Source organism: Coffea arabica, chromosome 5e (assembly GCF_036785885.1).
Source record: "Coffea arabica cultivar ET-39 chromosome 5e, Coffea Arabica ET-39 HiFi, whole genome shotgun sequence".
Lineage (NCBI taxonomy): Eukaryota > Viridiplantae > Streptophyta > Magnoliopsida > Gentianales > Rubiaceae > Coffea > Coffea arabica.
The window spans coordinates 23,807,233-23,879,321 of NC_092318.1; the positions used below are offsets into that span (position 1 = coordinate 23,807,233).

At 38.1% G+C, this 72,089-nt stretch overlaps 1 protein-coding gene across 4 annotated transcripts; it reads right to left on the reverse strand.

Annotated features, from left to right (window-relative positions):
- Window positions 1–31,717: 31,717 nt before the first annotated feature.
- LOC113688216 (uncharacterized) lies at window positions 31,718–43,312 on the reverse strand. 4 transcript variants are annotated; one of them, XM_027205970.2, is made up of 9 exons: window positions 42,726–43,312; window positions 39,395–39,598; window positions 38,704–39,192; window positions 38,163–38,207; window positions 37,603–37,713; window positions 36,279–36,464; window positions 33,360–33,590; window positions 32,118–32,219; window positions 31,718–32,031 (listed from the first exon to the last, which is right to left on the reverse strand). In XM_027205970.2, the coding sequence occupies exons 1-8, from the start codon at window positions 43,146–43,148 to the stop codon at window positions 32,154–32,156; spliced, it is 1,755 nt and encodes a 584-aa protein (XP_027061771.1). In that variant the 5' UTR covers window positions 43,149–43,312; the 3' UTR covers window positions 31,718–32,031; window positions 32,118–32,153. The 4 variants fall into 4 exon arrangements, with proteins under 4 accessions (XP_027061771.1, XP_027061767.1, XP_027061768.1 ...); XM_027205966.2 differs by having other exon boundaries at window positions 32,118–32,238; window positions 42,726–43,309; XM_027205967.2 differs by having other exon boundaries at window positions 32,118–32,238; window positions 38,704–39,189; window positions 42,726–43,308.
- Between the last annotated feature and the right edge of the window lie 28,777 nt (window positions 43,313–72,089).

The window sequence follows — 72,089 nt, forward strand, 5'->3', positions numbered from 1 at the left end:
CCTCCAACTTTCTACTCAAGTTCTCAATTCTAATCAAATCCCAAAGCTTACCCCAAATGTAAATTAAACGCCTAATAAAATACTAATCTCGCAAAGATTCAATTATCGAAATTTTACCCGAGAGGTCGGCACGCTGCCTGGGTGGATCTGCTTGGTGCTCGACCCGGGAGGTCGGTGTTCCTTTTCGGTTACTAGAGTTCGCCGCTAACAAGGGATTGACGGTCAAATCAGATAGTTTCATTCAAACTTCATCTCATATATGCATTCAGACCCTATCTATTACAAAGCCTACCGAGCTATACAAGGAAAGGAAAACCTAGCTATGCCTTCTTCTTGCTGGCGACCTGCTTGAGGCGGGAGTTGAGGGTACACCTTAAGCATGTTGAGAGGCGTATGGCAGGGTACACCTTAAGCATGTTGAGAGGCGTATGGTGAAGGCTATTCAAAAAGATATGGAAATCATGAACTGCGGGGCATTGAGGCCTATTCATTGCCGGAGCGCAGTCACATCCTTATAAGAAGATGGAAAGGGTTTCTGGAGTGACCGCTACCCTAAGCCACCGGCTCCTTCCCGGAAGCCCTGCCAGGAGTCTCCTCTTCCCCCAGGGGAAGCTCCGCCAGCTCGGCCCCCACATCGCTCCTGCCCACCAGGTCCTTCAGGGCATGCCCTTTGCAGTACCCATCGAAGAGCCAGTCCAACTTCCCCTCGGCTGCAGGGTTGTAGTCCCTGAAGTCAGCGAAGTTGAAGCCGGGCAGGTTGAGGCCCTTCACCTGGTCCAGGGCCCGCGTTACGCCGACCTGGAGGATGGGTTGGTTGAGGAGGGCCACGTCCTCGGCGAACTGTTCAGAGGAGATGAACTCCCGAACAGCCTTCTTGCGCTCCCGGCTGACGGTGCCGGAGAGCTCAATGGCGTGGTCCTCCCTCAGTTTCGCCACGCCCTTCTTCTCCTGGTCCAGCTCGGACAGAGTGGCGGCGAGCTGGACTTGGGCATCCTCTAGCCCCTTCTCGGTTTTGCCCAACTTGGCCTTAAGGGAGTCCGCCCCCTTAAGAGCCTGGGTAAGCTTCTGCTCGGTCTCCCGATTCTTCTTCTGCAACTTCTCCAAATCGGGAGACAGCTCGGAGAAGCGGGTCGCCAGTGCAGCACCGGCGACATTGGCCTAAGGAAAGGAAAGTAAATATTAGCACTTCATCAAGGGAAAGAACAGGGACCAAGGGGCCTAAGCGGAAGAGGGGTTACTTGGACCTGGGTGGTGTAGTACATGTCCTGGAGCTCGGACGGGCTAGCTAGCTCCATCCACCTTTTTTCGCGTGGAAGGACTGAATCCGTAACCAACTCGCGAGCCACCTCGACGAACTGGGCTCGGTCGTTGATGGAGTGCTCCCAGGACGGGTAGAAGTGACGGCGGTCGTGCATGGTGGGGGCCTGTCCCGGCTTCACGCGGGCCACGTGGCGGAAGTGCCACAAGCTAGGAGGAGCACTCTCCTGGGCGTGCTCCTCCGCAGAGCCAACGCCCAGGTAGACAGGGCCCCCCGACGTCAGCAGGATGGGGCGCTGTACTGGTGCGGGCGTAGGCTTCTTTCCGGGTTGGGAAGGCTCGTCTTCTAGGCCCCTCTTCTGCCCTGTCGCCTTCTTTTCGCTGGCGGCCTGCTTGGAGGGGGACTGAAATTGGGAGGCCTCCTTCTGAGGGGCCGAGCTGCCCCCGGGTGTCGGGGAGGCCTCGGAGGCTTTCTTCGCCGCCTCAGGATGCACGGTGGGAGCGACCTGCTCGGTTGGCGCGCCCAGCAGCCTGGAGAGCTTCCTCACTGCAGCAAACATAGCCAGGTCAGCCAAAACAGGTCAGTAAGAAAAATATAATATATATATAAATACAACGAGCTACAGGGACAGAGTCGGCGTTACAGGCTTCGAGATCGGTAGGGGAGGCCACCACCTCTCCAGGGGACCCGGACAACGTCCCCATCAGCCCGGCCGCAGAGATCTGATCGGTGGAGAACTTGGCGGCATAGAGCTTCACCTTGGAGTTCATCAGTTGGCCGAGGGTCTCCGGGTCCAGGTCCTCCGGATAGGGGTCGGAGTCGACCTCCCCGACTTTCCACACGTTCGGGGTAAAGCTCGTGGATTTTACAAAGACGAAGTCCCCCTTCCAATTTTTTATGGAAGAGGGGACCCCATAGAGTAGATCTTGGGTACCCTTTTCCCCCCGAACTTGGCTAGCCCCTCGGCGGGAGATGTAGTACCACCCAGGGAGGGAGAGCTTGAGGTTGTAAGAGGCCCGGAAGAGGGAAAGTGAGTAGGGGATGGAACAAATCTGGCATTAGATCAGGAATCCAATGATGATCCTGATCGAGTTGGGGTGGACCTGGGTGATCCGGAGCCCCCAGTAGCTCAGGATCTCCGCCAGGGCTGGAGGAATGGGGAGCCGAAGCCCAGCGAGCAGCTGCTCCCTGTAAATGGCTACAAAGCCAGGGGGAGGTCGACAGGCTCGATCGTTGGGTCCGGCGGCCCGCGGCTCGAAGGCTGAAGGGATGAAAAAAGACCCGGCCAGCTCGACCACTATCTCGGGTGAGAGGGTGACCTCCTGCCGGTCGGGGTGACCGTAGTTGAACTCAGAATCATCCCCCTGCTCGGAAGCAGGGGTCCCCTCGGAGGAATCCCTGTCCTCCCCAGCTCCCCCCTGGGCTCTGCCAGGGGAGTCATGTGGAGACTCGGGGGAGGGGATAGAAGTGGCTTGCTGCTCGATGAGGGCATCGAGCTCAGCCACCTCCTTCAGGAGTCGGGCAGAAGGAGAGCTCATGATGTCAATGGGCTCGAACAGGTCAGGAATGAGGAAGTTGGGATTAGAGGCAGAGGAAGAAGAGAGAGGAGGAGGAGAAGATGAAGATGAAGATGAGAACGAAGACGAGGAGGAAATAAAGATTCTGGGGGCTCTACGACGGGCCGGAGTTTGGGATGCGGTGGAAGTAACGCCGGAACGATCCGACATAAAATGCAGAAGGTGGCAGAGGAAGAAAGAAAATGCAAAGGAGGGGGAAAAAAGAACTTACTGATGATCGGAGTGGAAAAGGACGAAGGAACCGCCGGAATCTGGGTACTGATGGCCGGAAGTCTTGCCGCGAGAACTTTTGGGAGTAGGAAAAAATATGTGAAGAAGGGAGAATGGCAAGAATACGTGAAGAAAGGAAAATGGCAAATAGAGTCTGAGAAAATCTGGGAATCCCTATTTATAGGGAGCAAAATGGGGGGAAAACGGCTGCTTGAATTTGAACCGTCCCATGTGAACGCATTTAAGAGCGGTACGGAAACCGAAGAGACGCGACAACTAAAGGGATTCGGGCGCAGCTTTCCAATGACAGCAATGTACCGGAGGTGACCGCGGCAGAGCAGTGCGACGCTGGGCTCCCACGTGGCAGGGGTATAGATTAGGTCTGCCCGGAAGCCCCACCTAATCTAGGGGGCTAGTGCAGAGGCCCCGTCCTGGGCCTATACACGTGGCAACCCAGGGAGGCCTGATTGGGCTTAGACCCCGGGCCCATGGGAATCGTCCCGCGGCCCTCCGCTGCTAGGGCTCCGAGGAGCTCCAGGGAACGATCCCGTAGAGGGCGGGGAGGATCCCCCTCAGAGCGGGATTGAGACTATTCTGGGCAGGGCCCGAAACGTACGGAGGTCGGACTCCCAAGTAGGTATAAATGGTAACACACATCAACTGCACAAGGTACGCTCACTATACGCCAATTACTCCAGACCGTGTTACTTCCCGTGAATCCCACTCACCAGAAAACTAACTTGATCGTCGGAGTGCCCTCGGGGACGACCTCGGGGCCTCCCTGTCAGATCAACCTCTTGTTCGTTTTGCAGGCTTGGGACACGCTCTCCTCATCGGCACGCCGAGCTCATCAGGTCAGTTCGGTCCGGGGAAGCTCAGCGCTTCTTCAGGTACCTTAATGCCTGCAGATGCAAAAAATCATTTCGCCTCGAGCACAAGAGAATGCTGTAGACCATGACCAAGATATTCATTAACAAGGACGAACAAGCCTGGTGAAAATGGATCCCCCTGTCTCACTCCCTTGATGATTTGAAAAAACCTGACAACTCCCCATTTACCAAGATCGAAAACCAATTACTTGACACCACACAGAAAAAAAGATCAACTACTTGCCATTGAAAACCAAAGCTACAAAGCATAAACAAAAGGAACAACCACTCCACCCGATCGTATGCCTTCTCCATATCTAGCTTTAGCATGATATTAGGATGTCGTAATCTTCTATCCAAATCCTGGGTCAGTTCCTGAGCGATCATGATATTCTCTGTTATACCTCTCCCTAGGACAAAACCTACTTCCTAGGGTGAGATCAAGTGAGGCAACAAACTCCCCAACCTATTGTGAGAATTTTAGAGTTAACATTGCATAAGCTTATCGGTCTAAAATCCTTCCATTATTTGCCCCATCGATCTTTGGCTCTAGCATAATCGAAGTGCTTGTACAGCCCCTTGGAAGATGTATCCCTTGGAAAAAGGCGTGCACTACCTCTAACAAATCATTCTTAATGATGTCCTAACGTGACTGGTAAAAACTAGCTCCAAAACCATCTGGTCTGGGTGCACTATCAGCACTCAACACGAAAACCACGGTTTTAAGCTCCTCCATGTCAGGCAGGGCCGATAAAGCCACATTATCAGCCTCAGATACCTGTGGCAACGGGAAGGGTAACTTTAGTAATTGCCGACCCTCCCATTCAAACGAGAAAAGAGTTGAAAAAAATTCAACCGTCGATCTCTTAATATCTTTGATGGCCTCTAACCAATTGCCCTCAGCATCTTTAATTCTAGCTATATAATTCAAATTTCTCCGCTACCAATACCATGAATAGAAATAAGCCATGTTCACATCCCTGGTTTGCAACCACTTAATCACTGCTTTTTGTCGTCAAAACTCACTCTCATTTGCTAGATGCCTCGCGTAGACAGCCTTCGCCTCTTCTAGGCAACTTCTAGATGATGCATCACGCGCAGTGTCATATTGTTCCTCTTTTGCCTCATTAGCTCCTTAACCTCCTTCACTTTCGTAAAAATATTACCGAACACTTTATCCATTCTAGCGTTGTAAACATTCCTTAACCTTCTTCAACTTCTTGCAAAATCTAACCAAACCCTCGCCTATCACCTGCACCGCCCAACCTTCTTGAACCACTTCCAAGAAGCTAGGATGTTTACGCCAGACATTCAAGAACTTAAATGAGGATTTACGCTGCCCTTCATTTCGGCACTTGATTAACAACAGAGCATGATCCAACCGCCCTCTGGCCAAATGTGAAACATGGGAATACTCATATACCTCTGCCCATGCATTATATATCAATACTCTATCCAACCGCTGCCAAACCCTTCCATTCATCCATGTGAATAGTGATCCATCAAATGGACGCCTAAGAGGCCACATTTGAAAATTGCTGTATTAAATTCCTCCATATCTCTCCCATTTGTCGAAGAACCGCCAATCCGTTCCTCAGAGCTGGAAACTACACTAAAATCACCTGCCACCAGCCACGGAGCCTAAATGTCGTTGGCCAGTACCTCCATTGTGGATCACAGCTCCTGTCGACCTACCCTAGTACATCGTGCATAAACTACTGAAAATTGAATATACATCCTAGACCTAAAAATTATGTTCATATGAATTAGCTGCTCCGCCATCACCCGATAGTGAGGTCATCATACCAAAAAGCCCATATTTTTCCTTGTAGAAACACCAATGCCTTATCAAACCGTAACAAGCGTCGAACCACTTCTAATTGGGCCACATCCGACATTGGCTCAAGTAAAACTAAAAGCTGGACAGCATTAACCATACATAATTTATTTAAATAACGAAGTGTATCTCTATGAGATACACCTCTAATGTTTAGAAGTGGCAATTTGGATTGAGATCCATTTATCCATCCATATAATCCATAATTAAATGGATAATGGATTATCCATTTATAGTATTGGTTTTAAATGGTTGATCAAAGTAAAATCATTAGATTAAATGGATTTATATGGATTATTCACAAAAACCATATATATCCATTTACTTAAAAACCAAATAAAAGAGAGGGAAAGGAAATGACTAAAAAAGGAGCCATCCTAAAATTGCAATTGGGGTGTGAAAAAGCCGTCCCCGTGAATGGTAACCAACCCTGAAACTGAATGTTGGGGTTTACTGCTGAACTAATGAATCATTCCTTTGTTTCTTCTTCTAAACTCCACAGTACTTGGGATTTCGATTGGCTTTGAAGAGGTCAGGACAAAGGGAACATGCCCTGCTTGGTACACCCATGCACCTGATTACTAGATGTTGAGCTCAAAAGTCATCCGTGGCTTTAGTAGTAGACATTGCAAGTGTTGTGTGAGTACGAATAAAAGCTAGTGTTGGTATTTTTGTAGATACCCTACATACGGTCTATGCAGGACTTCTATTGTTTGTGCTAGTTTGCAATATATGGCTACTCTGTAATATGTAATATATATATACATATATATATAATAATAATAATAATAATTTCAGATAGTTTTTTAGAGAAATGAAGGTTCATTTTGCTTGAATTTACATCCGTGGTATTTTGTGACTTGAATTTACAAGAAATGGTAATACAAAAAAAAAGTAACAAAAATATTTAAATGGATTATAAATGGATAATTGGTTTTTATTTAATCCATTTAGATCCATCCATTTAGATCCATTTATTAAATGGATCTAAATGGATTGTATAAATTTCATCCACCATCCATTAAGTCAAAACCAATTATGAACCATTTATCCATATTGCCACCTCTACTAATGTTCCAAACTATTGCATTAATGGGATTTATCATAAGATCTCAAAGAGTATTGAGTTTGAGTTTGGGCAATAACCTGTTTTTGTGACTATTTAGATGGACGCCCAGCTCTCTTTTTAGTAACTGACTGAACTTGGGGTTCATCTAAGGAATGCTCTGCTGGAGTGTCTCCAACAAACGCAGCACGATTCACCTCGACGTCCCGCAATTGACATCTCTGCATTCGGTGATCAATTATTTGTTGAAACTCCTTTAAACCCTGCACCGACACCACGACCTCAGCCAAGTTCCCAATCGAACCCCATCATCCAGAACCTTTCTTAGCAGCAGTCCGCATCGAGACCACCCCAAGCTTATGCTCCTCCATGTCCGCTATACACTCCAAAGCCTTGAAAGAGTTAGCCGCAGCATATTGATCATCAGCGCCAATTCCTGCCTCAGCTCCTGTCTCTTCACCCATGCGTACTACCTTCTCGCTCATTGCTGAGGTCGACCTACTGCGAACCAACTTTCGACGTTCACCGTTGGGACCATTCTGAGTCGCCACCGCCTCCACAGTCACTAGACCATCCCTTGTTCCTTCACCTTGCAAGGTCTGTTTACTTGCTGCACCTATGTCCATCACCCGCTCTACTGATGCATTCAATGGCTGACCCGAATCCTCGTACTGCTTTGTTCTATCTGCTCCAATACCATGCTGCGCATTCTCACCCGACACCACAGCACCATCAGTCACCTAGTGATAAACCAACAAATCCACAATAGATTCATTAACCCGTGCACTCTCCTCAAGCAAAACATCCTTCTTTTTGTCCCGTTTGTAGGTAGAAAAATCTGTCTTGCCATTGCTTGCTTCTTGTTTACTAGCGCACCATCAGTCACTAATTTCAATTCTAGATTTTTCTGAAACCACTCATTGTCCAAGTGAGCTCACAATATGAACAGAATTTAGGCCACTACTTATATTCGATAGATTGCCAAAATCCCCTCCTGATCATCCCCAAGCCAGATACGTTTGGAAGGCTGATGTGCAATGTCCATCTCAATCAAAACCTGCGTAACAGAAGGCCTTTTGAGCTCCAGCATTGCAGAATCCACCCTCAAAGATCTTCCCAACAGCGATGCTAGTTTACCAATATACTTCTTATTACATAGAGGTAGCGGCAATGCTGGAAAAGACACCCAAATCGGAACAATTGTCGATTCCTGATGCGTCTTGAAATCAAGTGTCCACTTCAAGATCACCATCGGAGCGCGCTGAATCCACCAGGTGCGCCACACGAACAACCTAGTGTAGTCCTCCTCCGTAGTTGGCCGAATGAGAATACGGTTGTAATCCATTAAACCTACTGAACAATGACCCTTGAGACCGAGCGTCACAAAGAAATTCCGAATCACCTCCATAGGAGGCTTGCTATGCGTAAATCTTCCTACCAAAGCATTACGGTATGGCTCGGCTAAAACTACCATGTCCTTCCTGGAAAGCCTCAGCGCTGGTTCCCCTTTATGTTTCGATAGTACTCCTAGGTCAGGTATATTTGCCTCCTCCACCTGAGTAGCCCCAACTAATACCTCTACAAAAGATTTACACTTCCACGGCAGCCAAGGGATAGCTGCCATGATGGGCAGAAAACTGCTATAGATTAAAATGCATGAAATTTCAAAACCTTGGAAGGATAAGTCATAGTGCTCCTTTTCTTGAATAAATTCAACACTTGTGTACAAACATTTGCCCCATTATTTCAATTAAAACAGATCAAATTTTGTTAAACTTTGTGCCAAATTGAGGAAAATGACCCATTAGTAGCTAATTGAATCAAAGTATTTCACAAAAATTTGTTTCATAAAGGAGAATGCAACTAATACTAGAATAACTTTAGTAAACTTCAAGATTGAAGGGATAAAGTGCAAGGAATCATAGAGACAAGAACAGTAAAAATTTTAAAAATTTTGGTTCCTTTAGTAGATCGACTTTCGATTAAATCCATGAGACATAAAGTTAGTCAAGAATAATATCTCAACCCATAGAGATCTTCTTGAATCGGTGGAAATCTGATGCAGAGGATAGTAAGGTGACTCATGTAGTCATACAAATGTTCAGTCTCTAACGATGATCCACACAAACCTCTTATGTCGAATTAGTTTAAATTAGATTAATACTAACTATTGCCAAAACACCTCCCATAAATTGGTCAAAAAAACCCTAGTTTTTCACCAAGAAAAACTTGCCCCAATGAGAGAAATAAGAGATGTGATTTTTTCCTTATTTTTTGGACAAATTTTGGGTATTTTTTTCTCTTAAGATTTTTTCAAAAATCTCATGATGCAATTTCTATATCGATTAGTCTTGCTAGCAAAATTAGTGAGTATTTATAGACAAATCTAGATCCTTATGAAAACCTAAAACCAATTTCCAGAAAGATTCAACTTTCTTATTCTAATACAATACTTGTATTTAGAAAACTTAAACTTATTTACACTATAAGTCTCTCAAGTTTAATTTGTTTCAAAATTAAACTATAAGTTGTAAAAACTTGTCCATCAAATCCCTACTTGAAATTTATTTAAGTCAGTTAAAGAAGTTCTTAATGTGTGTAACCTATTAGTTTCTCATATACGTTGAGACAATAAGCATGAGTTATAATTCTAAATTAATAAGAACTAGATAAATGAAAACTCCTTTTAATTTATCATTGATTCCACCAATCAATCAACTCATTCTTATATATCAAGATTGACATCTAGCAATGTATGATGACCACCCAAGTAATGAGAAAAGTTAAGTGGATGACTTCACCTTTTAGCGAACATTTACTGTGAGGACCCGAAAATTTCTTTAGAATTTCCTCTCATTTTTTGAAAAATTAATTTCTATTTCCTTCTATATTTCTTTACTTGACTATTTAACTATTTACTAGCCCTAAATTTTATGATGATTTCATTAGTTGAGTCAAGATTTTTATAATTTCCCTCTTATATTTTAGTGCATGATAAGTGTCGTAGTACATTAAGATAGTGTGACTAGCTCGTAAGATATGAGTAACAAATTTGAAAAATAAGAAGTTTTGTGCACCAAGAATTATGTGACATGAGGTGTTAAGAATTAAGTGGAGAAACCCTAGATATCATGGGAATTAGAGACAAACAAGAGACAAAGAAATAGGTTTGAACTGACTTGCCCCGTTTGTTACCGGTCGAAAACACCACTCGACCAAGACTTTCTTCCCCTAATTTTCTTATTTTTCTTTTATGTTTCATTCCCTAATTTTCCCTAGGGTTGGCCGAAATTATTGACCAAAAAAGAGAGGAACAGAAAAGGAAAAGAAAGAAAAATTGGGTGGATGCCAAGTGTTGGCAATCAACACCACCTTTGACCAAGACCTTTCTTCCTTCTTTATCTTTTATTTCACAAAAAAATTCCTTCATTTCTCCTCCTTATGGCCGAACTTAAGAGAGTAAGAAAAGAGAGAAAAACTTCCATTTTCTAGCCTTGATTTCTTTCTCAATCTATGAGAAATCCAAACACCAACTCTAATCCATACCGATTAATCTTGAGTTGAGCTTGGAGGAAAGCTTTTGGTGGAGTTACTTGAGAAAGAAAGCTGCAGCTTGTTGTTCACCTTGAGGATTGAAGGTATTCTTGGTTGAGAATTACTTTATCTCTTTAATCTTGCATTTGGATGGAGCTACTGTGACGACCCCACCTCCCTCTAGGGCATACCCTAGGGTTTAGCGGACCGCCTGCCCAACTCTCGTCAGGACTCACTCACTTATTTAAAGAAAATAACTTACAACCATAGAAAGGAAATAAAACAAAAATTTCCAAGCTTAAAATATACATTAATACTTAAATCCAGCTCCAAGGCTCATACATGCCCAAATATGTCAAAATATTCCAAAATCCAAATACATCCAACCCTAGTCAAGCACTAACGCGAGTACAATCGCAAAAATTCAAAAACTAGACTTTACTAGCTTGTACCAGTCCCCACGCCCTTGCTCGTATCCCCTGTAAAGAAAGCAAATCTCATAAAATGAGCTAAAGCTCAGTGAGGCTCCAAAACTTCATGCAGACCCAAATAGCAAGTTGACCATGATTTAAAATCACATGTATCAAAATAGTGAGCACATGAAGTCAAGAAAATGAGTAATAAAGTTTTGTAAAGCCAAGCACTGGTTATTTAACATGTCAAGTGAAAGGATACCGCCGCTATTTCAAAATAGCTCTGCCATAGCTTGATCAAATAGTAGTTGACTCTCCGTCAACTTTCAAGTAGAGTAACCAGTCCAGTAGAGCCCCGCTTGACGCCAATCCGTCTGCCTTTCAACCCCTTTACTGGGCCCGAACACCACAAGAAACAAGCGTGGTAATACTAGAGTATACCGATTAGTCGAGGAGGTATCACTCCACAAGACAAAACAAGAGACCCTGGGTTCATTATCTAATCAACCAGGCCCTTACCGACTCGACTCGAATAACTCGCCACAGGGTTTTTGGAATTCTAGAGAGTGCTCACGCATAGACAAGTATATCAGACAAGAATATCAAGTCAAGTGCCATCAAGGCATAGCAACAAGTCACGTTTAGGACAAGTGCGATAAAGTTCACCCCTGTCCGTCCAAACAAGTCAAATATTATCCAAACACATTAATAAAACATGTAAAAGCAAGTATTAAGTACAAACATGCACTTGGAAGCACTCACCAAATGTCTAGTGCTTTTCAAGGTCACGCTCAGGTGCAACTCCTTGGATGGAATCCAAATCTGCGATAAAATATTATTCAAGAGTTTAAAATCAACTAGGGTTCAAAACATAGGAGTTTCGCTTCAAGAAGATCAAGTAAATGAAACTCATTTAAATAGTATTCAAGTTACTTATCAAACTCTAGAAAATTCATGCTCGCTCGTTTAGTTTTGATAAGGAAGTGGTTTATACTTTTGAAATCGCACTTGGTATAAAAGATCGAGAAAATCGTATTTTAAAGGGTCACTACTTTCACTTTTTCAAGGGTACGAGTTCCGGCAACATTTCAGCTTATATACCTCTACTAAAGAAAACTCGAATACTATAGACGATTCAAGTCTGATTCGACCTCAAATCTTCGCTCAAGTCGCGAGTACATATGCCTAACCCTCGAGTGAAAATTTGGGCAGCATGCCCTTTGTATTTCGCTATTTTCCAACCACTTATGGCTTCATTTTTGTTTCTCAATTCAGCCCAAATTCAACACATAAGCAAGCTTAACAAAATACCTCTTCAACTAGGCTCAATATCATCCAAGTACAAGTCAATTCTAGCAATGCAACCATCAACATCAAAGCTGGAAACCAGTTTTAATGAAGAATGTCTAAGTGGCAGGTTTGTCATCCTTCGGCGTTTTGGCCACAACTGAAACTACACTTATTAGATTGGGGAAAATTTTATGGTATTTTGAAGCTAAGACAGAGACCTACATTTCCTATGAAGACATCAACACCCAGTTCCCGCATTTTCAAGGTCAAAAATTGAAATCTCAGAGAAAACAGAAAGCTGTCGGTTAAACGGGGCATTTGGGCAGTCAAGGGTATTTTAGTCATTTCACAAGATACAGTGCTCCGGTTGAGCTGAAATTTTCTGGATAGAAAGCTAACTCAAACCCCTACAACTTTCATGTTTTGATCAAGAACTGATTTGCATTTATCATGGACGAATATGCAGTTAAATTTGGTTCCAAAAACAGGGCAGAATCACTACCAAATGCTGGAATTTGCATATCAACCCTAAAACTACTCATCAAAGCTGGAAATTTCATCTTTTAAGGCCAAATATCACAACCAAGCCACTAATCATCTCATAAATTCCATTCCCAAGCTCAATACCAACATATTAGAGATAAACATCATAAATCAAAGCTGAAAAATCACAAACCCTAGCTGAAATTCGCTAATCTTCACCAAAACTAGAGTATCATCCAACATAATTCAAGATTCAAGGCATCTATCCCATATTTTGCTAAAACAAGAAAGAAAAAGGAAGTTTTAGACTTATACCTTCGAAAACACTTGAAGAAAGTGATGAACCAAGCTATTTCTCTCCAAACAACTCCACAACAAGCTTCCTTAGCTCCTTGGTGCTAGTTTAATCGGTTTAGTTTTGTTGTTCTTGTTGATCTTCACTCAAACAAGGCAAGAATCAAGATGGAACTTCAAGCTTTCCTCTATTGTTTTTCCTCTCTCAAGTTCGGCCAAGACATGAATAAAATGAAGAAAAATGGTAGCTAGAGGAAAGATAAGAAGGAAGAAAGTTTCTTGGTCAAACTTCTCTTGGATTGCAACACTTGTCAACACCAATTTTCCTCTTGTTTTGTTTCTTTTCCTTTTGTTTTTAAGTCAAGAATTTCGGCTGGTCTAAGGGTCAAATTAGGGAGAATTGAACGAAATAAAATCAAGGAGATTAAGGTAAGAAAATATTGTTCAAGCAGTGTACTCAACCGGTAACAAATGGTGCACGTCGGTTCAAGCTTATTTTCCTTAACTCTCTCGTACTTGCGTTTTAACTTATGATTCACTAATAAAGGTAAAACTCTCAATTCTCTTACGTATTACAACTAATGAGGAAGTAAAGTAGTAGTAAAGGAATTATAAAATAGTTTATTCAAAATAAAAGGGAATTATAAGAAAATATGAGCAAAGTTTCGAGTCGTCACAGCTATAGCTTGATTATAGTAGGTTTTGTGTTGTAGGCTGCCATTTCCAGCTTGTGTTGCTAATTTCCAGCTTTGTATTATATTTTCAGCCATGATATGATGGTATCTAGACTTGATATGGGCTTGTATGAAGATGTATAGCTTTAATATGACTTTTTAGTTTCCAAATAAGAATTTCCAGCCTTAGTTGCAAAATTCCAGCCTTGGTAGAAAATTTTCCAGCTTAGGTATATGTTGATTATAGCTAGTTTTGTGGCTAAAATAAGTACTCTATGTATCCTATACCTTGTGAACTTGATTTGGGGTTGTTTTGTGGTGAGAATGAAGCACTGAAAATGGTTAGAAATTAGGGAAAATAAGGGGAAGTGCTGCTGAAAATTTTTCCCGTAGGAGACTTTGAGCAGTCATGGGAAATCTGTTATATCTTGGTGTAGAAAAATCAAAATTGGGTTCCGTTTGTTGCATTTGAATCTAGACTCATAGATATTTTAACCGTGTAAAAATCAGGGGTTGGTTCAACTCCTATACATACCAGCAAATTTACAAATTTTCTTGAAAAACCATGACTGTTCTGTTTTGCACATGAGACAGCAGTGATTTTGAACTGAAAATTTGACTAATCTATGAGTTTAATTTCATGAAGATGTCTTCTAAAGTCTATTAGCACTTTGAGTCTATTTTCCAATGGCATAAGTTTTGTGATTTTTTGACCTACGGAACTCAAATTATACTTTTTCAAAGAATGTCGCCAAAGCTGGAAAATTTTGTCAAATGAATTGAGTGGAACTTGGAAAATTTTGAGAAAACTTTTCTAGGTCTTAAACTTTAATTGGTGTGATTTTGGATGGTTTTGGTTTTGTGGCCTTAAACAAGTGTACTTCATAACCCTAGAATGCATTTGGACATTCTTCGATTGGCTTTCAAGTTTATCTTTGAGTTTTGTGTTTTGAGGGGCCGATTTTAGATAGGCATATGACTCATGATTAAGGCTAAAGTGAGCACCTTATTAACCTAAGTTTTGCATAATCAGACCATGACATCTTGTCTTGGTTACTTTTAGGGTTTAACAGTGGGAACAAGCATGACCCGGAGTCGAACTTTTAGCTTTGGTCTACTTTAAAAGGTGACTGTTCCTTGCATGTGTATGCTTTAAATGACTATGTGGAATGTTGTAAATGTTGTCTAAATGTTAAATGCTTTCCAATGATTGCTAAATGAATTTTCGATGGGCGAGTGTGTACTTTATCGCACTCAACCCACCCAAAAATGAATTTTCAATGATTGAATGCTACTTGTGCATGAATGTAAGCCTTTTGGCTGAACTGGGCTCTTGCCCTTTGTCGCCAGTCGACTCGAGCCAAAAGCCGACTCAGTCGGGCGGCTGGTGACCCTGGGACAATGTTTGGTATACTCGAGTATTACCAAAAAGTCCGATGGAGAACTGGCCAGTGAATTCAATGCAATGAAATCAATGAATGAATGACATGAACACTGAAGGAGTTTTCACTTACAAATGTTTTCTAATGTTAGAGGGATAAGGAAAATGGTTGGCGAGCGAATGAGTGAATGACTTGAATGAATGGCTTCAAATGAGCATGTATCCTTTCAATGAATGAATGATTGATTCTTAAATGACTGCTTATTACTGTGCCAAGTGTGCAAAATGCTAAGTGTAAATGTTCCCGTGCTTGTTTGCTTGTTTGGGAACCTCACTGAGCTTTTAACTCATCCCATTAGTTTGTTTTCCTTACAGGGGTGGAGGCTGGAGCAAGTAGCCGTGAACTAGTGTATATAATCTCTCGTACTTGTACTTTTGTAGATGAGATGTATTTGGAATCTTTAGAAATGTAATCATATATTTTACTCTTGGATTGTAAATTAAGTTTGACTTGTTAGTTGGAAATGGAACTTTTATGTTAATTTGGAGGCTTGAACGATTATTTCAAGAACATTAGTGAGTGAGTCCTGGTGAGAGTTGAGCAGGCGGTCCGCCAAACCCTTGGATACGCCCTAGGGGGAGGTGAGGTCGTCACATTTACTGTGTAATTAATATCCTTTAATCACACTTATCTCACATTAATTTTGGAATGAATTGTGCCTATTCTATTACGTGATTAATGTTCATTTCTTGTACCAAAATATAATTCCAATAAAGAAGTGCTTGGAAACACTTTCTAATACTCTTCCACTTAGCGCTAAGAATTTCGAATTTTTCTTCTACAAGTTGTCAGACAAGAGATAACTCCTCTTCCATAAGAGGTGATAGATTTTTATAAGTTATTCACTACATTTCCATACTTCAAACATATACCCATTTGCTAATAATACGAGAATTCCATGTTATAGGAGCAATCATATAACAAACAAAGTATAACCGTTTATGCTCAAGATCTTGTGATAATCTTAAGTCTAAGGATCAGTTACACAAATGTCACTTAGAAATTAATCCTTTGGCACTTAATGGAATCTCTATGCGGATCAATGTAGTGAATTTGATTATCTTATTAACCACCCGTATACTAATTTAGGTGTCTCACACACTATAATAGATCAGGTCTACTATTTCTCATATAGAAGAGGTATAGTACACAATGCCCCTTTTTGTTAATACTTTGACTAGAGATATTTAAGAATAAACCTTATGTGTAATCAAATAAACCTTATCATCATAACTCTTATGATTTCATTGATCGGGTTTACTCTAAGATTTTATCATACTTATATATAAATATATAAATAATCATTATGATAAGACGTCATTTATAATAATATAAATAGTTCAAGTGCGTATTAAATTCCAAAGTTGATTATCTTTAGGGTATACACACTTTCATAAAGAAGAGCTAAATGTAGAATAAGGATAGTGAAAATTGAAATGGCCTCATTCTGAAACGGTAATTGAAGACATAACCATCAGAATTGATCCTACTAATATTAAGACTAACAAATGAGGTCCCAAACAGGTGAAACTTTCTTTTTTCTCCAGAACACAACATCTGATTGTCCTTCAATTTGACAAGTAAGATTCGCGAAGGGCACCTAGAAATTTCTCCTTGTCAGAGGTCAAGCAAAAAAATCATTAGATTAGTTAGCATTCAGAATCGTTAATTTAATAATAAACACCATTCATTGATTTCAAGCTTATGTAATACGAAGCTGGCAAACAAAAGATAGACTTTAAACAGAAGATGACTTGGAAAAGAAGCTTTGAAATTGTTGTCAAAGTATTATTTCAATTGATGCCAGATGGAGAAGACACATCTGTTCTCTAAGCTTAGCTTGAAGCAGCATCATGGAATCTGAAGCCATTTTGATCCGATATTTTTAGCTTGAAGTTTTCTGTTTGGTCTTTCTCACGAAACAGAGTGAAAAGGAATTCTGTTTGGCTTTTATTGTTCCAAGAAAAAAAGTCAATAGGAAAGAATAAAATATTCTGCTTACAACACAATAGACTGTCATATGAGGCCGGAGTGCGAAGTAGATGGCGCTCCAGGCGTCCTTAAGATAATCCACAATAGTTATTTTAACCGTAATCTGGTAAGATCGTTGCTTTATTTTAGATAAATTATGAGTTTCCTTTAAAATGAGATCAGAATATTAGATAACAAACAATACATCGCAATTAACACCACCAGTGGAGCCAGGATCTTTGGGTACAATAATATTAATCTAGACTTATAAGGTGTTGGCTTGTAGATTTCTAGAACAACTAAATATTGGATATAGTAAACTAATGCTACAGTTTGAGGTCATCCAATGGTATAAAATTATGCATGAGAATGCAAGATATATACTCTAATTAACATATTCAGTAAGCAAATAATTTTTACACAATTGAATTATCAAATGAATATTTAGATGACCTGTAATTCATATGAAATGGCTATGCAAGAAATGTTAAATATTAAATAAATAATATTTGCTAACAAAAAAAGGTAAATTATATTTAATAGAAAGGAAAAAATAGCACCATGTAATATATTTTAGTTCAAAGTTCAACATTGTACAAATAGTGATAACAATTGAAAAAAAAATTTCAACACTTTAAGGATGCCCCCGCGCGCGAGGGGGGACTGGTGTTGCAGGGAGCAGGGAGCAGGGAGCAGATGTGGGTTTGAAGGTAATACTATCATATTTTAGAGTTTCTAAAAAATTGAGGAGATGCAGTTGCATCCCTTTAGCTCAACGTGGCTATGCATACTGATCACCACCGTGTCTCGTATGAAAGAACATGTTGAAAAGCAAAAATGTCATAAGCACTAAGTTTAATGCACACATAAAATGCACATGTAATGAATTGTTGAAATTAACGGGAAACAAATTTTGGATCCGCATGGATTTGATACTTTTGGAGTATTTTTTTTTTAAATTATTGCAACATCATATTTTGAAAAACTAGTCTAGTATGAAATGTTTTTGGATGCATTTAAAATTTTTAATTATTTTGAAATATTTTTTTTTATTTAAAGATAATCCTTCTTCATGCCCTCTCAACCTCTCGCCACGCCATCTTTCAACCACTACCCCCTCCTTCGTTTTTGCGAGAAGGGTGAGGGAAGTGGGGGAAGGGGGAAAGAATGGAAGGGGAAGGGGAAGAGGAGCTTGGGGTTTGGGGTTTGGGGGTTGTTGTTTTTGTGTTGGGGGGGGGGGAAAGAGAGAGAGGTGGTGGTGGGGGCAAGGAAGAGGAGGTAGGAGAGAGAGTATGACGAGGGAAGTGTAGTAACCCAGGGAGTAGGGGTGGGCACGGGTCGAGTACCCGTTCCATCCATCATTTGGCTGATCCGACCCGCACCTTGTGGATCAACCATTTTCTGACCCTTACTCGCCTCACATATCAACGGGTACTCGATAGAGTCGAGTCAACGGATACCCATCCGCCCCACTTATTATTTAATTTTTTTAAAAAACTTGATTTATACTAATTTAATTTTATATTTTATACATTTATCTAAGATTTAATAAAGATTTTTTTTCTCAAAAGAAGTCTCCTATCAGGAAACAAGCATGAGAAGAGAATACAGGACAAAAGAAAAAAATTAAAAGAATTCAAAATCAATAAAAGTGTAAAATAAGTAGCACATTTTTTAAATATATGTTCCACATTAATTAAATTCTTTTTTATAAAACATAAAATCATGACCTCTACAAATGAATCTTGTAAATAAACTACAGTCTCTCATATTTGTAACGCAATTTGTTTAATGAAATTACTTATTTAACTCTAAATTATTATTTTATAGTATGTACATAAATAAATATATATATATATGTGTGTGTGTGTGTGTGTGTATGCGGGGCGGATCGGGTCGGGTACCTACAAGTTTTTAATTAATATTACCCTAACCTGCTTCACATAGTAGCAGGTATCCGACTCTCTTTTGATCCAATCAAATAATACAAATCGAGTATCTTAATTTTCGGATCAGATCAGATATAAGAGTTTTCAAGTTAGCAGATAATTTTACCCACCCCTACCAAGGAAGATGGGAGGGGCCAAAGGAAGAAAGGGGTTATGATTTTTTGTTTTTAGGCTTTTTTTATGATTTTTGTTAGATATATTTGAGATACATTTATAGTGTATTGGGACATTTTTTAAGTATGTTACAATAACATTGAATTTGAAAAATTAATAACCCGACACACCTTCGGCATTGAGTTAAAACCGTGTCTTGCAATGGCATTTATACTCGTCAATGATTGCATGTTGAAACACCCTTCCATCAAAAGAAAGTAGTTTTGCATTCAACCAACACAAATAAGTTTAAAAGCTACATCACAAGAAGTAAATGCCACGTGAAAATCACATATCCTCATAACCAGTCTTCTTTAAGGATGTTGCTGCAGTATGTTTATTGGTAAAAAAAAAAAAGTGTGGAAATGTGACAGCCCCACCTTCCCCTAGAGTGTACCCCAAAGGTTAGAGAATTGCCTACCCAACTCTCGTTAGGACTACAGAGTCAAAACACTCGTAAACCCTATATAATGCGCGATAGAACAACGAGAGAATGAACCACCGGAAACTGACTGCACTGCGGCCACGTCACAATCCGGCCACTTTCTGGCCGGATATCCGGCCGGATTCAAGGCAGTGGCCGTCCAACATTTTTTTTCCAATTGCCCTACCAATCCGGCCAAGATTTGACCGGATATACGGCCGGATTCCTTGAAGAATTTTCCCGCCAAAACTTTTTTTTTTTCTGTACAAGCTTCACTCATGCTCGATTTCCCAACGGGGTCCGGAAAAATTCACCAAAGCCAAAGGGAAGTACAAACTCAAACAAATACACTTAAGATACATGATAAAACACACTTATATATACATTGAAGTCTTCAACAAATTACTTGAAGTACAAGCCATAATATCCACACTTATACAAAATACAGTTAGGGTTTCGGTTACAAAGGAGCGTGAACAAAATGTCTATAACTAGCTCAACTCTTATCTTCAAAATCATAGTTCCCAAAATATTGACCCCTATAAGGAAAACAAAGGTAAGGGGGATGAGCTTTTGCCCAATGAGATACCAAAAGTACAAGCAGTCAAGAATCATGGAGCTTTACTTTTAATCAGTCAAATATACACACCAAATAAGGAAATGAATAAACATCTCAAATGGGAAGGATACAGATGGCTCTCAAGAGCCGAATTCCCACTGCTTTACTAGAGCTTGATCAGGTAGTAGTTGACACTCCGTCAACTTTCAAGTAAAGTATCCAGTCCAGCAGAGCACCACTTTACACCAAACTCCGTCCACCAAACATACCCCTTACCGGGCCGAACGCCGCAACAGGAACAGGAGTGGTAATACTCGAGTATACTAGGAATTGAGAGTCTCCAATAATCAAAGATTCCAAAGAAACAGGCCCCCATGGTTTGTCAATTTTCCTCCACCAAGCCCCTTACTGGCTCGATTCAATTAACTACCCATGAGGTTGAGCTCAGATTTAACAGGAAGATCGTTGGATACAAGCCTCCAAATGACATCATATCAGGCACAGGTAACAGATTCAAGTTTATACAGTAAACAGTCAAATAAGCAAGAGAGACGAGTGTGATAAAGTACACCTCGTCTCATCCAGAATAAACAGATATTACAGTCATTCAAGTCACGAATTGAGGTACAAGTAATCAAGTAAGCAACAAGTCATGCGAGTGGTACACTCATCAGTTCAAGCAGGGATAACTTCAAAAGTTTCCTTCCAAAGTATGCCTTTGATCACCAATACGTTCTAAGAATAACCAAGGTAAAACAATTATGGTTCCCACATCCACATACCCAGAAAATGAAATGCACAATAGAGACTTGACTACGAGTCGCAAGTGTGAGAACCCGTAATTTTTTCATTTTCTAGGTTTTATTATTTTCATGGCTTGTTTTCTGCATTTTCGTGAGTAGGAAAAATTTCTAGATCTTTTTAAGGAGCAGATATAGTTTTTAGATGATTTTTCTAGTATCGAATAGATTTTAAAAAATTAAGAGCATATACCGGACGTGGGACCCACTAGTGCGAAAAGTTCGAAAAAATTTGGCCAATTAGGTTAAGTTTTGGATACTGGAATTAATTTACCAGGTGTTAAGAGATAATTAGAGGAGGCTAAGTGGATTGGTATAAGAGAGACAAGTTAGGTAAGTATTTAATAAAAGGTGACAAGTGTCACCATTTGAGTGGGTTTACCTTTAAGACCACTATTCATGGTCTTACCAATTGACTAATTAAATCAAAAAATAACCAAAATTTCTCCATTTTGCTCTTCATTGTGGCCGGCTCTCTCTCTCCAAAAGAAAGAAAGAAACTCTTCAAGGTTTGCTTCCATTTAGCTCAAATCCATCCAACCAACCATTGAAACTTGCAATTTCTCCATAAAACCTCTTCAATTAGTGTTAGTGAGTTGATTTGTGGAGTTATTTGGAAAGCTAAGAGGACCTATTGCTCTCTCTCTCTTGTTTCTAAGGTGAGTTGTGAAGAACCACTTTCCTTCCTCTAATGATGCTTAAATCATGATTAGTGGTGGTATGAGATGCAATTTTATGGATTAAATCTTGATTTTTGGTTGAATTGATGAAGTTTTCTAATTATTGGGGATTTTTCTGTTTTAATATGAACTTGATTGTGTGGCTATCTATGATGATTAGAAATGGTATGTAAGGACTCTAGGAGGTGGAAAAACTGGGTAATTACAATCAATTTCTGTTTTGGAAGAAAATTGGAAAAATTAGGGTTTGATTAAGGTACATTCTGCCCGGTTTTATAGCTCCTAGTTATAGGCCTAATTGGCCTTGGCTTAAAACATAAAAGTTGTAGGAAATGATATTTTAGAGGTGCCTGCAAAATTTCAGGTCAATCGGAGTAGTGTAGAATGAGAAAAGTCGAAATTACTATTGATGTTCTGGTTTTACCCGAAATTGAGAAGTGCGCCTGTAATGGGTTATTTTGGTTGAGAATGCTTCCGAATTGGTTGTTTAGGTCTTCTGATGAAATGTATCCCTGTTCCTTATCTTTCAAATGGCTTTGGAATTTCTGGATTTGGACTTCGGTAGCCTGTTTTATGATGTTTACACCAGAGTGCGTTTTGTGAATCTGTTTTTCCGGTTCTGGTGTAGTATCTTGCATTTTTGACCTTGTTACACTCGAAACTGGACAGAGTTTCCTTCTGGAACATTGTAGCCCTATCTCTTAGCTTCGAAACGGTGGGTCTTACACCTTCATCCGATACTCGTTGTGCCTTTGGTGCCATTACCGCAAAATGATGTCAAAAACTGTTTTTTTCAAGGTTAAATCTAAATCTTTTCCGGATTTTTCTGGTTTCCTCTAATGCTTATGTATGCTTATGGAACTCTCTTTCGGTAGTATTTGGCCTTGGTTTATGACTTGTACTTGAATGACTTTAAGCCTAGTGAACGGCTTTTGGAGATGAAATTATTTGTGTGAGATGTTGGGACTGATTTGAGGAAATATGAAGCCATTAATGGCTGGAAAATAGGTAAAACAAGGGATTTGCTGCCGAAATTTTACTTGAAGGCTAGTTGGATTCCGACTTGTCTTTGGTCCAAGTGCTTTTTGCCGCAAAATTTTATAACCCTTTTTAGTTTAGTTTTGCGTTTGGTTTATGAAACCCTAGATATTTCCGACCATCAGTCCAAATGCCCCGTTTCGCTTTAAAGTCATTTTTTATGCGTTTTACTCATTCTTTATTGGGTTCCTTCGATTTCACCTAATTGGTTGTGCTATATTCTTTCTCGTTAAATCTTAGGTTTTCATTGGTGACTGAGGGTAATACCCGGTGGCGTATTTTGGACGTTATTTTTGCATAACTAGGTGAGTGTTCCTTGTTTGCTATATTTTTCTTGACTTCATGACTTGTGTTTTTGTTTGATAACGTGTTAAGTGCTTTTAATGATTATCAAAACGAGTTTTCTAGGCGAGTGTGTACTTTATCGCACTCAGCCTAAATGATTGTGAAATTTTCAATGATTGAAATGTTACTTGTGCATGAATGTAAGCCTTTTGGCTGAACTGGCCACTGCCCCTTGTTACCGATCGACTCGAGCCAGAAGCGAACTCGGTCGGGCGATATGGTGACCTGGGTGAACGTTTTGGTATACTCTAGTATTACCTTTGTAGGTTGGTGGAGGTTGGTGGAGCCTGGACAATGTCCAGGAGGGGGTGAATGAAATGAATGACCAAACGAGCGCGGGTTTTATTTACAAAAGAAAAAAAATGCATTTTCAAAAGATTGAAGGAAGGAGGAAATGTCAGGAGAACGAGCGAACGCGGGAACATTTGGCTCCTTGTGAGCCCGTATCCTTTTAATGTATGTGTTATTAGTGCTTTCCATTGTACATGTTACTTGAATTCTTGATTTCTATATTAAGGTATGGGTTGGATTGTTGCTTATGTGTTTGGAACCTCACTGAGCTTTTAGCTCATCTCTTTAGTTTTGTTTTCCTTAACAAGGGAAGGCGAGCAAGGATGAGAGCTCTGTATAGACTAGCTGGTCTAGCTTTTGATTTTTTTTCTTGTAATAGTTCTCGCCCTAGTGCTTGGCACGAGCTGGTTGTATGGTGGATTTGGAACCTTTGTATATTCGACGGTTGTACTTCTTTTTGAGATCGTAATGTATATTTTCGTTTAAGTTTTTGGATCATTGCTATATTTTTCGTATGGGCTGGATCTGGTTTTTGCTCGAGGATGGAAGTGATCGACTGAGTCCCGGCGAGAGCTGGGCAGGCGGTCCGCCGAACATGTTGGTTCGCCTTAGGGGGAGGTGGGGCTGTCACAGTAAGCCTATCCAAAAGGACTACGAATGCAAGGATACAAAATTGTGGCTTCGGGGTGAAAAAGGTAACGGTTGGTTCTAAAACATAAACAACCCCAAAACCCTTCATTTCGAGGCAAAATCAACCCAAACTTAAAGGAATCAAGTAGCCCTAAAAATTGGACAGCACTTCCCCTTAAATTTTCTTACTTTTTCCATCCTACAAACAACATTAGAGTTCATCCAAAACAGCCCCAATTGCATATACAATTCATAAGCTATTAAACACACTTAATTAGGGTCACAATACCCTTCAAATACAACCAATTGGTAGCTCCAAAACTAACCCTAGTCATGCTCAAATTAGAAACCCTAAAGCTGAAATTTAGGCACATAAGCTGGAAATTCCTTTAATCAAGTTAAACTACCACATAAAACCTCAATATTACACATGGTAAAGTTATCAAACCGTGGCCAATCATAAAGCATCATATATGGGCAGAAAATTCAACAATAAAACTGAAAATTTGCATAACACCACTTCAAGCCATCATATTTCTCATAAAACTACCTATTTTGCAAACCTAAACCACAAGTATGCTAGTATTAGAAGTAAAGAGGGATTTCTAGGAAAAATTACCTTGTAACCTCAAGAAAAATGGTAGCTTAGTACTTCTTCCTCCAAAATAACTCCACCAAGACCTTAAATCCTCCTTAGTAAGCAACTTTTATGGAGTAGTTTGCACTTTGGTTGGTTGAAACTCAAGATTGAGCTTGGAAATTGAAGTGCAAGATGAAGTTTCTCTCCCTTTCTCTCCCTCAAAGTTTCGGCCAAGCAAGACAAGAAAATGAAGAGATTTTTGGTCAAAATTTGATTTTTAGTAAAGGTGAAGAAAGGTTGGTCAAAGTCCAACTTGCAATGGTTTCGTGACAAATGGCGTCCTAGGGTTTTAGTCTCATCCTCTTGTCTTCCAATGGTTAAACTATTTAACTAACCTCTAATTATCCCTTAACACCTCATAAAATAATATCCCTTGATGCAAAACTTCACCTAATTGACAAAATTTTATTGCATTTACCGCACTAGCGGGTCCCACGTCCATAATACATTTCAAAAGTAACATGAACTAACTTATACCAGAAAAATTGATTTAAAAACTATATTCACTTATAAAAATCTTTGGCAATTAATATAGTATAGTATAGTGAAGAAAATGCATGCGAAGAAATAAAATAAACTAATAGAAAATAAGGAAATTTTACGGGTCCTCAAAGGAAAGGTAGGGGAAAAGAAGGACTAAGCGATTGTGGCCATAGATGATAGCAAATGTGTCTTGGATGGGCACGTGTAACGGTATTTTGTGACCTGGAACTTGAAGAGCCGTTGGGTGTTGAAGTTGAGTGGAAGGACTATACGAAAAGTTAGGGGGATTTGAAAGCGTCAATGGGAAAGGTGGAGTGCCTAAAATAATCAACTGCCAAAGGCAGAGGGTCGCGAGCGAAACCAAGGGAATTGAAAAGGCGCCAAGCTTGACGGAGAAGCTAAACACTGTACGCATATAAAACGAAGGTTCGCGAAATCGGACAAGAATTACTGCGAAAAGGGTATTCGTTTTGGAGTTGGTGGCCGAAATAGATGCTTCAAAAATATATATGTGACGGCCCCACCTCCCCCTAAGGCGAACCAGAGGGTTCGGCGGGCCGCCTGCCCGGCTCTCGCCGGGACTCAGTCGTTCACTACGGTCCTCAAATGAATTGCAATATAAATCTCAAATATACATCACATGGTCCACAAATATACATCCAAGTCTCCAATAATTACATGTCACAATTGCAGCGGAAACAATTCCCAACTATACATAAAATGATTCCAAATCCAAATTGTACAACATAAAGGCCATCCATTCACGTGAACAAGCACAACAAGTCCTGCCTTCGCCTTGAGCCCTGTGGAGGGGAATAAAATATTTTTGGGGTGAGCTAGAAGCTCAGCGAGTAACCAGAAAATCAGTAATCCAATCGGTTTAACAATATTTCTTTTCAATGATGTCATATGTCATAAATCACATGATAAGTCCAGAAACGATTACAGCATTTACAAAACATTAAATATGGAGTATCAATAATTCAAGAAACATGTACAATGGAAAGCGATAGTAACATTCATGAAAAGAATACGTTCATTTTTTTATAAATAATCCCTCGTTCATCTTTTTATTCGTTCATCTTTTTTTTTTCCGGACGTTGGCCGGTCTCCACCCATCCGGACGTAGCCGGACTACAAGGTAATACTCGAGTATACCAAATTCACCCAGGGTCACCATATCGCCCGACCGAGTCCGCTTCTGGCTCGAGTCGATCGGTAACGAAGGGCAGTGGCCAGTTCAGCCAAACGGCTTACATTCATGCGCAACTAGCATTTAATCATTAATCATTGAAAGTTTCATATTTATTTAGGTCGAGTGCGATAAAGTACACACTCGCCTAGAAAACTTGTTTTAACAATCATTGAAAGCACTTAACACATTATCAATCAATAATAACAAGCCAATAAGTCAAGGAAATATAGCAAACAAGGAACACTCACATGTAAGATCGCATGATATGCAAGAAAACAGTTCAAAAGTAACTTTGGAAACAGTTCAAAAGTAAATAAGACAAGAAAACAGTTCAAAAGTAACTTTGGAACCAGTTCAAAAGTAAATAAGACAAGAAAACAGTTCAAAAGTAACTTTGGAAACAGTTCAAAAGTAAATAATGCAGGAAACAGTTCATAAATAACTTTAGAAATAGTTTGAGGTCACTCACCTCAATGGCTCAGAAATCATCCATCATATAACATTGCCTTGCTCAAACCCAAGTCTTAGATCACAAACTCAATGCAATCAAGTCCTTTCAAAGTTCGGACAGCACTTCCCCTGAATTTGCTTACTTTTCCAGCCATCATGGCTTCATTATATCCTCAGCCAGTCCCAAAGGTACACACACAACAACAAGTTCATCCAATAGCCATTCAGCAAGCTCCAAGTAGTACTAGTACAAGTCAAGCTAGGGAAAAGTCCGGAAATGAAAGTTTAGCTCAAAATCAGAAAAATAGTTTTGACGTCATTTTGCGGTAATGGCACCAAAGGTACTACGATTGTCGGATGAAGGTACAAGACCCACCGTTTCGAAGCTAAGAGATAGGGGTACAATATTCCAGAAGGTCACTCAACCCAGTTTTGAGTACAAACAGGTCAAAAATGCAAGATACTACATCAACAACGTAAAACAGATTCACCAAAACGCATTCTAGCGGAAACATCATAACTCAGGCTCTACAAGTCCAAATCCAGAAATTCCAAAACCAGATGAAAGCTAAGAAACAGGGATACATTTCATCAGAAGGTCTAAACAACCAATTCGGAAGCAATTCCAGCCAAAAAACCAATTACAGTCGCAAATCCCAATTTCGGGTAAACCAGAACAGCAATAGTAATTTCGACTTTTGTCACTCTACGCTACTCCGATTGACCTGAAATTTTGTAGGCACCTTTAAAATGTCATTCCCTACAACTTTCATGTTTTAAGCAAAGGCCAATTCGGCCTCTATCTAGGACCTAAAATTTCGGACAGAATGAAGAACCAAGAACCCTAATTTTCCAGATTTCTTCCAAAACAGAATTTACTTGCAATCTTCCACTTTTTCCACCTTCTAGAATCATTAAACATCATTTCCAATCATCATACATAACCACATAATCATACTCATATTAAAACAGAAAAATCCCCAAAAATAATAAAAGTTCATCCATCCAACCACAACTCAAAATATAATCCATCAAACCATCTCTTTAGCCATCACAAGTCTCTAATTTAGCATAATCAAGAACAAAGAAAGGATGGCTAGACATGATACCTTCAAATATCAAGAAAGGTGATGACTTAGGGATTTTTCTTCCAAAACAACTCCACCAAGAGCTTCAATATTCCTTAGCTAGCAAGTTTTATGGAGTGATTTGCAATTTAATCGGTTGGAACTCAAGATTTGGACAATAAATTGAAGTGCAAGATGATGGATTTTCTCTCTCTTTTTCTCTCAAAATTTCGTCCAAGACAAGCTAAAATGGAGAGAAATTGGGTCCAAATTGGTTTTAGTAAAGTTAGAAAAGTCTTGGTCCAATGGTTTTGTGACAAATGGTCCTTTAGGGTTTTAATCTTATCTTTTTGTCTCTCCAATACAAATATCTTAACACATTGTAAAATAATATCACTTAATACAAAATTCCAACAAGTTGTCAAAAATATAATGCATTTACCGCACTTGTGGGTCCCACGTCCAAAATACGCTTTTAATTTCTCAAAAACTAACCGATACTAGAAAAATCATTTTAAAACTATCTTTGCTCATAACTTTATCTGGGGAATTTTTCTAATCAAGAAAATGTAGAAAAGGCGGGCGTTTAAAAAAATAAACCCTAGAAAATTAGAAAATTTCCGGGTTCTCAAACTCATTTTTTTTCGGGGCGTCACAATATATTTATATATATCCTGGCATGTATGTCTATATATATATTTTTGTGAATGGGATAACTTTGTACAAGCTTGGATGAGTGATATTTTTGAAATATCATTGGACTCCACTGAGTATAATTCCGCTTCTCGAGACAGTAGTTTAATATGCCAATATCAATGGTGAAAAATTCTCTAATAATATCCTCATATTTAAATTTTAAATTTTTTTAATTTACATCTAAATTTCCTACTTTTTTTAAAATGTGTATACATACATACATTTTAAAAATATACATTTATACATATATATAGATATATGGATATGTATATCTTTATATAAATATATTGTGAATGGGATAACTTCGTAGAACCTCGGATGACGTTATCCGAAATATCATTGGACTACCCTGAGTATAATTTCATGTTTCGTGATAGCAGTTTAATATGTCAATAGCAAAAGTGAAGAATTCTCAAATATTACCCTCATATTTAAATTTTAAATCTTTCTTTCTTTCTCTAAATTTCTTACTTTTTTTTACAATGTGTATACATACATACATACATTTTCAAAATATATAACTATATATATACATATGTATGTCTATATATATATGGTAAATTCATATATACAATTAGACTTGCAAATGTCAACGCAAACTGCTATGCACTTGAACCTGGAATAATGGATAACTATGCAATAATGTATTTCTAAATTATAATAAATAGAATTTTGTTTTTCTTGTAGTTTTTGTGATTGTGATCAAATTAGGTATGACTATGCAAGTGTATTTTTTTTCAAATATCATTTTTACTTTTCAAATTTACAGTTTTATCCATGATTGTATAGCATTATGATGTAGTAGTAATACAAAAGAAATACCATGTAAATGATGATAGTTTTTTTCAAATGAACAAAGTAGTTTACAAATATTTCTATCTAGCGAGCAAAAGGGTAGCTAGGATATTTAAAAATCTTGCTACACAAACAACAAAAGTAAGGTAGGTGAGTGATATTTTTAAAACTTTAGAGGTGTAAGGCGAAATGAAAAGAAACCTCAGGGGAGGTTTACGATATTGACTTATTGAATACACTTCTTTATGCCAATTATACTCTTCATACTAATTATATTTTTAAACTAAATTACTAATTATACATATTTTAAAACTTCAAATTCAATTGCTATTAGCGAAATTATATTCATGTGTTTTTATACGAGTAGTATTTTTTTTATTTTGGATACTACTTTAATTAAAATTTAGTTTAAAGACATTCACTGGAGTTTGGACGCATCCAGAGAGCACCGATCGATGTATCTTCACGCGTAAATTGAAATAAATATGGAACTTAATTTTTTTTAAAAATAAATTACTACTCTATATCCGAAATTTACTTTTTGGAGAGTAAGTTTAGTTCATACTATTTTTCATAGTATTTTAAAATATATAAGTACAAAAAAATTTTAAATTATACCTATAATCATGTATTATACGAGTATATTATAAGTACTTACTAACTAAGGTACTAAATTTTAATCATTGATAAAACAACTTATCGTTATTTCAAATAAACTTCCTAATACCAGTTTGAGATAAGTTTTAAAGTAAAATAGTACATGTGTCCCATAAATCAGTAAATCTTGATTATTAATCAAATTTACCATGTTATTAGCAAGAATTACTATTTATGTCTAAAAACTTACTATTACTTGAATTAAACTTACTATTACTTGAAGTAAAATAGTACATACATTTGCTTGCCTTTTGTTTTGGCTAATTATAAAATTAGACATAATTGTAGAAACCTCCTATAGGTTTCTGCCATATTCATACAGCCTTCCCTAACGTTTGCAAAACTATACAAAACTCCAAAAGACTCTAAGGTTTATATTACAAATTAAGTCCAACGAAGTTTACTAACATTAAAAAAAATTACTTTACATGGGGGAGTGAAGCGAAAAAATGGGAGTGTAATAATATTCCTTAATTGTTTATTTCATAAATATCACTTATACATGTATGTGAGTTGAATTTGTTTAATAATAGAAATAATTTTGGTGTAATGGGCCATTTTTGTGCAGTTGGAGCATATATTTGCCTGAATAAAGCTATTTCTAAGATTTTGCGTGAATACCTAAATTATGTGTGCAGTTGGCGGATTTACCTTTAATATAATAATAATAGAATTACTATTTGTTATTTGTTAGCAAAGCACAACATTATTATCCTTTTCTTCTACATTCTCTGTTCATGCAGCACTTCCCCTTGACATTTCTCTACTTTTCATTGCTCTCTTCTTCACCATGCTAATCCAAATGGATATGCGATTTTATTAGTTTCAAATGGGTAACTGAATAAAACCAATTAAATAGTGGCTATTAAATGGATAGATTTCGATTGCCTATTTATAATTAATTCAATTAGACGTAAATTCAAATTCATTAGTAAGCAAATGAATTTGAATTCGTATACACAATAATTATATCAAAGTTTTTGCAAAGCCATATCTATCCAGTGTTTCCTATTCTTTAATTTTCATTTATTAAAAGTTTTGGAAACAAAATTGATTACAGTAAAACAAACTACCAACTATTTATTAAGCACTCGTGTGAAACTACTTTCAAGTACCTTTGTCCGCCTGACATTTAAACTAATTTTTTATCATAACTTTTTATTATTACCACACCCCATTCGGTGTATCATAACTAGTGCACATAATAATTGAAGTTTTTGCATCAAAATACACTATGTCTAACTTAATTGTTGGGGTTAAATGCAATAAAATCATGACTAACTATATACCTAGTTACAATTTACCCCCTAAACTATAGTAATACGCTTTTTCCTCCCTTGAATTATATGTTTGAACTTTGAACAACACTACCATTATTATCGAACAATTTTTTCCCTTTCTTTTAAACTATTCCTTTTTCCTCATTTTTCTTGCTTTCTCCCATTTCTTTGCCATTTTATTATCTTCTTTTTTCCCCTTCTCTCATTGAATTAGCCAATGTTCCTTGTCAATGCAAAAATACTTACAAGTAACTTCGTAAAAATACTTACGATGTTTTAATCCTAGACCCATTTTATTTACATGAATTCCATCGCACCCCTATACATTGCCACCTTCCACAATACGCCTCATGGTCGTTGGGCCCATCGACATTTTCAAACCGGCAGTGCCTATAATGGACACATCAACACTTGCTTTTTTGAAAATCTTTCCTTTATCCTCCGTACATGTGAACTGCCATGTGCTTGCTTCTATACGGTTCCTTTTACTTTTCCACATCTCTCTTTTATTTGTTGAATACACTTCAGAAATTATTCAGAAGGGCCAGTCAAACTAAGGTACGAATTAAAAGGAGTAAAGTCAAAACTGTCAAAAGAAAGGAAAAAAGCGGCAAAAGTGGCACAAGAAGACCGATTAGACCACTTCCTCCTGTTTTACTTGGATGAATTTCTTCAAACAGGAATGATGAAGATGTTATAAAAAAACTTTCCCAGACAAACTTGAAATTGCAAGGTCAAAAGAGCAAAACCATAATACCAATGAGGGAATGTCTAACCATCAATATACCAAAATTTTCCGCTCAACTTAATCCCAACGAAACAAACTACAAGCAAAATATACGGTCTGCTGTCCATCAACCAATCGTCAAATGCCTACTGGCCTAACCAATGCAAAATGTGGCTCAGGATTTGCCGACATTAGTAACTCCAATAGCACAACGTCACTAGGATGATGGATCTTCAAACCAGGTTCTAAAAAGCCTGCAACAAATACATGCCAAAATAAACAGCCACCTAGTAATAGGCAACATAAAAAATATCGAGTAGTACAAACTTTCAGCCTTTACCAGGAGAAAGATTTCTTCTGGCATACAACTCCTTTGTTAAGGGGTTTGATGCCCAGTGATTGACAGCCATACGGCTTCTTGGTTGGAATCCAACAACTTCCCCTTCAGTAGACAAAACAACCTACTTAACCAAAGACGTCAGTAAGAGAGAGCAACCAATGGTGCAGTGATGGCAAAGCTGCAGAAAGCTCATGAACAAATTCTTGATTACTATAGCTAACACCTTCCAACATTAAGTAAATTTTTTTAAATAAAAAGAACTAATAAACTACCATGCTCATATTGGAAGCCCATACAGCTGCAGTAGAAATCCTGCAACTGCATGCAATCCTAGAGAGTCAATATTTATATGTTAACTTGTGCTAAAAGCATATCCTAAAAGCTTCCTTGATAGTTTGATGTAAATGAAGACTTAAGGAACGAAAGAGTCCTATTATGCACGAGCTGTAATTTCATATGAGATGAGAGGCCCACTAGAGAAGGGGGTCAGGGGCCAGTTACGTAGCTAACAAGCAGCTTTGGATATTAACCATCATTTAAGTATAGCACACATCTAGTCAAAATATGCAAATATAACCGAGGTAAAAAAAAAAAAAACATTTCATGGTACCATAAACATAATAGATACAGTTTGAAAGAAAGTTTTTCTACCTTTCTACTACTAAAGCAGTTAAAGATTATAGAAAGTTTCTACTTGCATAGCACACGTAAGGAAATCTAACTTATAGTTCATGTCTGAGAAAAGTTCATTTTGAAGGCGAAAAAGCATCATTCGGTTGAACAGATTAAAAGAGCTTTGGAGGCTGCTTCAAAGTGTGGTAGCTTTGCAGGAAGTTCTTCTCAAACCCAGAAGCCCCAAATTTGACCATCATCCAGATAGTATTTCTAAACTGAACTACCTAACACAAAAGTTTTTATGCGCAGTTACAAAACACTTTTTTTGAACTTTTCTACAAGAAAAGCACTTCAATCCAGATAACCACACTCCCAAATTGCGCTCTTAGTATGGAGTTGAATATACATATGCAAATGAGAAATAAATAAATGCCTGGCCATAAATTTTTCTAGCTTGTAAGTCGCAGATTGTTGGTTTTCCTAGTGCAACGTTACATTCACATACCTCCTCCATAAATCTACTCATTTATTTAATTTTTTTCCCAGCTCATAACCATACCATTAATGGCCAAAATTGAGAAGAAGCTAAGTTTATAAGAAAATGCAAGATCTAGTTAACCAAAAAACCTGATAACTTGCAATATCTTGAACAGATCCTTTCATCTCTTCAATTCGTTCTCCTGGCAATGTCACTGTGGATAAAACATCTGACGTCTTGGAGTCAATTTCAACCATCCTCTTAAGGTACAATGGCAGCTCTCCAGTCCATGCACAATGACCAGCTTTTGTTATTATTTCTCCAGGCCAACCAAAAGAGTCCTTAAGTTTTCTGATTACTGCAATGCAGCAAGCTTCCAACTACAAAAAAGGAAATGCTGAATTAAACAATTAAAACACAAGAACCACAGATTCCAATGTTCCAGAAAGCCAAACGCAGCAATTTAAACATTAATAAGAAAATCTAACTGATAAATACTTTATCAAGCAATCACACATACAGTTTCCTGAAAAAGTCAAGCTTGTCAAAAGCCAATTGGCAGACTCTAATTTATCTAAATCAAGCAGATGCTAACTACAATCGTGCATAGCACTACAAGTTCTATCTTCCAAAGGTTTTCACATGGATTACAGAACGCAATATTTTTCTGAATAGTAATGACATAATCATAAAGGAAAATTTTATATAGGCATACATGCCATTCAACACCATAAATAGGAAATACAAAAACACAAGGAAAATGAAACATAAACCAAAGCATTGATTTAAATCCAGCTTCACTGTCTTCCACTTTTGTCTTCCGACAATGTTGCCAGAAAAAAAAAATCGGTAAATTTCACCGGAGCACTCCAAATTTCAAATGTTTCAAATAAGCACTTCATTTTTATTCCCCTCCTTATTTATTTCTTGCTTTTTTTCTTTTTTTCCCCCAACCTCGTTAAATTTTCAAACGAAGTCTTACTGCATAAATTAGTGCTAGTTTATCCTAACCACTCCCTAAGTTTTATAAAAATTACAGGGACACCATTAAATCGTTTAAAATCAACCTTGCACTAATCTTCTGATTTCAAGATTACCACTTTAAAGAAGACACATCAGGAAGCTCTGTAACATAATCATAAAGGTGATTTTCTAAAATAAAGTCCCTATACCAGCATTGAGATCGATGGTCCATGTAATGTACAGAACTACTTGCAGATATGACGGAATCTCAATAGCAAATCAGTATGTGTAAAACTGAATTAATGTTCATAAAGGGGCAAAGCAAAATGCATCTTAAGCTTGAAAGCTATAATCAAAATCTTTATGAAAGGAGTCAAGCAAAATTCATATCGAAGATAGTCACTTCCCCAATGTTCCCACCATCTTAGACCCTTATAAATCTATTAAATCATTATGTTAATATCATAGTTTGATCAGACTTAGTTAGACAAAGTTGCCTATGCATTAAGTAGTCTAAGATATTGCAAGTACATGGGCCCACCATGCAATTGAAGAGGTGGAGTAATTGACAGAATTGGATTTAAATTTCCATCTACGGAAATTGGAAATTGACTTTGGTTGGACTAAAAGGTTAACACATCAATTTGGGAGGAAAGGAGTAGTTCTAGTATGTCACACCACATAAACAGTATAATCTAACCAAGTCACATTAGATCTCCAATTGTAGTCCATATATGTCTCCCAACACCTTAAGTGGAGAATGGTATACTTTACCGGCATATCTCATCATAGGCCTCACCAGAAGAGCTGGTTCTATCAGTCCATTTATAAGTTTTATGCATTGTAGCAGCCTAATGCTGTCATGAGATGAACTGAGAATGAGGTGGATGCTGGAAAAGGCAGGAGATCCATCCCCTGAGGTAGGCTGTGAATAATGATAAGCGGAAAGAAAAAGGATGAAGAGGATTAATTTTTATTTGGTTCGTCTAATAAGTTAATCGCACAAAATTCTTGCATAAAAAATTCTTGCAGGATTGTGGAGAAAATTTCATTTGCTTACACCAATACATTAAAATACAAAATCTTTATTCATTAACTGCCAATTTTTCTTTCTAAGTTTTTCATTTGAACTAGCACAGCAAAGGTCAGCTATTGGTCCTTTCATGCTTGAATTTGGCAAAATAGATGTTCCCTGTATTTGGAAGAAATACTGAAACTTCAAAATTAGATGAAAATTTTATTTGTTTCACATAAGTTCTAAAATTCAGGTAGAGATGTACTTTTTCTTCTTGCAATTAGACTACTCAAGCCTCAGTCAATATCAACCAAGGATTCAATAAGCAAGATTGTAATCAGAGTCTTATCAGCACATGAAAATCAGTTCAACATATTGAAGATGTTTTGAATTAACATGTTTAAAAAGTAAATGAACTTAAGCAATCATTATCATCACGGTCATTCCGGGGTGGCAACCTCAACAACAAGCACATGTTTGTCAATATCAGAGACGAGACTGATTTGTAACTGTTGCGTAAAATTGAACTAATAAATTATCACAAAAAAATGACATAGCATGAGAACATCAGTCAAGAATAGTAGTTTAGAATTGCAAAATGCATATAAATTAATTCCAAATCTCTCTTAGATTATCTCCATGGCTTACAGAAATGGTATCTATTGAATCTACAAGAGATTTGCAGTTGAAGGAGCAGAATAACTTAAAATTCACAACAATGAAAATTATGCCAAAATCATAATCTACTAGTCCAGAGGAATAACCAAACTCTGGCATAACTAGCAAGAAATCAATTTGCATCAATTTGCCCTCCACACATACACGCACACACACACACCCAAATGTACATATATGCATATATTTATGCACTTAAGAAACATATCAGATTTCAATAAAATAAACCAGTAATATTTTCTGGATGGTGACACTCAAAATCAAATGTAACCTAAAAATAACTAATTTATACACAGAGAATTCAGCTGATACACAAGCTTCAGAATCCCAATGCCTCAAAACCCAGTAACAATCAGAGTAAAATAGACAGAACAAGAGCAACAAAAGCAGAAATAGTAGTGCATCTTGCACAAACCTGGGTAAGCCCCAAAGATTCGGGTTCAATACATCTAATGCAAGATGACTGAACTGAGTGATCTTTATGGTACTTCCTCCAGCGAGGCAGATTAGGCAGGTAAAGTTGACTTAGAATGCTTATCATAACAAGCAATAGGCCACCTGCGAGGGTGGCTGACAAAATTTTAAGCAAAGAACTGCCGCTCTGTAAAAAGAAAAGGTAGATAGCTCAATATCATCAATACACACAAAATAAATGAAAATTCATTATGCCTCGGTCCAATCCAACAGTCAAAGCATGACAATGGAAGAGAGGAAGAGAATGTTAGTAAGAGCCTGAAATTTTAATTCATATTAATTATATATGCCACTAGAATTAATCACTTATGAGAATTTATGCTTAAGCTTATGGATAATTAATTGCCAACAATAACTGGCAAAAAGTCCCCAGCAATACACCCAAATCTGCTAATTTATCAAGTGCATAACCACAAACTCCTCAGTAGCACCACGTGAAGCAAGCTCACAGCAAGCAGAGGCACAAACAGAGCTAGAGATAGCACCCAAAAAAAAAAAAGTATAACAGCTGAATCACTTTCCTCCCTCTTGCGTCTTTCATGCTTAGTTAAAGTTATATTGTCATCCAAGATTTATGTTCTTCAATTTACTAACTTATGAAATATTTCCTGGCAGATACTAACAATAAATCACAATAGCTCCAAAAAGCCATCCTACTTGAGTAGCTCAAGCAGAAAGCAGCTTGATTTAACATCTTATTTATCAGTTATATTTTCAAGTCAACACAAAAATCCTATCATGCTGAACTTTAGAAGATCATGCATATTCACCATTTTAAGGATACATTAATCTCTAAAAGATAATTTGTTTCTGAAGCAAATTTTCTTTTTTAGTCACTCTGTATCCAAGGTGATTTCATTGACTTTTTTTTTTCAATCCAGCTTGGTTGTTGTCCTTGAATACACAAATCTCTTACCCTCCCCGTTCCTTAGTCCTTAACATCTGTCCAGCCAATGAAGACACAAAAGTACAAAATTAGCAACTACGTACATAAGCGAAAAACAATACAAGCATGCCTATACTTGCAGTTTTTCATGTCCATTTCAGCAACAGCAAAATCAAATTAGGTCCTAACTGAGGTTGCTAATGAGAAGAATTGATTGGCTATAGTTACTGTCTTTTGAGCTACTTGAACAAGTCAACTGCCAAGAAATCTTAGCACTTCAGCTCATATTTCCAGTCCCTACACGGTAAAGTGCACCGTCTAATTGCCCGTCAAGCCTTGGACTTGAGCAATAAAAATTAAATCGAATAGCACCAAATACCTTATTTCTGGACAAGTTGGAAAGGTTCATCATTGCATCACACGACAATTGTTTAGCTGGCAAAGTGAAGTCATCTTGATAATAAATATCAAGAATGTCTGCCAAACAAACCTGCAAATTTAATCAATATAAAAAGAATTCCTTAGATTTCATGGTTCCTCGTAGACCATGATACTAATCACATAGCTTTGTGATAAGGCATATCTAGAGTGAAGGTGATTAAACCAGTAAAAGCTTATGTCACTCTTCTCACCCAAAAACATACAAAGAAGCCCTGTGCTACCTTTATGTAATCTCCACTAATAGTTGTATCTTTTTCAAATGAATGGCAAACATATGCAACATGTTCTGTCTATGGCTGTATATTGAAAAAAAAAAGGCTGAATTTCTTTTCCATATTCAGGGAAAAAAAAAAAGACTGAACGGCAGAAGCATTCCCAACTGTGATATTTCAGAGAATCAGTTAAAATTCTATTGTCCATGCTAAGAGAGAGAGACAGACACACATACAGAGATAGATAGATAGAGATAGAGAGAGAGAGAGAGAAGAAACCATTTACACCAGGAATTGATACTCTCAATTTCAAACTCCATCCCGCCTTTATCTGCACCTCCCCCCTCCCCCCAAACAAAACCCCAAAAAAAAGAAAAGAAAAAGAAAATTATGACAATTTGTATCTCAAAAGACAACTCTCAGGATAAGACCAAGCAGTCAAGCAACTCTAAATGTCATTAAATGAAAGACCAAAACTACCTCATAGGCATGCAACTGGACAACTGCAAGGACAGACATTACAGCTACTACAACATCTAAGATTTCAGGAAAGGTTAGAAGTGTATGATATCTTTCACACTGTTCATTGCAAAAATAAAAAATAAAAAATGAACTCATACCAACTTGCCATTTAGAATGATATGCAAGTTAAATCAGATGTATCTTCCAAGTGAGGGGCAAAACCTTAGAAATTTCCCATTCGACTGAACCATTAGTAACACAATAGGAGGCAATGACAGCCACAAAGTATTGGCCTTTCTTACCCTTTTGGTCAAGTATAATAGACATAAAATAGTTGGAAGTCCACAAAAATAGGAATAGTTTACCATTTGGCAATGAGTCAAGAGAATTTCCCAAATATTCGTGGTGAACAAATTCCCCCCTTCAATTTTCACATCTTTGAATTTGCCAGCATCTATTTGCAGCCGATATGAAGGTATATGTTCATTAAGCCCAGCAGTAAATTCAGGGCCATTAAACTTTTCCAATTCAGGGTCCGATGACAATGTCCACCAACTATATTTTGACTTAATTCCCATAGATTTCACCCTTCTTGAGCTAAACTTGTCCAGCAGAATTTTTGCATTGGCAGCTATCTCGTTATCAAGTAGCTTATGTAGAATAATGGATGAGTCTTTGGATACATATCTTTTAGGTTTGTGAAACCATTGAATAAACTTTGCAGATGCTCTACCAAATGATTGGCCCACTGTATGACTTTCAATACTTTCAAGTGCAGAAGAGCAAATAACTTCAGCAAGCACAGAAAGCATATGTTCTTCTGAAGAGCTGATGGTAAAAGTTGCAAGTACCTGCTGGTAGGAAAGTAAGAATTCAGTCCATCAGTGTCACGTGGCACCTGTTGGACAGACACAAAGAGAGAGCAGACCCATGCAAGAAGCAGATATCAGATGCATTAATTCGAAAGAACAAAGTAGTAGCTCAATTATTTCTTTTTCGGTTGTACACAGCAGGAAAAAGATTAAAAAAGAAAGAAAGGAAAAAGGTTAATCTGACCTCTCTCAGATTTCCAAAATCATCGATATTTCTTTCAGTTCCACATCTAAATGCCACAAGCTCAAAGCTCCAAAGCTGTTGCAGTACCACCTGTCTAAATGTCATGGCAAGTATGTTCTCCGACGTAGTGCTAGAAAGAATATCTTCACTAAGGGTAGCTTTGAGTTTCTTAGCCTTCTCTTTTACTTTGCTAGCAGGTAAAAACTACAATAACGATGGATTCAGCAAAAGTTCCATGAAAATAAAATGCTCAGTTTATCTGTATGGAAAACAATAAAGTCAAATAATTCAATAATGATGACAGAAATGCCAAATATTAGATTAAGTCTCATTTAATGACTAGAAAGAGAAGGTTTGAGCATAAAAGGAGGTAAAAGGTTGAAAACATCATAAATAAAGGAACAGGACAATGAAAAGTGAAACCTGTATAAGGGAGAAGTGTCTAAACTGATGTGAGACTGAGAAACCATGTTTACTCTTATGTCTTGTTCCATGCTTATGAAGGGAGAACACTAAAAAGGGATGCAGAAAAGAAAGCAACTAAAAATATACAACAAATTGCAAGAACCACGTCAAAACCATGTTTGAGCTATCCTTTCATAACACGGGATATGCTTATCAAGTTATCAAGTTATCCATGAATGCAGATCAATCTAAATACTGGAAAGTAGAACTCTATTATTGCAAGAGATTCATTTTATTCTTCTGTGACTTAATGATACATATTAGCGATGCATATTAGCAGTCTCATACAACCAAAACCATACCCCTCATAGCTAAAGCATATTCCAACTTTGTACTGTTCAATTTGTACAATTACATAGAAGCTTCTTATAGTAAAGGTTCAGCAAAAGTTGGGTTTACCCAAGTACCACAATAAATTTTATGAAGCTTAAATTTGGCAGTGCAGAAATACACGTGTTGCATGGACAGAATTATTTGGTCTATTTGTAATGAATGGAATAGTAGCATTTTAAAAGTTCAAAGTACCCTGACGCAGCACAAAAACTTGGTAGGCACAACAGCTTTGTAGGAAAGCTTAGATATTGAATGTCACCGAACTTATAATAGCAGCTTGGAATAGGATGGCAGAATATGCTTAAGAAGGTGAAAACTGATTGGTAATTCTAGGAATCACTCCTAGGAATCTTTAGGCCTCACACCTAAAGTTGGGATGCATCACACAGCCCTAAGGAAGACGTCAAGTCTGCTGGAAAATTTGATTAATGACCAAAAAACTGCCTTCTCTTTGTGGAGAAGTGGTTATTTATAGATACTAGAACAAAGCTAATTCCAATCCTAATTAGGACTCCTAACTAGAATAGAATTCTAGTAGAAAGCTCGAAAGCTAAGCTTTCTTGTTCCCCATAACAACTAAAATACTAATTACCAAAAATAATTACTAAACAGAAAATTACCATAAACACAAAATTCCTGCAACTAATCCAAATTACTAAAATACCCCTACTGGTGAAAATTAGAAAACAAACTCCATAGAATTCAAACCAACTCCCAAGTTGGTTCCTTGTCGTCAAAAGCATGCCAAATCAATGCTTGGGCATTCGACACATCCTTCCCACGTCTCCTATAAACCTTAGTGGATTTTTGCCATTTATCTCTATCATACCCCCAAGACGTGCTATTTATTAAAGTTTTTCTTTCCTCTATTATCGGCAGCTGCATATGATTATTTGCAAGTATGTTAGTCATACATTTGCAAAGGGATTGAAAGGGGGCTCTAAGTTTGTATTCCTTTTACTTGTATCTCTACTTTCATCATTTAACATTCTTTTCTAACATAAAAATAATTCAAATAAAAAGTTCAAATTCCATCTCAACCACCATTCCCCTCAGATAAGAACAAAGAAAACTGAGCACCAGCAAGGGGAAACAAAATAAGTCTCTGAAGGGCATATCTCCCAAAAAAGGCTCTAGATGGATTATAAAAGCTCTATACTTCAGAAAGAAGAGCAGCATAAGATGTGATGTGCCTTTCACAGAATAAATGAATGCACAACTACTCTATAAGAATTTCAAAAAAGAAATGGTCATGATTGGATTGCCAAGAACCTCTATGTGACAATGAAGACCACCAGAAAATATCATGCATCTCATTGTCTTCATCAAGATAGTTAAAGACACATGCCACGCTGGCATTAACAATAAATTGCTCGTCCATAGCTATTAGCATTTGATCTATAACATTATCAAAGTATGTGTCATTTAGCACAATCTTCTCCAAATATGTTAAATCCTCTAGGTACCTCGTAACTCAAAGGAGACACAACATCAATTAAAGCTATATATATATTTGTTGCATAAATTGTCAAGAAGATAATTTGCACACATATTTGTCCTCACATCTCTGATACATATATATATATATATATATATATATATATATATATATATATATATACAAGCTCCTACAAATATAACCTTACATAACTCAGAAACATGTTTATGTTGGCTAAAATTTAAGAAGATATTACACCAAAAGCATTGATGATTCATGTAAAATAATGCATCAAATTAACTTTCTCCGGGTCCCCAACCTCATAGCACCCAGCTGGACCCACAATTTTCTGAAATTTGCACTACAACATTTAAATGCATATATCTATGTACATTTACAGAAATTTGCATACTCTAATGCAGCAAAAAACGGTGCATGTTCATTACATGGTACCACACGTTCATATTTACTTCCCTTCGTAAACTCTACATTACAAGTTACAATTATGTTTTCTAGGACGAATCCAAATAATAATCACAATAAGTCGAACTAAAAGCCAAAGTGACTACCTCAAATTCTATTTATGTTGCCAAAACCATTCAAAAGCACCTTTTAGGGGGGCGCAAATAAAAATGAGAGTAGTTCTTAGCTTTTAGCCAAAGGCTCTTAGTCATTTAAGGGACTACTAGTGAAAGCCGCATGTTTAGCAGCCTAATTAGCTAAGTGTAAAGGCTTAATTTTGGGATATTTATTGTGAAGGGCATCTAAACCAACTTTTGTAGTAATTCTGTAAAAAATTTACCATCCAATCTACACAGAAAATGTATCCCCTCCATCCAATTTTAGTTGTCATGGCCCAAAGTTGTCCTTCACTTTATACTTGTCATGATCAACTTTAAACAGTCTCAATATATTTGATTGCCCCTCAATTCAAATTTCAATATTCTTAGCTAATTTTCGAGTTTTAACCTTTGTCAACGTTTATTTATTGTTCTCAAATACTATGAAATCAAATACAGGTTTTCAGTTGAGGCATACAAACAAACAAATTATGGCAAATAATAAAATGGGCCAGAATGTAATATTGCTGCTCACCAGCCTAGTGGAAAGAGTGCTGCAGTCATCAGGCCGTCCTGGGAAGACGGTCTCTATGACCATGGTTGGTAAGCCGGCGATAATGTGTTCGTTGGCTGCTCGGCCGCCATCAGCAGCGGCAGCAGTGACGGCTTGCTGGAAGTCAACAGCGCCAACGAGGGTAAGCCGCGCCGAGTCGTTCTCGAATGTTCTGACTCCAGGGAGCTGCTCCTCATTCGACTCAGCCACGGCTTGGAGAAGCTTCTGCTGCCGGCGGTCGTGGTCGTTAGTTAAGGGTACATGTTCAGACGGTTGTGATTTTGGAGGCAAGCAGTGATGACGTGTAATCTTGCGTTGTTTGAGGGGCAATTCTGGAAAATGGATTGCAGGATGGTATGAAGGGTTGGCGAAGAGATGGCTGGTGTGTGTAATGGTGAACGCCATTTGTGAGAATTTTTCAGCTCTCTCGGGCGGAGGGACTTTCAAGGTATGCTAAAATTCCGGAGATCTTTTCTCGCTTAAAGTATCTAAGAATTATCAACTGAGTCCTAAACTTTAGGGTTAAATATCAAAAGTCTCCTGTGGTTTGTGACTCAACGAACGCTCAACTTACCTGTCAGGAATAGGGACTCAATTGCAATTGGACTAGAAGTTGGAGGGGCATTAGTGTAAATTGGCGTTGGAGCCAAAATTATTAAAAGTTAGTTGTAACCATCTGCTGAAGTAGTTAGTTAATCGTTTCCATTTCTGTACCAGCAAGATTCTGATTCATCATTGGGGGGGTATAAATCGAAACCAGTGTAATGAATTTGGACACAAGACAAATATTACCATTGATTCTTTCTCAATTCTTCCTCTTTCCCTCTCTCTCTCTCTCTCTCTCTCTCTCTTTCTCCCTCTCTGCTCTGCCTTTCCCTCTCATTTCTTCTTTTGTTCATTCAAACCCTTCCCACGCCTACTGATCTCAACTTTTTCTTCATTCTATTGCTGAGAGCCTGACAAATTGGTATCAGAGCTGACCGATCCTTGGCCAGCTCCTGAAATCCAAATGGCAGAAAGTACTCGATTCAAAACACTGGAGGATCATCTCAAGAAGCAAGAACAGAAGTTGCAGGAAGTAATAGATGATGTCAGAAGTATTCAGCAGCAAATGAAAGAGGAAATGATAGGAAGAGATCAACGTATGGATTCAATTGTGATTGGAATGGAGCAGAAGTTCGAAGCACTCAGTTCGATGATGCAGACGCTGCTGATCAAGGAAAAGAGTACAGGTGATGAGGTTAAGATGGGGAGAGATCGAACACCCTTACTGCCAACACCACCTAGTCATCAGAGATTAGATCTGGAAGCAGATACTGAGGCGAAGGATTGTGAATTTTTGGGTAAGATCTCTGGCCACTCCCTTCCTAAGCTTGAATTGCACATGTTCAGTGGAGAGAATCCACGTGAGTGGATCAGGAAATGCAACAAATATTTCATGTTGCATAGAATCCAGGAAGACCATAAGCTACTGGTAGTGGAGATGTTTTTGGAAGGGAAGGCTGATATGTGGTTTCAGGGAGTCAAGTTGGAGAAACAGAGGTTGTCATGGAGAGAATTTGAGGAACTGCTTTGTCAGAGGTTCAAGGGGACCTGTTGTAGGGACATTGTGGAGGAATTCAACAAATTGCAGCAGACTGGTACAGTGGAGGCCTATCAGGAGAAGTTTGAAGAACTGAAGACACTGATGCTGATCCAAAACCCCAACCTGAGTGAAGAATACTTCATTTCCAACTTTACCAGTGGCCTCAGGGAAGAAATTAAACCTATGGTGCGAATGCTCAGACCAAACACCCTCTCTGGAGTCGTAGAGATAGCCCATCTGCAAGAGCAGACCCTTAAATTGCAAGGGAGGACAGTGAAGGAGGGTAACAAGGTAATGGCTGAACCAAGGTATGGAATGTACAGACATCCTACAGCTATGAATGGTGGAGTCAGCACTTATAAATTACCTCAGACCAACGCACCAAAACCAGAGACTAAGAAACCTAAATTTAAGAGGTTATCCCCACAGGAAGTGCAGTATAGAAGGAACAATGGCTTGTGCTTTAAGTGTGGAGAAAAGTTTGGAGTTGGACATCAATGTAGGATGAAACAGTTGAATTTCATGTTGTGTGAAGAAGAGGAGGATACAGAATTCCAAGATGCATTAGGGGAGCAGGATGAATTGACTGGAAATCCAGGGGAATCAGTAGAGGTATCTCTCAATGCACTCTCAGATTCTCTCAGGCGAAACACAATCCTATTGCAAGGGCAATTAGCAGGGAGAAATGTAAAAATCTTGGTAGATACTGGGAGCAGTGACAGTTACATCCACAACAGACTTGTATCTGCACTAAAAATTCCATTTGAGCATGTTAAACCATTCACAGTCACCATGGGAGATGGGAGTTTGGTGACCAGTGGGGCTCAGTGCCCACAAGTCTTATGGAATATCCAGAATTATAGGTTCAGTTTTGACCTCAGAATTATGGAATTGGGGGACTGGGACCTCATCCTAGGGGTAGACTGGATGTGTAACTATAGTCCTATCACTTTTGACTTTCACCAGCTTAAAATATCCATGTTCCACCAGGGAGAGGTTGTCACCTTGCATGGGGCAGTGAGTGATGCAACAATGGAATTGGTTAGGAGGAAGAACATCAGAGGGTTTTTGCAAGCCAAGAGGAGGTGTTGTGCTACCTCTGCACAGATAGGCAAGGTAACTGCAGAAGGAATACCAGGATCAATCACAACACTATTGGACCAGTTTCCAGAGGTCTTTCAAGAGCCTACTCAACTGCCACCAAATAGGAGTTTGGATCACCAGATTCCTCTCAAACCTGGAGCACAGGCATTCAAAATGAAACCTTACAGGTACCCCCACTCGCAGAAAATAGAAATTGAGAGGCAGATAGCTGATATGTTGAGTTCTGGAATCATTAAGCCAAGTAACAGCCCTTATGCCTCCCCAGTACAAATGCACCTACAACATTTCAAGCCTTGATGAACCAGGTGTTTGAGCCTTTTCTGAGGAAGTTTGTTTTGGTGTTCTTTAATGACATACTGATCTACAACACTAGTTTGGAACTCCATCAGGAACACCTGCAACAGGTGTTGGAAGTGCTCAGGAATCACCAACTATATGCCAAGCTCTCTAAGTGTTCCTTTGCTCAGCAGGAGGTGGAGTATCTGGGACATGTGGTCTCCAATAGAGGGGTACGTATGGACATGAGCAAGATGGAGTGTATTTTGTCCTGGCCTTCCCCTAAGTCTGTGAAAGAACTTAGAGGATTTTTGGGACTCACAGGGTACTACAGACGTTTTATTAAGGGATATGGAGCAATCAGCAAACCACTAACCAATGTACTCAAGAAGGATGCCTACAATTGGAGCACAGAGGCACAAAAGGCCTTTGACCAGCTTAAGAAAGCCATCAGTAGTGCATCAGTGCTAAGGCTCCCTAACTTTGACATTCCTTTTGTAGTGGAAACTGATGCCAGTGGTCAAGGCATGGGAGCTGTACTACTGCAGGAAAGACATTCCATAACTTTTGTCAGTAAAGCATTTTCTCTTAAGAATATGGGATTGTCTGTTTATGAGAAAGAACTGATGGCATTGGTTTTTGCAGTCACCAAGTGGAAACACTATCTGGTAGGGAACCACTTTATTATCAGGACAGATCATAAGTCACTTAAGTTTTTGTTAGAACAGAGATTAACAACCACTGCACAATACAAATGGCTAACCAAGTTGCTGGGTTTGGATTATGAGATTCAATATAAGAAGGGCTCTGAGAACACAATTACTGATGTATTGTCTAGAAGAGCTGCCCCTGACTCCCTATCTGAGTAGCAACAACTCATGGCAATAACCACAGCTCAGCCTGTATGGATGCAAGAACTGCAGGACAGTTACTTTGCAGACCAACAGTGCCAAAACCTACTGAGTCAGCTACTACTGGACCCTGAACCACTGAATTATGATTTCAGACTAAACCAGGGGGTACTCAGGTATAAAGGAAGGTTGTATGTGGGAGATAGTCAGGAGATTAAACAAAAGATAATCAAAACCATGCATGAGTCCCTTATTGGAGGTTATTCTGGCCAAAGAGCCTGTGCTCAGAGAGTGCAAAGCATGTTTTATTGGCCTGGGATGAAGAGGGACATTATTTAGTTTGTGCAGGTATGTGAGGTGTGCCAAAGGAACAAGAGTGAGCATGTGCCTTATCCTGGGCTGTTGCAGCCTCTTCCTACACCAACTCAGGCTTGGTCACACATCACCATGGATTTCATAGAAAAGTTACCTAGTTCCAAAGGCCTTGATACCATTTTGGTGGTCATAGACAGACTGACAAAATTTGGTCACTTTGTAGCCCTTTCACATCCCTTCTCAGCAGCACAAGTGGCTCAAGTTTTCCTGGACCATATCTATAACTACACGGTCTGCCTGAATCTATTGTGATAGATAGAGACAGAATTTTTACCAGTAAATTCTGGCAGGAGCTGTTCAAGTTGGCTGGAACTGAGCTACATTATAGCTCTTCTTACCATCCTGAGACAGATGGCTAGAATGAGAGGCTTAATCAGTGCCTGGAGGCTTACTTGAGGTGTATGACAGGGGAAAATCCAACTCAATGGAGTCACTGGTTAAGCCTGGCAGAACTTTGGTATAATACTTCCTACCACACTAGCCTAGGAGTTACCCCATTTGAGGCTCTCTATGGCTATAAGCCACTGTCCCTACCTATGGGACCTTACTATGACACTGTGATACCAGCAACCACCAATATGCTGCAAACTAGAGCTCAAATGCTGCAAAGGATTAAGGAGCATCTGCACCAAGCACAAAATAGGATGAAGGTGTTTGCTGACAAACACAGGACAGAAAGGCAGTTTGTGGTGGGGGATTGGGTTTTTCTAAAGCTGCAGCCATATCGCCAACAATCTATAGCAATTAGGAAGAGTTTGAAGTTGGCTACAAAATTTTATGGACCTTTTCAAATCATAGAGAAGATCAGTGCTGTGGCTTACAAGCTCCAACTACCAGCAGGAGCCAAAATCCACCCAGTGTTCCATGTCTCCCTTCTTAAACCAAAATTGGGGCCACATCAAGCTACTAATCCTACGCTTCCAGAACTTGACCACCAAGATCAATGCTTATTGCAGCTTGCTGCCATTCTACAAAGGAGGGTCATCATGCAGAATGGTGCTTCTGTCATCCAATACCTCATCAAGTGGCATCAGCTAGGAGAAGAAGAAGCATCATGGGAAGATCAATCCTTTATCAATAGCCAATTTCCAGATTTCCAGCCTTGAGGACAAGGCTGCCTTTAAGGAGAGGGTATTGTCAGGAATAGAGACTCAATTGCAATTGGACTAGAAGTTGGAGGGGCATTAGTGTAAATTGGCGTTGGAGCCAAAATTGTTAAAAGTTAGTTATAACCGTCTGCTGAATTAGTTAGTTAGTCGTTTCCATTTCTGTACCAGCAAGATTCTGATTCATCATTTGGGGGGGGTATAAATCGAAGCCAGTGTAAAGAATTTGGACACAAGACAAATATTACCATTGATTCTTTCTCAATTCTTCCTCTTTCCCTCTCTCTCTCTCTCTCTCTCTCTCTCCCTCTCTGCTCTGCCTTTCCATCTCATTTCTTCTTTTGTTTATTCAAACCCTTCCCACGCCTACTGATCTTAACTTTTTCTTCATCCTATTGCTGAGAGCCTGACATTACCACGCTATGGTTTGAAAACATGTAAATTTACCCCTTGTGCTTTGAAATGTCATGAAATTTAGACGGAAACATAAAAAATCAGCCATGTGAATGAGTGGCGTGCCAGCCCCTCTTGGGTAGCTCGGTTGGTCACGGGAAACCTCCTAAGGTCCCGTTGTCCATTCTCTCACACCAGGGATTGAGTCTCAGTGGTTACCGGTTCGAGGGGATGGGGCCTCTCCTCTCAGGCCACAGAGGAATTAGTCAGGTACGACATACCCGAACCCCGAATACCCCCTGAGTAGAAAAAAAAAACAAAAGAATGAGTGGCGTGCCTTTAGTACTACATGTTATGGAGTATGTTTGGATAGGAGATTATTATTATTTGAAATAATTACTGTAGCATTTTTTATAATACGATACATGTGTAATAAAAAAATTGTTGGAAAAATAGAAAGTTGATTGGGAATAGTAATTGTGAAGCGAGCAATATATTTGGGAAAAATATCACCTAATTTAACACCAATGTATTATTTGATTTGCCTGTTATACCACTAATATGAAAAATAACCCTTCTATGGTTTAGCACAGGGATAAAATATCAGAAACCTCCCTTGAGATTTCTCCTAATATCATTTGGTACATCTGAAGTTGTAGAAATATCATTTACCTCCCTTAATAATTGTAAAAGATCTATATTAATCCTCACTTGATATATAATTAACATATCAAGTAAATGGAGCTCAAAAATTAAAAAAGAAAAAAGAAACGAAAGTCACTTCCTCCTCTTTCAATTTTTTTTCCAACATTCTCTTTTACTCATTTTTTGGGTGATTATACAATATTTTATTTTAAATTATAATAAATTGAATTTTGTTTATCTTTTACCTTTTGTGATTGTGATAAGGTGGATTATGATTTATTTTGATGGAATCCTAGCATTAACTCGAGTTCAAGTAGAGATCGAAGCTGAAGGAAGAGCAATTTCAAGTTGGTCCGTCTCATTCTAAGTGTTTAATCATTGGTTGTGGTTAATGTTTTTGAGTGTTTTGTTGTTAATTTCAATTGTTATTTATTAGCAAAGTGTACGGGCAGATTTGGTGAAATTGTAAGGGCGAATTAAGTCATTTTGATGCAATCCCAGGATTGACTCGAGTTCAAGTGGAGATTGAAGGTGAAGGAAGAGCAATTTCAATTTGGTCCGTCTCATTCCTAGTGTTTAATCGTTGGTTGTGGATAATGTTTTTGAGTGTTTTGTTGTTAATTTCGATTGTTATTTATTAGCAAAGTGTACGGCCAAATTTGGTGAATTTGTAAGGCCGAATGTCATTCCTGGTCTAGTTAGGACGTTGAGTTGTTTATTAGTTATCCTAGTATGATTAGGTTTTAAATCTTGTAAGGCCTATAAAAGGCTTATCTCGTTCATTAATAAAATTAGTCAAGAATTTTCAGCAAAAACACTTGTGTGTGAGAGAATTTTCTCTTGATTTCTTAGAAGTGATTCCTTTGAATACCTTAAGGTTATCTTGAGTGTTCAAGAAATTGGGCTTATCAATTCAAGAACATATTGAATTGTGGTGCCTTTTATCCGTCAACTTTGGATCTTTAATTCGATTAGTTATGGGTTGAGATTTTATTAACAAGTTCATAACTACTAGAATTAATTGGGTCTAAGTTTTCTGCTGCCCAATCTTACATATTGTTCGTCTAGGTCTGGGGCTTGTGAAATACGAATTTCATCTCTGATGAGGTTTTCCCTCCTTTTGAAAGAGAGTTGTCCTCAAATCGACGGATTGGAAAGAATGCAACAGCCTAGGAAACACTTTCAGGAGAATATACCACATTGCATGTCGCTTGCTCAATCGAAAGATGTTTAGGAACATGACTGAACCAACGAACAAAACTCATTGCACACATGTAGAAACATGATTCATCAAGCTATTGGTAATAGATTTCATAAGTGGATGGAAGAATGAGATTTCATGGACCACAACTGGGATTGGATCTTCAAACTCGATAGCAACAAACTCAAAAAATGAGCATGAAATCTGGTTGGATTCTGCTAGGCAAAGTTGGAAAATTTTGGACAACTTCAATATGTGTAAATAAGAAATGAAAATCAGCGTATAGGGAACTAGGAAATTGGGGTATAAACAATGGAACAACGAGGGATAATTGGGTGGAAGGCATAGAACAAGATATAAGTGGAATGACTCCCTTTGAAACGTGACTATGCCCTTCTACAAGTTATACATACCCAAATCTCTAAGCTCCCACTCTTGAAAAAACAAATTGCACAGGCAGCGGAAGGATCTTTCTTAATCAGGTTATGGACAAAATTGGATGGACTCTAATCCAATTAAGGACCGCTCGAGATTGATTAGAAGGGTAATATAATGCCACAATTCAACGTGATCTTGAATTGATTAATCAATAGAAAACTCACGAATCCTCTCAAGTATTCAAGTTTAGAGCTCTTGGACAAGAGACTCACAAAAAACACAAGGTGTTTTCTGAAATTTAGTTTATCATTCATGTGAGGACCCGAAATTTTCATACTTTATTTTATTTTTCTGGCTTAATTAATTATTTACTCATTTGTTTTCTCTAAATAATTTATTTCAATCATTTTAAACTTATTTACATGGAATAATGTCTCAATTATATTTTTAACATGTCTCGTTAGTAAAATTAATTTTCTAGGGCTCGTTTAGCGAGAAATAAGGAGTACACATTTTTGAGGATATGTTCGATCCAAGAGTACACTAGTCTTGGAGAATTAAGAATGATCAATAGTAGATTAAAAAAAGTTAATTGAGAGATTAGATGTGAGTGAATTAAAGTTTAAGCCTATACCGTGCGTGCGTCGAAAGTTTTTCGAAAGACGCACTAGTACAAATTAATTGGAGATTTAAGGAATTAATGTTAGACTCATGTGAGGACTCATGTTTTATTTCTAAAAAATTTATTTTCATGATTATTTACCCTAGTATTAGTTAGTTATATTATCGTTACAAGAATTTCTTAGAAATTGCACTTTATCGCGCACAAGTCGGAAGTTCGCGTTCTCGCACGCATGACTAATCGAGGAACTTTATACCTTTATTTTTAGACTATTAAGAGTGAATAATAATAGTGTTAAAGGAAGTGCATTAGAGGTTTAGTACACAAGTGAAACAAACCCGAGAGGAAACGGGAACGAAACGCGCGCGTACGCGCACTAGTAAGAGTTGACTTTTGTGCCAAAAAGGCCACCAACCATCAAGCTTCTTCAAGAAGCTTCACCATCAGATTTCACTCTCTCTCTCTCACTCTCTCTTGCTGGCCGAAACTCTATAGGAGGAAGAAGACCAAAGCTCTTCATCATCTCACTCCATTTCTTGCCCAAATTTCTTCACAAAAACACAATCCAACTTCTAACAACTTGGAGATCATCTTAGACTAGGAGCGGAGCAACTTATCCACAGTTTCTTGGAGCTTTTTAGTGGCTGAAATTCTGGTCTTCAACATCCAAGAAGGTAGCAAATCATCCAACCTTTGAATCTTAGCTTTTGTAAGTTAGATTACATTTAGAAGTTTGTAACTTCATGTGGGTAGCTTTGGATTGTTGAAAATCATGTGAGTGGGCTCTATGAAATCCCACAATGGACTTGATGATCTGATTTGATGATTTGGATGTTATTTGTGTTGATTAAGTGTTAATCTAGTAGAGATAAGTGGAAAAAGTGAAAAGAAGATCAAAGGAAAGTTGAAAACTAGAAGGGCCGGTTCTGCCCTGTTCTTGGCGCACCCCTTGGTGCGATTTTTTTGTGGTCAAATTGCCTTGATTTTGATATATATATGTTGTATAGGTTGTGTGGAAAATTTCCACCAAAAATTACTTGATTTGGTTGGCAAAAAGTTGAATTTTCGAAATGGTTTCAAAGCTGGAAAACTTGTACGGAGGTGCTCTGGCAGCGAATTTGAATAATCATAACTCTTTGCTCTGATGTCAAAATCGAGTGCCGTTTGTGGCATTTGAAACTAGATACTTTCAGTTTTCTAACGGTATAAAATGCATCCCCTGATTCGACTCGAGTGAGCCGTACTAGATTTTCAAAGTTACCTGTTCTGTTTTGTTACTCTGCTAGAGAGTCAATGAGGTGTTGGGCACCAACCATGCTTAATTCCAAGTTGAATTGACTGAGTTATTGCCGAATTACAGAACTGCATCAGAGAAAGAAAACCCTAATTTTGGGCTAGCCAATGGCTTATTTCGAATTGGGACTTGTTATTTTGAAACTCTTGGTGTCAATCACCTACAAAATGTATGTTGGATGTTTCTTAGACCTTTTCTTCATAAATGAACCATGTTTGAGATGATTTCATTGACCAAATGTTTGAAAACGGAAAACGGAAGCTTGAAGACAGATTTGTCTTCGGATTCCCTTGAACTTTAGTAGTTTAGCTAACTACCTTCCCTTGTGAATTTTCAAGTGAAATTTGATAGAGGAGTATCCCTTATATGGTAGTATAATCATACCAAATTTGGTACCATTCCAAGTCTATTTCAATGCCCAACTGAAGTCCCAAAGTTCATGTTTCAAATCTGAAAATTCTTGATCAATGAAGAATTTTTAGCCAACTTTGAGCTGCTATATCTTGGCGCTCAAAACTTCAATTTTAGTTCTGGTTATTGTGTTTTAAACCTTGATTGTAACTCTAATTGAGTTTCAAATTTTAGAGGCTAGTTCACATTCTGTGAATTTTGCCAAATTTCCAAAGTTCACTAAAAACCAACCCCGAATCTGTCTTGGGAGTCCAAAACAGCAAGTTTAAGCCAAAATTTGAGTGTTTCCATTTTGAATCATGGAAAAGTGTTTTCTAGGAACTTTTAGTACTTCGAACCAAGATTCCAACGGTATAAAGTTTTCCATTTTTTGACGTGTCAAACTCCAGATTTGATTTTCCAAAGATTGTTGTGCAAAGCTGAAATTTGCCGATTACTTAGAAAATGCAATTTCGGGAACTTGACTTCTTTTCTCGATATCGATTGAACGTTTTGAATTCGATTTCATGGAAGATGCTAGACTCTCTTCGAACTTTAAAATTTCACTCTTGAACCTCGAGTTGAGAGAATTGAAACTCTCTTTTAAGACTTTGATTTAGTCTAATTGAGTGTGCATCCTTTCTTGGTAAATGCATGATTGTAAATAAACTTAATTATTATTTGCTCAGGCGCTCAAGGGGACCTTCAAGAGGAATTCGAAGCGGACGCCTAAACACTTGTTTGAGCACTTACTCACTTGTTTTGAATAGGTGAGTGTTCCATATAGGAGTACGTGATTTGAATAGTTTTATGACATGTTTACTCCATGGTCATTATGTGTTTAACTGTTAAGTGCTATCCATAATTTCTCCTATGGATTTTTCCATCATTTTGACTCGAGTGTGTACTTTACCGCACTCGTTCTCATTTAAGTGAAATGTATTTGATTACTTGACTATTTGATTACTTGATTATCGTAAATTACATGTTCATATGAAATTACTGCATATTGCTTACGTATTTAAGTGTTAAGTGTTACTGATAATTGCTCATATGAAATTGGCCACCGTTTTAAGGCGAGTATATACTTTATCTCACTCGACCTTCCAAAATGATAAATTTTTACCGTACACCAATTTACTTGATTACTTGTGCATGTTGTAAGTTCTAAACTGAACTGGGCCCCGCCCTTGATTACTAACCTGCTCGAGCCGGAACTGGGTTTGGTCGGGTAGGTTGGAACCCTGGGCCACCGTTTCGGTATACTCGAGTACTACCACTAGAGGGATAAGGTGATGGCCAGACAAACCGAGGGGACAAGGAGTTAAAAGGTGAAGTTGACCGAAATGGTTCCACTGGAACACCGTATCCTTCAATATGTGTTTATTTCTGTATCATGAAAACTGTTTTCTTGTAAATGTGTCAATGTGAAACCTTGAACCATACTTGTGTTATGCTCAAATTACTCGTACAATGATAACTATCTCATGTTAATGTACCAAATATGCAACCTTCAACCATACATGTAGTATGCTCAAATTACTTAATTTATTAGAACTGCTAGAGTATCTTGGAACCTCATTGGGTTGTGTAACTCATTCCACGTTTTTCTTTTCCTTAACAGGGTTCGAGACCAAGAGTGCTCGTAAATGGTACTAGACTGTTTTCTTTTGAAAACCTTAAGTTGTATTATAGCGGATGGTTGCTGGACTGATATGATGATTTTGGATTGTATTAAGCTTGAAAGCTAACTAATTGTAAGCATGCAATATTTTGGAGTACTTTAATTATATGTTGAAGTTATTTGAAATATTTCAAACTTTTGAACAGTGGATTGTAGTGAGTCCTGGCGAGAGTTGGGCAGGCGTCCCGCGGATACCCTTTGGTTCGTCTTAGGGTGAAGTGGGGGCGTCACAGTTGGTATCAGAGTTTAGATTTCAGATCTTTGTAGTATATCCTAGGCTTATAAGTTTAGGATGTCGGACTGTGGGACTGGTTTGAAAGTTCAGTGACTATTTGTAGGGATGAAAATCAGAGCCGCTTCGCGTGGTCTCTGCGTGAGGTGAGATTGGGCCAAGTAGTGTTATGGTTTTTACTATGTGGATGAGTAAAAACTTAAGTGCTCTTCTAGAGTGAAACTATGGATCATGAATGTGATAGGTATATCTTGATACTTGGGGAAATTAGATATGTATGTTGGGTAGGAATCTCAAATGTGGTGATTTATTCTTGGGACCGGCCGGCTCGAGTTGTGAATTACCTTGTTTCGGATTCTTGTACCCGAGTATTTAAGAGTTGAGGGCAATGCTAAGGATTTGAGATCTCCATTTGTGGGGAATAAGAACGAATCGATATTTCACGTGAATAGTTACAGGAAACCAATAATCGTTTGGCCAAGATGGCACAATAATTAAGAGCAAGAGGTGCAAAATATTGTAGTTCAGAAGATCCGAGTGTTGGGAATGAAGTTAAACGTGTTAGGGACCGGGAATCACTTAGTTCCATTTAATCTAGTGAAGCACTACTTGTGATCTTTTATAGTGGGACGATGGGAGTAGAACTTAAGAGTTTGTGTCTTGGAACTGAATGTACTTTTGATAATCACCTGTTTACTTTTGTTTACTGATTTTGACTTGGTATGAACTTTACTTGACTATAACTTGTATTATGATTTAATGAACTCTAGTTTGTGTTTACTTGTATGGTAATAATGTTATTTGTGCAAGTGATTTCATTTTTCTTTAAAGTTGTTGCCGGTATGTGTGTGTTGTTCAATTATGGCTTAGTGTAAGGTTATGTATGTGCATCTAGATTAGTTGTGAACATGGAAACTAGAGGATAACGAAAGGGACGTCAACCTAGACAACCCCGAACTCAACGAGAAGGTAATGGATCTGATATTGATCAAAACGATGAGCCAAGAGGTGGGGGAGGAGATGACCAAATGGAATTAGTTCTAACTCGCATGACGGATGTATTAGAGCTCTTAGTAGCTCAACAAGGTCAGGGGGTTGGACAAGGAAACCAACGTGGAAATCGAGAGATAGGGGAGGATCGAGTTTTGGAACGGTTTCAGAAATTCTTCCTGCCCAAATTTTTTGAAGGGCCTGACCCAGAAGTGGCTGAGAATTGGTTAGAGAATATAAGGAATATATTCGATGCCTTGGACTACACAGAGGAAAGACAAGTCACTTTTACTGTATTTCAACTTGAAGGAGCAGCCCGAGCCTGGTGGAATGTTATAAGAAACAAATGGAAAAGAGATCAAACTCCAAGGACTTGGATAAACTTTGTACAAGAGTTTAATGAGAAATTTCTTCCTCCACTAGTCCAAGAAAAGAGAGAAGACGATTTTATAAAACTTCGTCAAGCAACTTTGAGTGTGGCTGAGTACGAAACACGATTCACGAAATTATCTACATATGCTCCAGAATTGGTGGCTACGGAACGGAAGAGAATAAGACTGTTTATCTAAGGATTAAATTTAGAAATACAAGATGCCCTTGCCGCAGCACAGATTGAAACATTTAGTGACGCTCTAGAGAAAGTGCAAAGGATGGAAAGCACAAAATCCCAACTGAGAGCCTTTCAAGCGAGGAAAAGAGATGCATCCGATAGTAGATTAAGAAAAATTGGACCACCATCCAAAGTTAGAAAAGGAGTGGATGGAGTAAAACTGTCACTTCCTTTACCCCTCATGATAAAGGAGCCAGAAGGGACTACGTCACGAAGAGCTTCAGTAAGAAAGATACAATCAAAGAAAACCTCGCAAGCAAGTCAAGTCACAACGCCTCGTCCGACCTGTGGATATTGTGGATGGACAAATCATACCGAAGAAAACTGCTGGCTAAAGAAGCGAAAGTGTATGGGATGTGGGAGCACCAGCCATAAAGTTCACGACTGTCCAAAGCGGTATCCACGAGAAACAACTAGATCACAAGGAAATAGAACTATCCCTCAACGAATCAATGGAGGAGGAAACCGACCAGTGGCATCTGCAAGAACATATGAAATGATCACACAACAAGGTTCAGGATTATCTGAGGTTACGGAAGGTATGAATTTCGAGAACGAAATTCTTTTTAAGGAGGGAAGGTTGTGAGGACCCGAAATTTTCATACTTTATTTTATTTTTCTGGCTTAATTAATTATTTACTCACTTGTTTTCTCTAAATAATTTATTTCAATCATTTTAAACTTATTTACATGGAATAATGTCTCAATTATATTTTTAACACGTCTCGTTAGTAAAATTAATTTTCTAGGGTTCGTTTAGCGAGAAATAAGGAGTACACGTTTTCGAGGCTATGTTCGATCCGAGAGTACACTAGTCTTGGCGAATTAAGAATGATCAATAGTAGATTAAGAAAAGTTAATTGAGAGAATAGATGTGAGTGAGTTAACGTTTAAACTTATACCGTGCGCGCGTCGAAAGTTTTCCGAAAGACGCGCTAATACAAATTAATTAGAGATTTGACGAATTAATGCTAGACTCATGTGAGGACTCATGTTTTATTTCTAAAAAAGTTATTTTTATGATTATTTACCCTAGTATTAGTTAGTTATATCATCGTTACAAGAATTTCTTAGAAATTGCAATTTATCGCGCACAAGTCGGAAGTTCGCGTTCTCGCACGCGTGACTAATCGAGGAACTTTAGACCTTTATTTTTAGACTATTAAGAGTGAATAATAATAGTGTTAAAGGAAGTGCATTAGAGATTTAGTACACAAGTGAAACAAACCTGAGAGGAAACGGGCACGAAACGTGAGCGTACGCGCACTAGTAAGAGTTGACTTTTGTGCCAAAAAGGCCACCAACCACCAAGCTTCTTCAAGAAGCTTCACCATCAAATTTCACTCTCTCTCTCACTCTCTCTTGCTGGCCGAAACTCCATAGGAGGAAGAAGACCAAAGCTCTTAATCATCTCACTCCATTTCTTGCCCAAATTTCTTCACAAAAACACCATCCAACTTCTAACAACTTGGAGATCATCTTGGACTAGGAGAGGAGCAACTTATCCACGATTTCTTGGAGCTTTTTAGTGGCTGAAATTCTGGTCTTCAACATCCAAGAAGGTAGCAAATCATCCAACTTTTGAATCTTAGCTTTTGTAAGTTAGATTACACTTAGAAGCTTGTAACTTCATGTGGGTAGCTTTGGATTGTTGAAAATCATGTGAGTGGGCTCTATGAAATCCCATAATGGACTTGATGATCTGATTTGATGAGTTGGATGTTATTTGTCTTGATTAAGTGCTAATCTAGTAGATATAAGTGGAAAAAGTGAAAAGAAGATCAAAGGAAAGTTGAAAACTAGAAGGGCCGGTTCTGCCCTGTTCTTGCCGCACCCTTTGGTGCGATTTTTTGTGGTCAAATTACCTTAATTTTGACGTAGATATGTTGTATAGGTTGTTTGGAAAGTTTCCACCAAAAATCACTTGATTTGGTTGGTTAAAAGTTGAATTTCGAAATGGTTTCAAAGCTGGAAAACGTGTACGGAGATGCTCTGGCAGCGAACTTTGAATAATCATAACTCTTTGCTCCGATATTGAAATTGAGTGCTGTTTGCTGTATTTGAAACTAGACACTTCCAGTTTTCTAACGGTATAAAATGCATCCCCTGATTCAACTCGAGTGAACCATACTAGTTTTTCAAAGTTATCTGTTCTGTTTTGTTACTCTGCTAGAGAGTCAATGAGGTGCTGGGACTTGTTGCTTAAATTTGAGCTAGCTGTGGGCAGAATTTTAAAATAATTCCTTCTAAGAAACTGTAGCCCTATGCATGTAGTTTCCAACGCCACCAACCATGCTTAATTCTAAGTTGAATTGACTGAATTATTTCCGAATTACAGAACTGCATCAGAGAAAGAAAATCCTAATTTTGGGCTAGCCAATGGTTTATTTCGAATTGGGACTTGTTATTTAGAAACTCTTGGTGTCAATTTTGAGAAGCCGAGAAAATTATGTGTATGCCCTGAATTTATTTCGTTTTATTTACTTTGATATTTATTATATATAACGAATAAATGATTAAATTAAATGCCTAATTGAATCTCTATAAAATTGAGAATTTAGAAAATTTCCTAGAATAGTGTAGAAAAAGTTTATGAATTAAATAAATATATGGCATGCATATCGTAATTTATGTCATTTGCAAATATTACTAGACACGTAACATATACTATATAGCTTAATAAGTACATGTCTAATAAGTTTTTCTTAAACTTAAATGTGTGAGAATCTACTAGACAAACTTAAGAAAATTTTCATGTGTTATTTAAAATTTAATGCATGTCCCACTTTATTTTCTTTTTGTTATTGAATGATTTATAGGTCTAAATTGTCCCTTTAATAAATGAGTGAATCGATATACATCTTAGGAGGATTATATCATTTACACCATAAAACGTTAGTATTATTTAGAATATGTTGTGGTATTAGAAGAAAAAAGAATGAAAGAAAAGAAAATGTGGAAGATACTTGCCTTCACACCTATCCAAGCATTACTAATATAATTATATTTATATTTTATATTTTTTAAAATTTATATATATATATTGTAAGGCCCAAAGACAACTTAAGAGGGGGGTGAATTAGGTTGATTAAAAATACTTTATTGAGTTTATACACTTTTTCTTTAATAAAAATTTACCTTCTTTTCTAGTAGTGATCAGCCAAGTAAATTTAAAGAAGAGAGCAATGTTGATCAGAAATAAGAGTATATATAAGTAATGAGAATTTTATTAAACAAAAGGAATAAGATAGAGTATCAAACCGATTGTCTACCAAGCTTTCCTCAAACTTGAAGACCAATCACAAAGATGAGCACCTTCTCTTTGATGAAAAATAATCAACTCAATGTACAATGGAGGGATCACTTCCTCCTTGCCCCAAGCCTCACTTAGTCAAATTAGGAAGTTTTACTATCACTCAGATAACCCTCAAAAAAGCTACACTATTGAAAATTTCAAACACAAGAGAAGTGCATACACGAACTTCACACTACTTGGAGAACAAATCTTGCTTAGGAGACTATTTTCTAGCTAAAATATCTCTTGAGATCTTGTAAACAAAGTGTGCAAAAGTCACTTTCTCGTTCAGAATCATTTGTATTTGAAGGGGACCAAAAATGGGCTTCATTAATGCTTCCAACGGATAGAAGGCAGATGAAGAGTCAGCTAGCCGTTGGGGCTGTCGGACGTCCGACAGCTTAATTATCTTCCGATCCCATCGTCCGAAAATCACCAAGTTGTCGTTCGGACGTCCGATGGGATTTTATTGTCCGAAAGCATCTGCGTCCGAACGTCGTCCAGAGAGTCATCAAAACTTTGCGAAATTTTTCGGACGTCCAACACGATCGATATGCGTCCGAAGAGTGCGTCCGATCCTCCCGGACGTCCGATGCTTCCTCACGAGCGTCCGAAGGAGTTTCCTCCTTGATGTTCTTCATTCTTTCGGACGTCCGACAGTTTCCTTTCGAACGTCCGACATGAGTGCCCTGTTTTTCCTTCTTCTTTTGATTGATTTTCTTTCCTTGACACCTTTGTACCTGATTCTCTAAAAAGCAAAACACTTATATTTGAAGAGAATTAGATAAACATTTCAAAGTGCTTTGTGATCATCAAAATCAAGAATAACATTCTCCCCCTTTTTGATGATGACAAAACAATGGTTTGAAATGAAATTTGATGATTACAAATAGGCTCCCCCTTTCTCATTTGACAAAAGCTCCCCCTTACTTAGTCAATCGTAGAACATGATTACAAATAGGCTCCCCCTTACTTAGTCAATCGTAGAACAAAAATTGAAAAACTCCCTCTCACTTGGCTACTACACAAATTTATTCAATCATCCAGCAACCAACATTTTACCAACTGTCCAGCCAATTTTACCAACATATCTCTCCGTATCTCTCCCCTTTTTTGTCATCACAAAAGTCAAAGGGTATGAAAAAGAACTAAACATTCTTAACAAAATATCACAACCATTACATCCACATATCCAGTTTTGAACATTACAAGCACCAGAATCAAAGAAACAAAACAAAAAAAAATCCGATGCAACCATCTAACATCCATCTAACAAAAACAAAAAAAAATCCGATGCAACCATCTAACATCCAGCAAATAGAAATCAGGCAAACAGAATGCAAATGATCCTAATATGGCTAGTGATCCTAAATGGTAAACTAAGTGGATCCAGGCGTCCTTCGAGTAAGCAGATACTGAGAGAGATCCTCTTCCTCAGTGTCTTCATCATCTTCAGCATCTTTACTAACTGGTTTCTTGCCTTTGTCAGATGTGGAAGGATCATGAGGTGCCACGGGAGTAGAGGTGAGGTCGATGGGAGTAGGACTCATAGAGCGAGTAGGAGCTGATGAACTTGGATCATTAGAGCGTGGCTTTTTGCCATGAGGAACTTCCTCAACCACAGGTGGGGGAAAGAGAAGATTCTTTTTATCCAGGAAGTCTGCTTGTTGCTCAGATGACATGGTAAGCATGAGACCATGTTCAAGAAGTAGAACATGTTGTTTAAGATCTCGAAGGAGCTCAACCACTTCAGAATTTGAAGAAGAAGATGCCTTAGTGGCAGTCTTCCTCGGATGAATAGAAGTCAGTGCAACAGAGGATGAAGTGTGAAGGGGATCATGTGCAGCCTTAGATCTAGGTTCATTAGACATGGCTCCCTTATAAGCCCACATATTATCCCTAAAGACAAGATTCTTGCGCTCAAAATAAGCCTTAATAAAGGCAGAAGAAAACGTTTCTTTGGGACAAACACCAAGGATGGGTACTTTGTAAAACTCAAAAATTTTCTGAAAAATTTTCCATAAGACAGTTTTCTACGAGAATCAGTGGTAAAGCGAAGTAAAAACTTGCACATGACAAAGCCAAAGTCAATGCGAATTTTTTCTCGAAAACAATAAAACAGATACAACTCCATTTTATTGGCATCTGTCCTATGACCATTGGTAGACACAAGCAAATTTGAAATGATTGAGAAAGCAATGAGATTCACAGGAGCAAGGTCATTTAGTTTTACATCAGCAGGGGCAGAAAACTTCTTTTGAAAATAAGACAACATCTTAGCACTATCAAAGTGATTATCAGCAGTGGGATGCTCTTCATAAGAAAAGAAATTGGCAATTTTACTTTTGCATCCTGGTTCTATAACAGTATTTAAAACAGCATTCACAATCTCAGGATCAAACACTAAATCTACCCCATTTACCCTGGACATAATTTCAGTGTGATCAGTGCCTTTCCTAAGATTGGCAAAGAATTGATATAGCATTTCAGGGTAAAAAACGTTAGGCATGGAAATGATATGTGACCATTTCTGAAATTCGAAGAGACGCAGAATGGACTCTAAACCTATTTTGCGAAACTCAGAGGGATTTATGGTACGTTGAGGAATGAAACCTTTTTGGGATATCCAGGAGTATTTTTCTTTGGCAGCATCATCAAAGAATGGGGAGACAGTGGTTGATTTGGAGGGCGGTTGAGAAGAAGTTCCTTGTCCGGATTCTGGCTGAGCGGAAGGCTGTGAAATTTGAGCCTTTACTGCCCCCTTTTTGACACGTTTGGATGATCTTTTGGCCCTAGGAGAATCAGCATCTTCATCCCTGAGTGTGTGTTTGCGTCCGGCAGTCACCTTTCCTCCTCTTAGTTTCACCATTGTGTGAAATGCGTGAGATGTATGATGCTAATGATGCACACAGTAGTATGGGAGTGAATCACACAAGAATTTTGGAATAAACGAGCCTTGAAAATGATTGAACAGAATGGCTAGGAGAAAATAGGGTTTTGAGGGAAATTTGGGAACTATCGAAATGTGATGAGATTTGGTGAAAGAATCAGAAAAATGAACTCGCAATGATCCGGAAAGGTTTTTGGTTGAATCAATTTTGGAATAAGTGCTTCAGAATAGCAGGAATTGAGAGTGCAAGGGAAGACAGTTTTCGTCCGAGTGAGAAGAGAAGAAGAAGAGTCTGAAGCAAATGAGGAGGGAAGTTACTTTAAAAAGTGTACCGTTGCACTGTCGGACGGCCGAACGAAGTCTTGCGTCCGACAGTTTCGTCCGAACAGGTGCTTTCTGGGAAAACAGTTGAAGAACATTATCGGACGTCCGTTCATCTTCTATTGGACGTCCAAAAGCTTTGAAAGAAAAATTTAAGATGATTTTTCGATAATCCCTAATTTTGATCTTAGATGAATGAATTGATCCAATGGCAAAACTTTTGTAAAAATATCAGCAATTTGATCTTTGGAACAAACATAATTCACACAAACTTCACCTTTTTGAACAAGATCGCGAATAAAGTGGTGCTTTATATCTATATGTTTTGTCCTAGAATGCTGAATTGGATTTTTGGTCAAATTGATTGCACTAGTATTATCACAGAATATAGGCATGCAGTCATATAACAATCCAAAATCATTCAAGGTATGCTTCATCCATAAAAGTTGAGCACAACATGCACTAGCGGCAATATATTCCGCTTCGGTTGTAGACAAAGAGATTGCATTTTGTTTTTTGCTAAACCAAGAAACTAAGCAATTACCAAGAAAATGACAAGTTCCACTAGTACTTTTTCTGTCCACACGACAACCACCAAAATCCGCATCCGAATATCCATATAGAGCAAATTCACAAGATCTAGCATACCAAAGACCATAATCTAATGTACCTTTCAAATACCTAAAAATCCTTTTAACAGCGTTCAAATGTGATTCTTTTGGACAAAATTGAAATCTAGCACACAAGCAAACAACAAACATAATATCGGGTCTACTTGCGATTAAATAGAGTAGGCTTCCAATCATACCTCTATAGTGCTTTTCATCCACATGTTTACCTTCTTCATCTTTGTCAAGTTTTGTAGAAGTGCACATTGGAGTTCCAACTTGCTTTGAGTCCTCCATGCCAAATCTTTTCAGCAATTCCTTGGTGTATTTTGCTTGATTTATAAAAATTCCCTCTAGGGCTTGATGTATTTGAAGTCCAAGGAAGAAATTTAATTCTCCCATCATACTCATTTCAAATTCACTTTGCATAATGGTGAAAAAATCCTTGCATAGATACTCATTAGTAGCACCAAAAATAATATCATCTACATATATTTGCACAATAAGAAGATCATTTAACACTTGATTAGTAAAAAGTGTGGTGTCCACAATATCTCTTTTGAAACCATTTTCAATCAAGAAACCACTCAATCTTTCATACCAAGCTCTTGGAGCTTGTTTTAGTCCATATAATGCTTTTGAGAGTTTAAACACATGACTTGAAAATTTTGTATTTTCAAAATCGGGGGGTTGATCCACATATACATCTTGATCAATAAAACCATTTAAGAAGGCACTTTTAACATTCATTTGAAACAATTTGAAACCTTTGAAGCAAGCAAAAGCAAGAAGCATTCTAATTGATTCTAATCTAGCTACGGGAGCAAATGTTTCATCAAAATCAATTCCCTCTTCTTGTGCATATCCTTTAGCAACTAATCTAGTTTTATTTCTTACAACTACACCTTTATCATCCAACTTATTTCTAAATATCCACTTCGTGCCAATGATAGGTTGATTTTGAGGTCTATCAACAAGTGTCCAAACCTTATTTCTCTCAAATTGATTAAGTTCCTCTTGCATTGCCAAAATCCAGTTTTCATCCTTTAAGGCATCATTGATATTTTTAGGTTAAAAAAGAGAGACTAAAGCAAAATTGTCTATCAATTTCTTAGATGAGGAACGAGTCTTTACCTTCTCGGATGGATCACCAATTATAAGCTCTCTTGGATGATTTTGGCTAAATTTCCAAGCTTTGGGAAGGTCATTGAATGAATCATCATTCTTGTCTTCATCTTCCTTTTCTTGATCTTCATGAGCTTCATCCTCCATTTCCTTTGCTTCCGGTTTAGAGGTTCGTTCATCTCCAATTGTTAGCTTTTTCATTCCTTCACGAACACCTACATCATCATCCTCACTCGAACTTTTGGAATTATCATCATTAGTTTCATCAAATGTTATGTGTATAGTTTCTTCTATCACAAGAGTTCTTCTATTAAAGATTCTATATCCTCTTTTGTTCACACAATACCCCAAAAATATTCCTTCATCATATTTTTTGTCAAACTTACCAAGATGTTCCTTTAAATTCAAAATAAAACATTTACAACCAAAAACTTTGAAGTATCCAACCGTAGGTTTCTTATCAAAAATCAGTTCATAAGATGTTTTATTCAAAATAGGTCTCAATAGGATTCTATTCATCACATAACATGCGGTGTTTACCGCTTCAGCCCAAAGATATTTTGGCAAATTACATTCACTCAACATAGTTCTAGCAGCCTCTTGGGGTGTCCTATTTTTCCTTTCTACAACACCATTTTGCTGTGGAGTCCTTGCAATAGAAAACTCATGTGTTATGCCATTATGATCACAAAATTCTGGAAAACCACAAAATTTGAATTCCGTCCCATTATCACTTCTAATCCTAACAATTTTTAAACCAAGCAGATTTTGCACTTTAGCAAATAATGAAGTGAAATTCTTGAAAGCATCATCTTTATGAGCAAGGAATATCACCCAAGTATATTTAGAATAATCATCAACAATCACAAAACAATATCTCTTACCTCCCAAGCTAGTAATTTGAGTAGGACCAAATAAATCAAGATGCAAGAGTTCCAAAGGTTTAGAAGTAGATACACACTTCTTTGGTTTAAAAGAAATCTTTGTTTGCTTCCCAAATTGACATGCATCACAAATTTTGTCCTTTTCAAAACTGATTTTTGGCAAGCCCCTAACCAGATCCTTTTTCGAGATTTCCTTTAGTAATTCCATGTTAAAATGACAAAGTCTCCTATGGCACAACCAAGGATCTTCATTTGAGGCTTTAAGACATTGGAAGCTAGATGAATCAAGTTTATCAAGAACAACAATATAAATATCGTTAAACCTCTTACCTTTGAACACAACATTATATTTAGAGTCAAGAACAATGCATTCATGCTTTTTGAACAACACATTCAAATCTTTATCACATAATTGACTAACACTAAGCAAGTTATAACCTAAGTTATCAACTAAGAGTACATTATGAACAAAAGTTTCACCATCCTTACCAACATCACCTATTCCAATTGTCTTAGCTTTCACGTCATCACCAAATGTCACCTTTCCACTTGATTTTGATTTTAGCTTTATGAACAAAGAAGGATCACCGGTCATATGCCTTGAACAGCCACTGTCAATGAACCATTTGGACTTGTTTGAGCCTTTTCCCTGAAAAGAGAGAGTGTTTGGTACCCTTTAACTTTTGGGTCCACAATAGTTAGAATTGTGTCTAACTAACCACATGCATCTCATTTCTCTGTTCAGATTTCTTTTCACATAACAATCTCCTTTCAAATGCCCTCTTTGACAACAAAAACTATACATAATGGAAGAGTCTTTAACATGTAATGATTTGATAAATCTCAATCCACTCCTTCTATATGTTGTAAAACCATGTGCATTTCTGTTGTGTGCTAATGTTCTTTCATGAGCAGTAAGAAAGGTGATTGATATGTTCTTTTTGAGATAATCTTATTTTCTAGCTTTTAAAGTCTCATCCAAATTGTCCATCCTTTTATTCAGATCATAATGTCTTTTCTTCAGCATTTCACAAACACTTGTCTTTCTATCAAGTTCATTTTGAACATCAAATCCGGCTCTTACAAGGCACTCATTGTCAGCCTTTAGTTGTTTATTTTGTTGAAAAAGACTTGCATTATTTTGAATGAGAAAGATAATTTTCTGTTTTAGCTGCTTGTTTTTATCATAAGATTCCTTCAAGGCATTATGCAATTTTTCAACAAAGAAATCAAGATTATCATCATCTTCATCATCACTTTCAGATTGAGAGTGTATGGAAGTTACCTCATTATCTCCAATAGCCATGAAGGCCATTTGAACTGATTCTTCTTCTTCTTCAACTTCGCCTTCGGAGTTACATTCATTCCATGTAATCTGGAAGTTGTTGAACCTTGGCTTTCGATCAGCTTTTCCATCTTTCTTTTTCTTCAGGGAGCATTCGTTTGCGTAGTGTCCAGGCTGTCCACATTCGTAGCATTTGTCCAATTATTTCTTGTTAAATTCTTGTTTTCCTTTGTTTCTTGCGATTGGAGACTGATTCTGGAATTGATTGCTAGGTCCTCCCCTTCTAAACTTCCTTTTATTCAAGATTCTCTTGAAACTTTTTGTGATGAGAGTAAGATCATTGTCATCACCATCCGAGTCTTCATCATCCAACAGAGCTGGATCATCTTCACCTTGAGCTGCCTTTAGAGCTATGTTTCTCTTTGCTCTCGCGTCCTCTTCCTCCTGCACTTTAGTTTTCAACTTCAACTCATAGGAGGTTAGTGAGTTAATGAGAGATTCAATAGGCACAGAATTCAAATCCTTAGCCTCCTCTATTGCAGTCATTTTACTTTCCCATTCTTTGCCCAATACATTGAGAATTTTTCTGTTTTTCTCTCCCAAGGTGTACTCTTTGCCCAACACCTCGAGATCTTTGATCAAGTCATTGAACCTGCAATACATTTTGTCAATATCCTCAAGAAGTTCTATTTTAAATGATTCATACTTTGTGACCAAGAAAGACTTTTTCTGTTCTCTCACGTTGTCACTACCCTCATGAATTTCTCTTAACTTATCCCACATTTCTTTGGCAGATTTACATCCTTTTACTCTAATTGATTCATTTGAATCTAAGGCACTATAAAGAACATTCATGGCTTTGGCATTCAATGCGAGATTGGTTCTATCTTGAGCATTCAACTCAGCTCTTGTTTTTGACCGAAACAAACCTGTATCTGCATCAAGAACGTTAGCATCATACGGTCCTTCATTCACAATAAACTATAGCTCAATATCAATGGATTGCAAAAAGATAATCATTCTTTCTTTCCAACTAACATAATTGGAACCAGTAAACATGGGAAGCCTAGTGACAGATTGCCCTCAACAAACATGGCATGATTGGTTTTCATCTTTACTCCAAGCCGTTTGAGCTTAATCTCTAGGAGACCAAACCCTGATAACAATTGTAAGGCCCAAAGACAACCTAAGAGGGGGGTGAATTAGGTTGATTAAAAATACTTTATTGAGTTTATGCACTTTTTCTTTAATAAAAATTTACCTTCTTTTCTAGTAGTGATCAGCCAAGTAAATTTAAAGAAGAGAGCAATGTTAATCAGAAATAAAAGTATATATAAGTAATGAGAATTTTATTAAACAAAAGGAATAAGATAGAGTATCAAACCGATTGTCTAACTGTGACAGCCCCACCTCCCCCTAAGACGAACCAAAGGGTTCGGCGGGCCGCCTGCCCAACTCTCGCCAGGACTCAGTCGAGCCGATACAAGAAATCGAAAACGTTCAGGGAGGTAATAGCGCGCTCAAACGATTCAAAGGCGCCAAATGGCAAAACGAAAATCAACACCAAAATGAATAGTGGTTGCCACATCACCACCCAGCCAGGAGCCCAACGAATACAGATATGGCCATATGACTCGGGAAAACATTTTCAATCCAAATAGGATACATTAACAGTGTAAATAGTTTTATCCACATACGTTTGTAATTTACGGAACAAAAGAAGATAATTAGATCAAAATACATTTAGGGTTTTCTACTATCGAGGAGCTTTACAAAAATATAATATAACTAGCTCGACTCGTGCGTCAAAACATCTTAGCCCCAAAAGTGGTTCCCTGTAAGGAAAACAAAGATAACGGGAAAGGGGTGAGCTTACGCTCAGTGAGGTACCAAAAATAATAGCAAATAAGAAACATAGAACTTCATATTCAATTAATCACATATGTGCATCAAATAAAGAAGTGAACAAACACCATGGACAGAAAGGATACGGGTGGCTCTCAGGAGCCAAATTCCCATTTGCTTCACCGAAACTTGATCGAAATAACAGTTGACACTCCGTCAACGTTCCAGAAGTAACCAATACCGTAGACTCCACTTTCTTCAACTCCTTCCACCTCACATACCCCCACCGGGCCCGAAATGCAATCAGATCAGAAATGGTAATACTCGATTATACTGGAATCAAGGGTCTCAATACCCAAAGATCCCAAAACAGACTGCCGTGGTTCGTTATCTAATCGACCAGGCCCTTGCCGGCCCGACTCGAGTAACTGGCCACAGGTGTTGAGCTCAGAGGTCACAGAAAGGTCGTTGGACAGCAGCTTCCAAACGACATCAGAACAGATACAGATACAGATACAGATAACAGATAACAGATTCAGATCCGCACCAAAATTTGGCATATGAACAGACAAGAGATCGAGTGTGATAAAGTACACCCTCGTCTCAATCAAAATAACCAGATAGTTCAGTAATTCATACCACAGATTGCATGTACAGAAACCGAGTTAAACAACAAGTGAGGGGGAGTGGTACACTCACCGGTGTCAGTACAGATACCTCAAAAGTTTTTGCCCAAAAGAGAGCTTTAATCACCAAGAAACCCTAAAATAATCAAAGTAAACCAATTGACGGTTTCATATCCAAAATCGAGTAAACGGAATGCACAAGTGAGACTCGACTACACGTCGTATGCCTCGCCAAATAATTATTAATGCAAGGGTACAAAACATGATTTTTGGGAACGAAAGGTAACATGAAGACCTAGGCTCAAACAACCCAAAAGCCCTTCATTTCTACCAAAAGGCAATTCAAACTTAAAGGAACCAAACGGCCTAGAAAATTGGACAGCACTTCCCCTAAATTTGCTTACTTTTCCAGCCGTCATGGCTTCATTATTTTCCACAACCAGTCCCAAAGTCACACATAAAATAAGTTCATTCAATAGCCGTTCAGTAAGCTCCAAGAAGTACAAGTACAATGCAAGCTAGGGAAAAGTCCGGAAATGAAAGTCAAGCCCTAAGATATTCAAATAAGCACGATAAGACTCGGTCATGAACACATAATCATATTCATATGAAAACAGAAAAATCCCCAATAATTACAAAACTTCACCAATTCAACCAAAAATCAAGATATAATCCATAAAAGTGCATCTTATACTACCACCAATCATGAATTAAGCATCATTAAAGGGAGGAGAGGGGTCCTTCACAACTTACCTTAGCAACACAAGAGAGAGAGCAACTAGTCACCTTAGCTTTCCAAACAACTCCACAAAACACCTCAAGACCACTTAGCAAAGAGATTTTATGGAATGATTTGGAGTTGTATTGGTTGGATTTGAAGATTGGAGCAAGATTATGAAGTAGGAAATTGGAAGATTTTTTTCCTTCTTTGAGCAAGAGAATTCGGCCAAGTGAAGCTTGAAATGAAGAGATTTTTGGTCAATTTTAATTAAATGGTAAAGTTATGAATAGTAATCAAACTCAAGACTTAATCTTATGGTGACACTTGTCACCCTATTTAATGCATCTCTATCTCTTTGTTTCCTCTCACACCAATCCAAAATAGCACCCTCTAATTATCTCTTAACACCCGGTAAATTAATTCCAGTATCCAAAACTTAACCTAGTTGGCCGAATTTTTCCGAACTTTTCGCCCTAGTGGGTCCCACGTCCGGTATACGCTCTTAATTTCTCAAAAACTAACAGATACAAGAAAAATCATTTAAAACCTATATTTACTCATAAAATTTATTTTTAAAATTTTTGAATAAAGAAAATGTGGAAAAACGTGCAATTAAAAGAAATTAAAACCTAGAAATTAAGAAAAGTACGGGTCCTCACACTCTCTCCCACTTAAAGAAATTTCGTCCTCGAAATTTTCTATGAGCGGAATCTATCAAATCTCAAGTAACCAGTAGCCTGTACCTTTTACGTCCTCGGAAGAAACGAGACTCTTCATTCCAGTCCCTTCTCTAGTTGACGGTCCAGGGTCGGTCTGGGTTGGCTGCTGGGTTCCTTTCTTTTCGTGCAATAAACCCGGGCAATTAGCAACCCGATGCTTAGCGCTCCCACAGCGCAGACATCTCCTCCCCTTTCTCCAACAATCCACTTCAATATGATTAGATTTCTTACAATAACCATAAATTGTCACATCACCCGCTCCACGACCTTTCTTAGCAAATGGTCTACCTCGCTTATCCTGTTCTGGCTTCTGACTCTCAAGAAATGCGCTCCTTTTCTTTGCATGGAAGGTCTTCACTTGTGGCCTTGTAATTTTTGTCCTTTGAGTTTTCTCTGGAACCCCCATAGAAGTAGTGCTTTGTGCCATTGCTAAGGTCTCCTCAGAAATCCCTTCGTATTTCCTTTTTAGCTCTAAATTCTTGTGCAAGAGCTCAATTTTCTCTGTGTACTCGTGCTTCCATCGCCCTTCCTAGTATGCGGCTAGTTTCTTTTGGACTTCTATTTCGTCTCGAAGAACCGCGATTTTCTTATACATCTCAACCCAATGCGCCATCTCACAGAATTACTGGAACTCAGATGGTAGCCTGTCGAGCAAAACAATGGGTCATAATAAATTCTTGAATACAAGTGGCACTCTCGATCCATGTTTTGTTCAGCTGTTGTTTCCTCCCTCTCTTCTCTTGACTCTTGGCCTTGTTCCACAGCTATGACCATATTCGCAACTACGTCTTCCTTCCATATATCTATATATATAGTTTTTCCCTTCCCTCTCTCGTTTCTTTCCAAAAGGGGTACTTTAATGAATGAATGCAGTAAATTGACTAAAATAACAAAAATCCAACATACCAATTACACAAATAACATATCGTACCTAACACACCATATCAAAAGACGGATAAGCAAGTACACAAATACATATCAAGTTGGACAGATAACCATGTACACGAACACATATACTAACATCAGGTGGTAGTAATATACGGGCGAACCAAAAGGAAAAGGTGAAGTCGTCCCAGTATCAGCCCGTCTGGCCTCTCCCGTCACTTACTATCCAAACTAGATGTCCATTGACCTCTTGTGCTCATTCTAGTCGGACATAGCCTGTTCAAGTTTCCAAAATGAAATCTCCAAGTACTTAACGCCGCCTCAATTTTAGAGTACTCGGGCACAAGAATCCCATCTAAGATAATTCACAACTCGAGCCGGCCGGTCCCAAGAGTAAATCATCCGT

What these genes read in the sequence shown, in the direction of transcription:
- LOC113688216 (XM_027205966.2), bottom strand. Translation starts at nt 43,148, where the DNA reads ATGGCGTTCACCATTACACACACCAGCCATCTCTTCGCCAACCCTTCA. An exon ending in CCAACTTGTCCAGAAATAAG is followed by an intron (nt 36,465 to 37,602) that starts GTATTTGGTGCT and finishes TTCTTTTTACAG; the next exon opens with AGCGGCAGTTCTTTGCTTAA. An exon ending in AATCTTTGGGGCTTACCCAG is followed by an intron (nt 33,591 to 36,278) that starts GTTTGTGCAAGA and finishes CCTTTTTTGTAG; the next exon opens with TTGGAAGCTTGCTGCATTGC.